General features: G+C 47.2%; 4 protein-coding genes across 11 annotated transcripts in view; 2 read left to right on the forward strand and 2 right to left on the reverse strand.

The window, feature by feature from the left end:
* Nucleotides 1-3,248: 3,248 nt before the first annotated feature.
* PKLR (pyruvate kinase L/R) lies at nucleotides 3,249-16,788 on the reverse strand. Of its 3 annotated transcripts, none has more exons than XM_058159877.1 (11): nucleotides 16,650-16,788; nucleotides 13,029-13,208; nucleotides 11,860-11,951; nucleotides 11,052-11,183; nucleotides 10,768-10,954; nucleotides 9,752-10,022; nucleotides 8,490-8,640; nucleotides 7,643-7,795; nucleotides 6,763-6,929; nucleotides 5,268-5,449; nucleotides 3,249-4,010 (listed from the first exon to the last, which is right to left on the reverse strand). In XM_058159877.1, the coding sequence occupies exons 2-11, from the start codon at nucleotides 13,180-13,182 to the stop codon at nucleotides 3,904-3,906; spliced, it is 1,596 nt and encodes a 531-aa protein (XP_058015860.1). In that variant the 5' UTR covers nucleotides 13,183-13,208; nucleotides 16,650-16,788; the 3' UTR covers nucleotides 3,249-3,903. The 3 variants fall into 3 exon arrangements, with proteins under 3 accessions (XP_058015860.1, XP_058015861.1, XP_058015859.1); XM_058159878.1 differs by having other exon boundaries at nucleotides 13,029-13,205; nucleotides 16,650-16,779; XM_058159876.1 differs by lacking the exon at nucleotides 16,650-16,788 and adding an exon at nucleotides 14,577-14,720 and having other exon boundaries at nucleotides 13,029-13,205.
* On the forward strand, nucleotides 16,357-32,843 carry FDPS (farnesyl diphosphate synthase). 4 transcript variants are annotated; one of them, XM_058159884.1, is made up of 10 exons: nucleotides 16,357-16,721; nucleotides 21,999-22,159; nucleotides 22,674-22,814; nucleotides 23,050-23,130; nucleotides 24,619-24,741; nucleotides 25,498-25,571; nucleotides 26,697-26,769; nucleotides 27,467-27,544; nucleotides 30,499-30,633; nucleotides 31,863-32,843. In XM_058159884.1, the coding sequence occupies exons 1-10, from the start codon at nucleotides 16,463-16,465 to the stop codon at nucleotides 32,061-32,063; spliced, it is 1,326 nt and encodes a 441-aa protein (XP_058015867.1). In that variant the 5' UTR covers nucleotides 16,357-16,462; the 3' UTR covers nucleotides 32,064-32,843. The 4 variants fall into 4 exon arrangements, with proteins under 4 accessions (XP_058015867.1, XP_058015869.1, XP_058015871.1 ...); XM_058159886.1 differs by lacking the exon at nucleotides 16,357-16,721 and adding an exon at nucleotides 17,154-17,402; XM_058159888.1 differs by lacking the exon at nucleotides 16,357-16,721 and adding an exon at nucleotides 19,116-19,173 and having other exon boundaries at nucleotides 31,863-32,840.
* Nucleotides 32,844-38,968: 6,125 nt separating this feature from the next.
* On the forward strand, nucleotides 38,969-55,816 carry RUSC1 (RUN and SH3 domain containing 1). The gene is made up of 10 exons (XM_058160771.1): nucleotides 38,969-40,760; nucleotides 44,792-45,283; nucleotides 46,033-46,128; nucleotides 46,965-47,041; nucleotides 47,855-48,029; nucleotides 50,689-50,794; nucleotides 51,063-51,109; nucleotides 52,478-53,231; nucleotides 54,104-54,235; nucleotides 55,285-55,816. Exons 1-10 carry the CDS (start codon nucleotides 39,146-39,148, stop codon nucleotides 55,451-55,453), a joined length of 3,663 nt encoding a protein of 1,220 aa, XP_058016754.1. The 5' UTR covers nucleotides 38,969-39,145; the 3' UTR covers nucleotides 55,454-55,816.
* Nucleotides 55,817-61,902: 6,086 nt separating this feature from the next.
* ASH1L (ASH1 like histone lysine methyltransferase) overlaps nucleotides 61,903-68,072 on the reverse strand; it is a 66,609-nt gene continuing 60,439 nt past the window's right edge. For 2 of the 3 annotated variants that reach the window (XM_058159902.1, XM_058159901.1), the window contains exons 23-28: nucleotides 68,015-68,072; nucleotides 66,841-67,013; nucleotides 66,521-66,687; nucleotides 66,063-66,103; nucleotides 65,076-65,380; nucleotides 61,903-64,081 (exon numbers count right to left, since the gene is read on the reverse strand). The exon at nucleotides 68,015-68,072 is cut by the window's right edge and continues 81 nt beyond it. In XM_058159902.1, the coding sequence (XP_058015885.1) occupies nucleotides 63,990-64,081; nucleotides 65,076-65,380; nucleotides 66,063-66,103; nucleotides 66,521-66,687; nucleotides 66,841-67,013; nucleotides 68,015-68,072 (836 nt within the window). In that variant the 3' untranslated portion in view covers nucleotides 61,903-63,989. Of the gene's footprint in view, nucleotides 64,082-65,075; nucleotides 65,381-66,062; nucleotides 66,104-66,520; nucleotides 66,688-66,836; nucleotides 67,014-68,014 lie in introns of all 3 variants that reach the window. The other variant, XM_058159900.1, reaches the window with a different exon arrangement.

A 68,072-nucleotide genomic window follows, 5' to 3' on the forward strand; every position in this document is an offset into this window, starting at 1 on the left:
ATGTTTCGCTTCTCATCCGAGAAACTTCTTCAGTTTGGGGGAAGAGTCTGTGGGTCGTTGCAGGCAAACCAGCAAGAGACATTTTCAACCTTCTGTTCGTACGGATGGACGTTATCCTTGCCAAGGTGCCATCCATCCCCGGACTTCTTTTTTTTTTCTCTCTGAAGACATTTCACTTCTCATCCGAGGAAGCTTCTTCAGTTCTGACTGGATGGTGGGGAAGGGAAGGATTGATACCCCTCGCAGACAGCCGGTCATTTGCATCCTTTTAGAGTAGTGACGGCGAACCTTTTAAATACAGAGGGCCCAAACCGCGCGCTCGTGCCCAAACTGAAAGGTGCACGCGCACGCATGCGTGTGTAAACATGTGCATGGACAGCATACATGCATGTGCCGATTGTTCTGTCCCCCCCTCGCCTCTGTCCGAGCGATGGCTTAATTAGCCGGCACTATCAGCTCTGGCAACAAACTAGCGAGCGTCTGCCAAGTGACTCTGTTATCTTCCTTGATGCCGATGAGTCACCCAGGAACGAAACAGTACTTCAGCTCTTAGTTAAGCATTTGATTTGCCTGCTACGAAGAGGCACAGCAGCTCTTGCTGGTTTTATATCCTGTGGGGTGTAGCTCCATGACTCAGCTCTTCCTAGGCCTGCCCCACCCCTGCTTCTGTTGTTCCCGCCTCTCCTGCCTACGAAACCTAGGGTCCAGCCAGGCCTGATTGCCATCAGCTGGGTCTGGAGGTGTAGCCTGGGGGGGGGAAGAGTCAGGGGATGGAGGCCTCGTTATCTCCTCCACCTGGCCTGCCTCTGGCTCCTGGAGCTGAGCCAGGGAAGCCGGTGCTCCCGAGGTGAGTCCTGACGGCCCTTCCCCCTCACTTTCCAAGTCACTTTCTGGCAGGAGGCACGGCTCGGGGGGCGCAGACACAACACCGACATACGCACATGCACAGAGGAGTGGCCAGCAGGAGGCGGGGCATCCCAACACTGGCAACATGGCAAGAAGTAAGATGTTTTTTTTCCTTCGTTAGGTTCTGTTTTGTTGTTTGCTGGGAAACAGACGCTCACGAAATTAAACGCCACAGAGATCTGAACTGGCGCGATGGTGTGCATGCCAGCAGAGAGGGCTCTGCGGGCCACCTCTAGCACGCGTGCCATAGGTTCGCCGTCACGGTTTTAGAGGGTCGTTGAGGCCACTTGGAGGTTTAGCCGTGTCCTCGTCTGTTTTCCTACGTTGTCCCAACGCACAGCACAACATAGGAGGAACAAACTTTTCAGGACGAGGTTCAGCAGCCCCGTGTACGTTTCAAAGATAAAGGCGGCTCTTTTGAAGACAGCAAAGTCCACATTTTGGACGGAGGGGACCGCTGGTTTGAAAGAGGGGGCCAAAGATCTATGTCCAGATTGAACAGCCCCTCCCTCAACAGAGGGATACAACATCATCTATCTCCACTCTCTACAACGTGGAACTTTCAGCAGTTCCAAGAAGGCTCCACACCCTATTTGCCCCACTCAGGTGACTCCGAGGACACGGACAAACCTCCAGGTGGCCTCAACGACCCTCTAAAAAGGATGCAAATGACCAGCTGTCTTGCAAGGAGCATCAATCCTTCTTTTTTTTTTTAATTTACATTTATATCCCGCCCTTCTCCGAAGACTCAGGGCGGCTTACAGTGTATAAGGCAATAGTCTCATTCTATTTGTATATTTACAAAGTCAACTTATTGCCCCCCCCCAACAATCTGGGTCCTCATTTTACCTACCTTATAAAGGATGGAAGGCTGAGTCAACCTTGGGCCGGGCTTGAACCTGCAGTAATTGCAGGCTGCTGTGTTCTAATAACAGGCTCCTTACAGCCTGAGTTACCACGGCCCCACCATCCAGTCACAGCTGAAGAAGCTTCCTCGGATGAGAATTGAAATGTCTTCAGAGAAAAAAAAAAGAAGTCCGGGGATGGATGGCACCTTGGCAAGGATAACGTCCATCCGTACGAACGAACAGAAGGTTGAAAATGTCTCTTGCCGGTTCGCCTGCAACGACCCACAGACTCTTCCCCCAATTGAAGGGCAGGCCTTTGTGGGTTGGAGCCTTCTGAGCTTGGGTCAGTGGTGGGATCCTCCGGGCTTAACAACCGGTTCGGTGATTGTGCGCTTTGCGTGCGGGCGCGCAGTTTGATCAAAACTTCACTTCCGGGTTTCTTCGGAGAAGTAACACAGCTGATTTGCGCGGCAATCGGCGAATCAGCTGAGGTGATGAAGGTAGGAAAATAGCGCAGGCAGGCAGGGAGGTCCATCTGAATGTCGGGGCGAACCGGTTCGCTCTCAGCTGATCGTCGGAGTTACCGGTTCGCCCAAACCGGTCTGAACTGGTAGAATCCCACCACTGGCTTGGATGTTTATGTGTGTGTGTGTGTGTGCCTGTCTTTGTGGTGTGAGTTTTGCGCGCCTGCGTCTGGAATGCGTGTGCAATTCTAGGCACCAAAGACCACGGCGAGTTCACCACCTTTGCCACTCCGCGTCGCTTGGTGTACGGAGCTTGTAGGTTTTCATATCACGAGAACGTTTTAAAGCTGTTTGGGGTTTTCTGGTTTTTTTTTTTCGTTTCTCTTTTTTTTTTTTTAAATGACGTTCGGTTTAGTTCGGTCAATTGTACCTCAAGAGTTTTCAATAATAAAGAGAGACTCGAAGGAACGGCTTCAGCGTGTTTGTCGCGAACGGCCACAGTAAAGGACGGGAACCACGGAGAAGTCTGTTTTGTGTTTTTTAGTAAGCAAGAAATATGCGAAACGACACGAATATATTCTGAAATGGTCTCTTTTTTGGGGGGGAGAAGTGTTAGGGAAGGAAGGAAACAAGCAAGCAAGGGGAGAAATAGAGAAGGAAGGAAGGAGAGGAGGGGAAGGGAAGGGAGTGAGATGAATGGATGGATGGATGGAAGGAAGGAAGGAAGGAAGGAAGGAAGGAAGGAAGGAAGGAAGGAAGAGGGAGTGAGGGATGGATGGATGGAAGGAAGGAAGGAAGGAGAGCAAGGAGAGGGAGTGAGGGAGGGATAGAAGGAAGGAAGGAAGGAAGGAGAGCAAGGGGAGGGAGGGAGTGAAGGATGGATGGAAGGAAGGAAGAAAGGAAGGAAGGAAGGAAAAGAGGTGGGAGGAAGGAAGAGAGATAGATTAGGAGGGGAAGGAATAAAGGAAAGGAAGAAGGAGGGAGGGAGGAAGGAAAGAGGTGGGAGGAAGGAAGGAGGAAGGAAGGGGAAGGAACTTGAAGGAAGAGAGGAAGGAAGGAAGGAAGGAAAGAGCAGAGGAGAGAGGGAAGGAAGAAAAGTGATAGATTATGGAGGAAGGAAGGAATAAAGGGAAGGAAAAAGATGGGAGAAAGGGGGAAGGAGAGGGGAGGAAGGCAAGGGTGGAAGGAAGGTGAAGGAAGAGAGGAAGGAAAGAAGAAAGGGAGGGAGGTGAAGAAAGGGAGGGAGGGAGGGAGGAAAAGAGAATTGGAGAAGGAAGGAAAATGAGAAAAGAACAGAAGGAAAGGAAAGGGGACGAAGGAAAAAGGGGACAAAAAAGAAAGGCGGAAAAATAGCAGGAAAGAAGGAGTGATTCTTCTCTCCGGTGTTATCATAGTTATCCACGATCTGATTTCTAGTTATTGCAAATAATTCTAAACTCATTTTAAAAACCCTGCAGCTGCCAGAGGTCCCTGCTATACCCCCCAGACCATCAATGCAAAAAGCCACTCTGGTACATTTTTGCCCGGGAGACGACAGATCGAGCGACAAGGCAGTTTTTCCCCCTGGACATCTTTAAGCAAAAGGCCGAATCTTTTCAAATCCCAGCCGACAAGGAGGACGCAGAGCACAGCCTTCAGCAACAGGGGAGGGGAGGGAAGTGGCGCAGGTGGTCCAACGGGGTGTGTCACGGCACCTGTTGCACCCTCATGATGTTGGTGAAACCAGCCCCGGGTCTCCATCCGGTGACAATGATCACCACGTCTTCCGAGCGGAGGAAACCTCGCACGCGGCCTGGAAGCGGGGAAAGGGAAAGGTGACTCAAAGAAGGAAGGGAAAAGGAAAGGGGAACGGGAAAGGGAAGGGATGAAGAAAGGAAAGGAAAGGAGGAAGGAAGGAAGGGAGGAAGGAAGGGAGAGGAAAAAGGAAAGAAAGATAAATAAGGAAAGGAGAAATATATATTATAAATATAGATAGAGACAGAGACAGAGAGAGAGAGAGAGAGAGAATGATAGAGAAACAGACAGGAAAATATGTTAGATAGATGATAGATTAGATGGATAATAGAGATAGATAGATGAGAGAGAGAGAGAAGATTGATAAAATTGATTAGATAATAGAGATGTAGATGATAGATAGATAGATAGATAGATAGATAGATAGATAGATAGATAGATAGATAGATAGATAGATAGAAATAGAAGAGAGAGAGAGAGAGATGAAAGATAGATAGATAGATAGATAGATAGATAGATAGATAAATAATAGATATAGATGATAGATAGATGATGGATATAGATTGAATAGATAGATAGATAGATAGATAGATAGATAGATAGATAGATAGATAGATAGATAGATAGATAGATAGATAGAAATAGAAGAGAGAGAGAGAGAGAGAGAAATAGATGATAGAGAGATAGAGATAGAGATAGATAGATAGATAGATAGATAGATAGATAGATAGATAGAAATAGAAGATAGAGAGAGAGAGAGAGAGAGAGAAATAGATGATAGAGATAGATAGATAGATAGATAGATAGATAGATAGATAGATAGATAGATAGATAGATAATAGAGATATAGATGATAGATAGATGATGGATATAGATTGAATAGAGATAGATAGATGATAGATTGATAGATATAGATAGATAATAGAGATAGATGATAGATGATTGATTGATTGATTGATTGATTGATTGATAGATATAGATAAATAGATGATAGAGATAGATAGATAAATAGATAGATAGATAGATAGATTGATAAAATAGATTAGATGGATAATAGAGATAGATAGATGATGGACAGACAGACAGAATAAAGGGAAGGAGGGAGAGAGAGAGAGGGAGAGAAGAAGAATCCATATAATGGAGAAGTAGGTCAGTTCAATGGGTGGTCTCTTCTGGCAAGGCCATTCCGCCTTGAAGGGGGCTGTACCAGTGGGATAGCAGCCAGCCAGCCTAAGAATCAACCAATGGCCCCCAGAGTTCCTGAAGAGAGAAACAGGTCTTGGGAAGAACGAACGAAACAGCTCCTCCAACTCACCCATCTCAATCCCAAACTGCACCCGGCGATCGACATCTTCCGCCCAGGAGTCCTGTTTAGCGCCGTGCCACACCACTGGGAAAATACCGCGGCTGAGGTGAGCTTGGCGGGCCACCTGTTCGTCGTGGGTCACGGCGATAATGAGAGCCCGGGGTCGGTAGCGGGAGAGGATCTGCGCAGACCTGAATCGGGAGGGAAGGAGGGGGGGAAAGATCCAGATGTAAAAATGAAACAGAATCAGCAAATGTGTGTGAAATTCGAACCTGGGAGTTTGGTTCTTATTGGGTTTTAGTGGTGGTGGTGGTTATGGGCTCAGAACAGATCTGGTAGGTCGGCATGCAACAGAAGAGAAGAAGGAAGGAAGGAGGGAAGGGCAGAGAAAAGAGCAAGAAAAGGAAGAGGAGAGAATTGGGGGAGAGGGAAGGAGGGAGAGAGGGAGGGAAGGAGGAAGGAAGAAAAAAGGAAAGAAGGAGGAAGGGGAAAAGAAGGGAAGGGAAAGAGAAAGAAGGAGGGAAGGAGAGAGGGAGGGAGGGAGAAGATAGATTTGTTCTAGTCAGTCGCAAAGTCGTGTCCGACCTACCGCGACCCCATGGACAATTAGGAAGGAAGAAATATAAATATATATATATATATAGAGAGAGAAACGGATGGATGGATGGATAGATAAATAAGATGGAGAGGATGGAGAGAGAGTGAGACAGACAGACAGGGGAGGGAGAGAGGAAGGAAGGAAGGAAGGAAGGAAGGAAGGAAGGAAGGAAGGAAGGAAGGAAGGAAGGAAGGAAGGAGGGAGGGAAAAAGTAAAGGAAGGGAGGGAGGGAGGGAGGAAGGTGGAAAAATGGAAAGAAAGAAGGAAGGAGGGAGGAGGGAGGAGGGAAGGAAGGAAGAAAAGGAGGAAGGAAGGAGGGAGGGAGGGAGGAAGGTGGAAAAATGGAAAGAAAGAAGGAAGGGAGGGAGGGAAGGAGGTGGAAGAAGAGGAGGGAAGGAGGGATCCTTGGGTAATCAATTCTGGTAAACATGAGGATGATGGGAAATTCTATGCAATAACATTTGAATGGGCCACTAAATCTTTCTCCCCTTTTATTGACTGGGCCATCCCGTTGGCAGACCGAATGGACGGATCCAGGTTGTCAGATCGTGAGCCAATCATACCAGTGGTCAGTACAGGACCACTGGCATTAAATGTGCCAGCTGACCGCCTAAACCCTCCGGCTCTGAGCTTCCCTGCCTATCACCATCTCATTTTAAGCCAATGGGTTAAATTAAAACTTCCCGAGGGCCACTTTTCCCAACGGCTGGCGATCGCGCGGCCAAACGACGGAACGCGAGACGTCGTACTGCCACAACTGGCCGCTCCATTCCAACCACGTCCATCCACGTGGGAACGCCAGCCTCCGTCCTTTTGTCAGGCTGCCAACAGCCTCACGGACCCCACGCCGCCTTTGCCCAACAAACAGGAGAGACCCCTACCTTGGGCTCACCCCCCTCTTCTCACCTGCCGGTCGCGGTGAGGACCACGATGGCCGCTGCGCAACATTTGAAGGAGGCCTCCACGGCACCGACGGCGGTCACCTCGGTGGGGTCTTGGCTCAGAGGCGTCAGGCGCCGTAACTCCTGGAAGAGTTGGTGGTGGTACATGGCGGCTTCGGCCTCTCGGGCGATCTGCGCGTTAAGGAGGGGGAAATGTAGAAAGGTCATTTCCAGGGGGTTGGCCACTTTCCGCCATGAGCATCAACGGCTTTCAAGATTCCTGACTTCCTAGATTTGTCTGTTTTCCACTTTCTCCCTTCTTCTTGTTCTGCTATGGCCATGCTCAAAGAAATATTTCCAGGAGGGCGGCCTGCTGGGGGTTCACAGGGGTTCGGGAGAACCTCTAGCTAAGATTCTGTGCAGTTCAGAGAACCCCCAAATCTCACTCCTGGCTGGCCCCGCCCTGCCCCGCCCACCCCTCCCAGGAGTCCCTCATGTGGCCCGTTTTGGATGCAGGTAAGTGCAGGGTGCGTGCGGAGGCTCGGGGAGGGCGAAAAACAGGTCTACCAGAAATTCGGGAAGGCCTCCAGGGCCTGGGGAGGCCATTTTTGTCCTCCTGGAGACTCAAGAAAAGCCTCCGGAGTCTGGAGAGGGCAAAACCCCCCCCCATGGTGCAGATCAACTAGGTCACGCCCACTATGGCCATGCCCATACAACAGGGCAGAGAACCCCTTGCTCAAATTTTTGAAGCCCACCTCTGAATATTTTGCTTCTTAGATTCCTGGATTCCTAGACTCGTCATGTTTTCCTTTTCCTTCCTCCTTCCTTCTTCCTCTTCTGCCGTGCTCAGGCCAACCTCGGGCAAGTTGGCTTCCAAAAGGGAAGCCCCACACACACCTACTTACCGCATGCTGCATCCGCACAGCCTCCACCACGTAAGCCCCCTTGGCTGTCTCCCCGGATAGCATGATGCAGTCGGCTCCGTCCAGAACGGCGTTGGCCACATCGCTGCTTTCGGCCCTCGTGGGCCGGGGTTTCTTGACCATGCTCTCCAGCATCTGGCAAAAGAAAATGGCGACTCAGTTCCCCCAGCTGCAGAGACTGGGATGTCGAAGCGGGGCGGGGCATGCTGGCTGGGGGATTCTGGGAGTGGAAGTCCAACCATCTTAAAGTATGATGGCTGGGGGGTTCTGGGAATTGAAGCCCACCCATCTTAAAGCATGCTGGCTGGGGGATTCTGGGAATTGAAGCCCACCCATCCTAAAGCATGCTGGCTGGGGGATTCTGGGAGTGGAAGTCCACCCCTCTTAAAGTATGCTGGCTGAGGGATTCTGGGAATTGAAGCCCACCCATCTTAAAGCATGCTGGCTGGGGGATTCTGGGAATGGAAGTCCAACCATCTTAAAGCATGCTGGCTGGGGGATTCTGGGAGTGGAAGTCCACCCCTCTTAAAGCATGCTGGCTGAGAGGTTCTGGGAATTGAAGCCCACCCATCCTAAAGCATGCTGGCTGGGGGATTCTGGGAGTGGAAGTCAACCTATCTTAAAGCATGCCGGCTGAGGGATTCTGGGAGCTGAAGTCCATGCCCCTTAATCAACCTTTCACCCTTGTTTGCAGGGCCAATGGGAGGCAATTCTTTCTATTCCCCTCCAATCATTTCGACTCTCCCAGGGATTGGTCCTTCTGTGAAACAGGGCCACCTATTGATTGAAGGTGGCTAACCTGCCAGGCGTGGCATTTGATACAGCTCACCTGTGTGGCACAGATAACCGGTTTGCCCGCACGGTTGCAACGACCGATCATCATCTTTTGAGCCAGGAAAACCTTCTCGGCGGGGATTTCAATCCCCAGATCCCCGCGAGCCACCATGATGCCCTCACTGGCTTCCAGGATCTCGTCAAACCTGGAGACAAAGATCAAAGATTACAGCCCAGCTCCGACGGCTGGATACCTGCAGGTAGTTCTCTGTCTATGGCCGTTGGTTTAGTGACCAACGTTACAACTGCACTGAAAAAGGGGGACCCGTGTGGTGGTCCTTGCACTTACGACCCATCGCAGCATTCCCCACAATCATGCGGTCCAAATTTGGGGGTTTGGCAACCTGTATTTACGACGGTTGCGGATGTTCAGGGCAGTGACGGGTTGCTCCCGGTTCGGTCCAGGTCTATAGAACGGGTAGTAAAACTGGCGAGAGGCCCCGCCCACCCGCCACGACGTCACCGTGGGCGATCTGAGCATGCGCTACCGTTGCGAACCGGTAGTAAACTGGAACTCGTCCCTGGTTCAGGGTTCATGTGATCGCCATTTGTGACCTTCCCAGGTGGCTTCCGACAAGCAAAATTAACAGAGGGGGGGGGATGCTGGATTCACTTAATGACATGATTCACTTAGTAACCGCAGCAATCTGCTTAACGACCAAGCCGAAACAGGTCCTATAATCAGGGATGACTCTTATAACAACCGCTTAGCTACCGAAATTCAGGTCCCAATTGCGGGCCATAGGCCAAGGACTCTAATCTTTGATCTGATCTTCCCTGCAAGGAGAAATCTAGCTCTTCTAGAAATAAATCGGACTTTTAAGGCTTTAACTAGTCCCGTCGGCCGAGCGGGCTTCCTGACTAGATGACCTCATAATGCCGACTGGATCAAAATACAGGCAGTCCTCGGCGTAGGACCACAATTGAGCCCCAAATTTCCGTCGCTAAGCAAGACGTTGGAAAGAAATGGATTTGGCCCCGATTTCCGGCCCATGGTTGTTACTAAGTGAATCGCTGCTGGCGTTCGATTAGGAACACGGTCGTTAAGGTGAACCGGGCAAAAATAAGGAATCCGTGGCCAAGCGTCTTAATTTTGATCACGGACCGCCAGGATGCGGCAACGGTCGTTAAGCGTGAAAGACGACCGTAGGTCGCTTTTTTCAGCGCCTTTGCGATTTCAAACCATCGCTAAACAAAACCGTCGTTAAGTCGAGGACGGCCGGTTCAATTCCAGCAAAAGGAGCTTTTGAGGATTACCGTTTGACCCCCTCGTGGTTTTCGACCTTGCTGATGATTTTGATGTGGCGGCCCCGTTCTCCCAGCGCCTGTCGGATGCCAATCACATCCTCAGCCTTGCGGATAAAGGAAGCGAAGATCATATCCACCCCCTGTTGCACCCCGAACTCCAGGTCGTGTCTGTCCCGCTGGGACAACGCTGGCAAATCCACTTTAGCCCCCGGCAAGTTGACTCCCTTCCGGCTACACAGCATCCCTCCGTTCTCCACCTCGACCACACAGCTGTCAGGACCTAGTGGTTAGCGCAGAAACGAGGGGTTGGTGAGGAATGGAGACACAAGATAGAGAATCGAGATTTCAATTGGTTGGAGAATTCTGGGAGTTGAAGTCCACCCATCTTAAAGCTGGCTGGCTGGCGAATTCTGGGAGTTGAAGTCCGCCTATCTTAAAGCCTGCTGGCTGGGGGATTCTGGGAGTTGAAGACCACCCATCTTAAAGCAGGCTGGCTGGGGAATTCTGGGAGTTGAAGTCCGCCTATCTTAAAGCCTGCTGGCTGGGGGATTCTGGGAGTTGAAGTCCTCCCATCTTAAAGCAGGCTGGCTGGGGGATTCTGGAAGTTGAAGTCCACCTATCCTAAAGCAGGCTGGCTGGGGGATTCTGGGAGTTGAAGTCCACCTATCTTAAAGCCTGCTGGCTGGGGGATTCTGGGAGTTGAAGTCCACCTATCTTAAAGCCTGCTGGCTGGGGGATTCTGGGAGTTGAAGTCCACCTATCTTAAAGCCTGCTGGCTGGGGGATTCTGGGAGTTGAAGTCCACCTATCTTAAAGCCTGCTGGCTGGGGGATTCTGGGAGTTGAAGTCCACCTATCTTAAAGCCTGCTGGCTGGAGAATTCTGGGAGCTGAAGTCCACCCCTCTTAAAGCAGGCTGGCTGGGGGATTCTGGGAGTTGAAGTCCACCCCTCTTAAAGTTGCCAAGATTGAGAAGTACTGATATAAATGGCGAAAGAGATCCACCCTACCAGTGGGAGAACACTTACGGAGTTCCTTGACCAGTAAGGAGATCAGCCCATCGTCAATAAAGATCCTCCCACCGACATTAACAACTTTCGGCAAGTTGGCGTAATCCACCCAAATATTCTGCGAGTCACATTGTTCCTGGAAGGCCGGATCGGTGGTCACAATCAGGCGGGATCCTTTGACCAGTTCGACTTCTTTGTTCTCGCCCTGTCAAAGGACCACGAGAATCGGAGGCGAGTTAGTGTTACTCCCTTAACGACTGGTGTCGCTGGAACGACGTTTCGGATTTATCCCTCAATCTTACCCCTTTAATCAAGCCTGTCCGAATTTCAGGGCCTTTGGTGTCCAAAGCGATAGCCACGGGCCGGTAGAAGAGAGGATTCGTGGCAAAGCTCTGCGTGGCTTCCCGGATATTCGCAATGGACTTTGCGTGGTACTGAAATGAAATGAAATTGAATTCAAGGTCTGCACTCCTTCATAGCCATCTCAGAAAACCTTCCTTCCTTCCTTCCTTCCTTCCTTCCTTCCTTCCTTCCTTCCTTCCTTCCGCTTAAAACAGTTACTCTACTAAGTAAATATACTATTAAAACAATAAGCGGAGGCTGACACCTTCCTTCCTTCCTTCCTTCTTTCTTCCCTTCTAATCTTTCCCTTTCTTTCTTTCCTTCCTTCCTTTCCCCTGATTTGTTCCTTCCTCTCTTTCTTCCTCCCCCTTTTCGACATTTCTTCCTCTCTCCTCCCCTTCTAATCTTTCCTTTTTCTTTTTTCCTTCTTCCTTCCTCCACCCGATCTGTTCCTTCCTTCTGCTCTCTGTCCTTCCCCTTTTCATTGTTCCTTCCTTCCTCCTTCCCTTCTAATCTTTCCCTTCTGTTTCTTTCTTTCCTCCCTTCCTTCCATCCTTCCTTCCCTCATTCCTATCTTCCCTTCTAATTCCTTACTTCCTTTCCTTCTAATCCATCCATCCTTCCTTCCTTCCTTCCTTCCTTCCTTCCCTTTCTCTTCCTCATTCTCTCTCTCTTTCTTTTCTTTTCTCCCTTCATTCCTCCCTCACCTTCCTTCCTTCTCCATTTGTTTATATCTATTCCTTCTTCCCTCCTTCTCTTCCCTGATACCTCGTGCGATCCATGTGAGAAATTCAACCGAGCGATATTCATGCCGGCTTTGATCATCTCACGCAGCATCTCCACCTTCTGCGATGCTGGGCCTACAATGGAAGAAGAGAGATAAAACTGGGTGGGCGTGGCCAACTTTTTTGTTTTTTTACTTTTAAAAGCATTTTTTTTTTGCCTTTAAAAGAAAAAGAAAAGCCTCCGACGATCAGGCAACTCAGCTGGGATCGTCAGAGGAGCCTTTTAAAAGCATTTTTTCTACAACCTCTTCGATGGAAGAGGTTTTAAAAGCCTCTGACGATCCCAGCTGAGCCACGCGATCATCAGAGGCTCTTTTTTTTTTACTTTTAAAAGCGTTTTTTCGGCCGGAAAAAAAATGCTTTTAAAAGTTAAAAAAAAACCAAAAACCTCTGATGATCATGCGGCTCAGCTGGGCATGTGGGGAGGGGAGGGATTTTTGCTACGAGTTCTCCGAACCACCCGCCAACATCGCTACCAGATTGGGTGAGCATTTCACTCAGATCCCTTCCTTCCCCAATTCTCCAGCCCTTTTCTAGAATAGAATAACAGAGTTGGAAGAGACCTTGGAGGTCTTCCAGTCCAACCCCCTGCCCAGGCAGGAAACCCTACACCATTTCAGACAAATGATTGTCCAACATCTTAAAAATTTCCAGTGTTGGAGCATTCACAACTTCTGCAGGCAAGTTGTTCCACTTATTGATTGTTCTAACTGTCAGGAAATTTCTCCTTAGTTCTAAGTTGCTTCTCTCCTTGATTAGTTTCCACCTGTTGCTTCTTGTCTTGCCCTCAGGTGCTTTGGAGAAGAGTTTGACCCCCTCTTCTTTGTGGCAGCCCCTTGAGATATTGGAACACTGCTATCATGTCTCCCTTAGTCCTTTTTTTCATTAAACTGGACATACCCAGTTCCTGCAACCGTTCTTCATACGTTTTAGCCTCCAGTCCCCTAATCCTCTTTGTTGCTCTTCTCTGCACTCTTTCTAGAGTCTCCACATCTTTTTTACATCGTGGCGACCAAAACTTTTGATTGCCCCCAAAAACTTTTTGACTTCCTTCTTGCAAAACTATGCAGGGACCACCGAGGGAGTCCTTCCCCATCCATCTTCCCCGTCCCTTTCCCACAATCCATCCTGTCCCACAAAGCGATGCCTCACCAATGGTGCAGACGATACTGGTGCTCCGGGCGGTGATGGGCTCGGAGTCGATATCCAGCAGGCACAGATGTTCCAAAAACGTGTCGGCCATGGAGGCGGGAAGCTGCTGCCGTTGGAAGAAAGCCGTGCCCAGCTCCTGGGCCAGGGCAGCCATGTCTTGAGGGTGGATCCGGGCACCTGCTGGTGAGAGAGTGAAAAGATGAAGCTGGGCTCGCTTACTGAGCAATGCGTAATTAGATACAGATACAGACTAACAGAGTTGGAAGGGACCTTGCAGGTCATCTAGTCCAACCCCTGCCCAAGCAGGAGACCCTACACCATTTCTGACCGATGGCAATCCAGTCTCTTCTTGAAAGCTTCCAGGGATGAAACTCCCACAACTTCCAAGGGCAACTCTGTTCCATCGGTTGATTGTTTTCATTGTCAGAAAATTCCTCTTTATTTCCAGGTTGAATCTCTCCTTGGTCAGTTTCCATCCATTGTTCCTTGTCTGGCCTTCAAAGGTGTTTTTGGAAAATAGCTTGACCCCCTTCCTCCTCTCTGTGGCGGCCCCTCAAAATATTGGAAGACGGTTCTCCTGTCTCCCCCGGTCCTTCTCTTCATTAGACTAGCCGTGCCCAGTTCTTGCAATGCAACCGTTCATTGTATGTTTTAGCCTCCAGGCCTTTGATCGCCTTAGACAGATTCAGATTAACAGAGTTGGAAGGGACCTTGCAGGTCATCTAGTCCAACCCCTGCCCAAGCAGGAGACCCTACACCATTTCTGACCGATGGCAGTCCAGTCTCTTCTTGAAAGCTTCCAGGGATGAAACTCCCACAACTTCCAAGGGCAACTCTGTTCCATCGGTTGATTGTTTTCATTGTCAGAAAATTCCTCTTTATTTCCAGGTTGAATCTCTCCTTGGTCAGTTTCCATCCATTGTTCCTTGTCTGGCCTTCAAAGGTGTTTTTGGAAAATAGCTTGACCCCCTTCCTCCTCTCTGTGGCGGCCCCTCAAAATATTGGAAGACGGTTCTCCTGTCTCCCCCGGTCCTTCTCTTCATTAGACTAGCCGTGCCCAGTTCTTGCAATGCAACCGTTCATTGTATGTTTTAGCCTCCAGGCCTTTGATCGTCTTAGACAGATTCAGATTAACAAAGTTGGAAGGGACCTTGGAGGTCATCTAGTCCAACCCCCCCGCCGCCCAAGCAGGTGACCCTACACCATTTCTGACAGTCTAGTCTCTTCTTGAAAGCCTCCCACAACTTCCAAAAGCAACTTCTGTTCCGTCGGTGGATTGTTCTCCCTTATTCCTCCTTATTTCCAGGTTGAATCTCTCCTTGGTCAGTTTCCATCCATTATTCCTTGTCTGGCCTTTGGGTACTTTTGGAGAATAGCTTGACCCCCCCTTCCTCCTCTCTGTGGCAGCCCTTCAAATATCGTGGCAGCCCTCAAATAATTAACGGCAGGGTCTCCAACTCTGCGTTTGAGGCCCGCCTTCGCCTTCCGCCCTGGCAAGCAATTGAGAAACCCACCCACCCTTTTCCCCAGCAACCGCTTGGGACCCACCGTCCATCTTCCTCCTCCTTCTAAAGCGTCTTGTCAGATTATACCTCAAAGTTCATGCTGACTTTCCTGGTTAAACAATGACTAGCTGAGTCCCAAGTCCGCAGCTTTCCTCATATGGGATGCTGCTCAGCTTCCAAGCCTGCTCGTCTCAAAGCGCCTTTATTATTCTGTTGTCCAATCGTATTTTTTACCCTGATTGTTGCTATACCTCTGGCAGAATGGGTGGATTTCTGCTTTTCTCCTGAAGATGCAGGCAGCAAACTCTACCGGGGATTCCCCCTTCCCTCCCCCTTTTATCTTCATTGGAGCCCTCTGAGGTAGGCCAACCCAGAGAGAGGGATGGAGGGAGGGAGGGAGAAAGAGAGAGTGCCTGGGAACGTGCAACGTTCCTTGTGCATGTCTTTGGTTTCCACAGGAGAGGAAGAGAAGAAAAATCTGGAGAAGGCCAGGTACAAAGGGAAGGAAACTAAAGCGATGGGGAGAAAAGGGAGGGAAGGAAGGAGAGAGGAAAGGAAAGGAAGAGAGAGAGAAGAGAGGGAAGGGAAGGGAAGGAAAAGATAAGGAAGGAAGGAAGGAAGGAAAAGATAGACAAGGAAGGAGGGGGAAAGGAAAGGAAGAGGGATGGAAGAAAGGGGAGGGGAGGGGGAAGGGGAGGAAAGGAAAGGGGAAGGGAATGGAAGGGAAAGAAGATAGAAGAAAGGAAAGGAAAGGGAGGGAGGGGAAGGGAACGGAAGGGAAAGGGGAAGGGAATGGAAGGGAAAGAAGATAGAAGAAAGGAAAGGAAAGGGAGGGAGGGGAAGGGAACGGAAGGGAAGGGAAGGGAAGGAAGGAATGGGGAAGGGAAGGACAATAGAAGTGTTGGAAGAAATATCCATCTGGGTTCAGTTCCAAGTGGGGACAAAGACACTGGAAACATGGAGACTGCTTGGAAAGATGGTTTAATGGTGGTCAGGATCACATGGCTTGAGATCCTGAACAGAAAAAGGGCTGAGATCCTGTGTGCTCCCTGGTTTTATGCTTTTTCTGAGCTTTGAACTTTCTGGGGCACAAGAAGAGTATCCTGATTGGCTGTCAGACTCCCAGGGGGTGGGGGTCTTAGCTAACATTGTAGGTTGTCCCTCAAGCTTGCCTGAGCCTTGCCATGTGGTGAGTTTCTGTTCTAGATGGGTTCTATTATGATGCAGATGGTGGTTGACAAATGTGGGGGGAAATGAGTGAGCTTAGCTGAGGCTTTAATGGCCCATTGACAAAGGTGGGGGGGAGTCAGGAAGCTGCTTTGTCTTTAAAACATGTTTCTCCATTTCTCATCCAGGGAAATATATTCTGCCTTTTTAAATATTTTCTAAAATATTTCATTCTTCTAGGAGAGGGGTGGGTGCTAAATTCCTACAGAAGAAAGGAAAGGAAAGGAAAGGAGAAGGGAGGGAGGGAACAAGGAAAGGAAAGGAAAAAAGGAAAGGAAAGAGAAGGGAAGGAAAAAGAGAGGAAAAGAGCTAGTAAGAATTTTGAAACAAATCCGGGTGAATTTCAAAAACATTTTTGTTTTCTTTCGGTACAGAGTATCAAACCCAGCAATGTTACAGATAACTCCCTACCCTTGCTTTATTTATTTATTTTCTTACACTACCCTCTGCCACTCTTGGTATTAAGGGCCCGCTGGACGTTTTACTAACAGCACTGAAAAAAATGGTGACTCGGTTTGACTTCCTGTTCCAGCTGATTTTTCCTGCAATCTTTGGGCCCCAGTTTTGCAAGATCCGACCCAGGGACATCTTAGCAGATTGTTTTTTTTTTCTCTCTCTCTCTCTGCTCTGTAATTTGAGAGCAGAAACAGCACTCAAGACAGGACCCGAGCTGCCTCCTTGGTGCAGACTTCACCCAACGCAATGCTTGCTGCAAAGGTCACAATCCTTAAAGCAGCTTTGAATGTCAGGACAGCCGCATCTTCCCTGTTTTGCAACTGGAGCCCTCAACCTTTGCTTCCTGCCCTCCCCTTTCTCCCTGCCTTTGGGAGGGGCAGCCTCATCCCAGGCCCTGGCTGGCTGAGAAAATATAAGAAGGCAGAGGTCATACAGGCCTGTAGAGGTCTTTGTATTTTCCCTTTTTTGTCCTCCCTGCTTTCTCCGGACTGCTTGCTGGGGAGTGGTAAGCAAAGCGGAAAAGGACAGCTGGTCTAAGAGCTCTGGGCCAGCCTCTTTCCCTGGGAGATTTCCACCCCTGCACAAAACCCCACAACCACACCCAGTAGCAGCAGCAACAGCAGCAGCCTGTGTCCTATTCAAAGAGTTTGCAATTCCTCTTTCAGGGCTTGCGGTTAAGAAACGGGGCAGCTGAGGCTAAGTGTCTTTTCCAAACCAGTTTTCTGAATATTATATTGGCGCGATTCAACTCCAGGCAACTTCTCCTGAAAGTGTGTCAGGTTTTTCTTGCTCTCTCTCTGTGTGTGTGAGAGAGGGAGGTGTGTGTGGGGGGGAGAGAGACAGAGAGAGAGAGAAAGAGAAAGAAAGAAGGAAAGAGAAAGAAAGAGAAGAAAGAAAGAGAAAGAAGGAAAGATGTCGGAGAGCTGCCTTGTTGAGATTGTTTGGGATGAGTTTGACCCTGTGGCTCCCGAGGACATGGACAGGTTGCTGGGTAGGTTGAATGCCACCACATGTTTACTGGACCCGTGCCCCTCCTGGTTGGTACTGGCCACGCAGGAGGTGACACGAGGCTGGCTCCAGGGGATTACGAATGCTTCTCTGTTGGAGGGGGTCTTTCCGGCTGCCTTGAAAGAGGCGGTGGTGAGACCTCTCCTCAAGAAGCCTTCCCTGGACCCAGCTGTATTAGGTAATTATCGTCCGGTCTCCAACCTTCGCTTTGCGGCGAAGGTTGTAGAGAGCGTGGTGGCATGTCAATTACCCTGGTACCTGGATGAAACTGTCTATCTAGACCCGTTCCAGTCCAGCTTTCGGCCCGGATCCAGCACTGAGACGGCTTTGGTCGCGTTGGTGGATGATCTCTGGAGGGCCAGGGATAGGGGTTATTCCTCTGCCCTGGTCCTATTAGATCTCTCAGCGGCTTTTGATACCATCGACCATGGTATCTTGCTGCGCCGGTTAGGGGGATTGGGAGTGGGAAGCACCGTTTATCGGTGGTTCTCCTCCTATCTCTCTGATCGGTCGCAGACGGTGTTGACAGGAGGGCAGAGGTCGGCCCCGAGGCGCCTCACTTGTGGGGTGCCGCAGGGGTCGATTCTCTCGCCCCTCCTGTTCAACATCTATATGAAGCCGCTGGGTGAGATCATCAGTGGCTTCGGTGTGAGATACCAACTGTACGCTGATGATACTCAGCTGTACTTCTCCACACCGGGCCACCCCAACAAAGCCGTCGAAGTGCTGTCCCGGTGCTTGGAAGCCGTACGGGTCTGGATGGGGAGAAACAGGCTCAAGCTCAATCCCTCCAAGACAGAGTGGCTGTGGATGCCGGCACCCCGGTACAGTCAGCTGCAGCCGCGGCTGACTGTTGGGGGCGAGTCATTGGCCCCAATGGAGAGGGTGTGCAACTTGGGCGTTCTCCTGGATGGACGGCTGTCCTTTGAAGACCATTTGACGGCCGTCTCCAGGAGAGCTTTTTACCAGGTGTGCCTGGTTTGCCAGTTGCGCCCCTTTCTAGACCGGGATGCCCTATGCACGGTCACTCATGCTCTCGTGACGTCTTGTCTGGATTACTGCAATGCTCTCTACATGGGGCTCCCCTTGAAGAGCACCTGGAGGCTCCAGTTGGTCCAGAATGCGGCTGCGCGGGTGATAGAGGGAGCCCCTCGTGGCTCCCATGTGACACCTCTCCTGCGCAGACTGCACTGGCTACCTGTGGCCTTCCGGGTGCGCTTCAAGATTTTGGTAACTATCTTCAAAGCGCTCCATGGCTTAGGGCCGGGTTACTTACAGGACCGTCTGCTGCCACCGATTGCCTCTCACCGACCCGTGCGCTCTCACAGGGAGGGACTCCTCAGGGTGCCGTCGGCCAGGCAGTGCCGACTGGCGACACCCAGGGGAAGGGCCTTTTCTGCGGGGGCTCCCACCCTCTGGAACGAACTTCCCCCAGGACTTCGCCAACTTCCTGACCTCCGAACCTTTCGCCGCGAGCTTAAGACACATCTGTTTATTTGCGCAGGACTGGACTAGAATTTTAAATTTTGAATTTGGTTTTAATTGGGGTTTTATTACTTTTATTGCTATTTTAAATATTCGGCCTTATTTAATAAGTTTTTTTAATTGATGTTTTATTCTGTATTTATATGTATTTATATGTATGTTTTTTATCAGGCTGTAAACCGCCCTGAGTCCCTTGGGAGATAAAAATGCAAATAAATAAATAAATAAATAAATAAAAGAAAGAAAGAAGGAAAGAGAAAGAAGGAAAGAAAGAAAGAGAAAGAAGGAAAGAGAAAGAAAGAAAGAAGGAAAGAGAAAGGAAAGAAAGAAAGAAGGAAAGAAAGAGGAAGAAAGAAGGAAGGAAGGAAAGAGAGAAAAAGAAAGAAAGCAAAAGAAGGAAGGAAGGAAACAGAAAGAATGAGAAAGAGAGAAAGAAAGAGACAGAAAGAGACTGGGGCGTGAAGGTATATTTTTGAGGCTTGTTTTTACAAGAGGTGGTCAGGTGGTTCACTAGAATCCATGGAAATTAGTTCCACAGTAATTAATTCTTTGACAATTTAGCTTGATCAAAAAACAGAGAGCAAGAGAGAGGGAGGGAGAGAAATTGGAAAGGAGGAAGAAGGAAGAAAAACAGAAAGGAAGAAGGAAGGAAGGAAGAAAAAGAAAGAAGGAAGAAAAAGAAAGAAATAAAAAGGAAAGGAAAGGAAAAAGAAAGAAAAGAAGAAGAAGAAAAAGAAAAAGAAAGGAAAAGGAAAGGAAGGAAGGAAGGAAAGAAAGAAAGGAAGGAAGGAAGGAAGGAAAGGAAAGGAAAAAGAAAGAAAAAGGAAAAAGAAAGGAAAGAAAGGGAAAAAAGAAGGAAAAAAGTAAAGAAAGAAAGAAAGAGAAAGAAAGAAAGAAAGAAAGAAAGAAAGAAAGAAAGAAAAATTGCACCCTTCCTAATTCTTTCCCCACCCCATAGGGTTAAATCTACTCAGAAATAGAACGAGGAAAGCGCCCCATCTCCCAAACTCCTCCCTTTTCCCCCTTCGAGCCAATCCCCAACTCCCTCCAGCTTCAAGCTCCTCCTCTCTCGGTCTCCGATTGGCTCTTAACTCCATGGCCCGTCTTCATCCGATGGAGAAGGCCAATCCGGAGGCTGACGCTGCTATGGTTCTAAGACTTACTTCGATCGCTTCTTCTTTTTTTTTTTCCTTCTCCCTTTGCTTTCCCGCGAGGCTTTCTGGGCGTCGTAGTCCCCGCCTGCGTCCTTCCCGCGGAGTTCCGATAGCGCGAGGACTACAAAACCCAGAGGGCGTTTCGGCGCCCATAGGCATTTAATACCATAGCGGGCAACCGGGCACAATCTGTCTTTAGTTGCTGAGATAAGCTTAGAAGGTTAGGAAAGGTAAGTGTTGCATTTAAAAATTATCTGTATTATATTCTGCATTTTGATGGCTGTGGCTGTGCTTAAGGATCCCCGTTCCCTTTTTTTTTTTTTTGCAAAAGGGGGCCATTTGTCGGAATAACCTTGGCCAAACAAAATTTTAGGCTAAGGCGCTAGTCCACATGATATTTGCAACATCAGGAGCGCGGGGTTGCAAACGTTGCTTTCCCATTTCTGCCTTGGGCTTTTGGAGAGCGTTCTACGAAGCTGCCATCCACCGCGAGGGTCGCCTTTTCCTACCTGGCAGGGTTGTTTTTCCGCATTTGGGGAAAGCTGGTAGTTTTCCACTTTTTTTCCCTGCAAAAAAAGGTGAGTTAGCTTCTCCCGGTTTCTTTATCATTTGCTATCTAGGAAGAGGAGGGGGAAAAAATGCCAGATTTATAAGGATCGTCGTTAAAAATATAAGCACAGGATAAAATTTTATTTTTTTATAAACATGCACAATAAAATTTATTTTATTTTATTGAATTAATTAAGGGGTAGACTTTTTAAAAAAAAAATGTTTAATAAAGATTAAGGCCTTTGATAGGTAGCCATCATTCACGGGAGCAAGGGAATTAAAAGCCCCGGGAATTGATCCTGCCATCAAAATGAAACCTCAAAGGTCATCTAGACCAACCCCTCCTGGGTGCAAGATCCCGCTTGAGTTAAAGGCTCAGTGGTGAGTTAAAGGATCAGTTTGAAGGCCTCCCAGGGGATGCTAAAATTGCAAATTCTGATGGTGCCCCTTCCTCCGAAATCATCCTTTTTATGCCCATTTCTGAAAGTTTAGCAATACGGAAAGAGGGCCGAAATAGCAAGCAGAAACTCTTTGAAAAAAAAAATAGTTAAAGAACCTTTTGGGTTGTTTTTTTCCTGTTTGGAATTCACTATCCCTTTATCGTAATTTATTTAAAAAAAAAAAAAAACTGGAAACGGGGATGATCGTGTATGTTAACTCAAAGCTTTTTTAAAAAAAATTAAATTTATATATCACCCAATTTGCTGTATGGGTTGACTCTAGAGGGCTTAAGATATAATAAAAAATAAAATAGTTTACCCTTTTTGCATTGATGATATTATCTAGCTGGGCACTAAGGAACCTATAGTCCTCCTCCTGTCTTCTCTCTCTCCATCTTCTCCAATTTATCTCCTCCTCCCCCTCCTCTTCTTCCTTCGCCGCCACCTTCTCCTCCCTGCAAACCCCACTCTTAGCACTGATGATGTTAGCTAGTTGGGTAATGAAACGTTTGCGAGAAAGCCACCAAGCTCAGAGAGCATCAAAGACCCCCACAGTCCTCCTTCTCCTTCCTCATTCTAGCGCGGATGATGTTATCTAGCTGGGTCACGAAAGGATCCCACAGTCCTATTCCTCCTCCTCCTCCTCCATTCTAGCCCTGATAATGCTATCTAGTTGGGTCAAGAAATGTCTGCAAGAAAACAACCAAGCTCGGAGAACACCAAGGACCCCACAGTCCTATTCCTTCTCCTCCTCCTCCTCCTCTTCTTCCTCTTCTTCTTCTTCCTCCTCCTCCTCCATCCTTCTCCTCTCCACAATCTCACTCCCTTCTAGCACTGATGATGTTACCAAGTTGGGTCTGCAAGAAAACAACCAAACTCCGAGAGCACCAAGGACCACACCATCCTCCTCCTCCCCCGTAAACCCCTCTCCCTTCTAGCACTGATGAAGTTACCTAGCTGGGTCACGAGACGTCTGCAGGAAAACAAAACAAGCTCGGACAGCACCCGAGTTTGTTTTACTGAAATAAAACCGCTAGATAAGATTTATCTACTCGGGAAAAACTGGATTACACCCACGGGGCTGCCACAGGCCGATAAAATGGGCACGAGTGGTTTTAACACAACCCTTTTTTTTTCTTCTCTCAGGTTGGTTTATTTGGAAAAACATGAGCGAAGGTGGAAAGCAACCCTCTGCAATGACGGACAAAGAAGAATTTGTCAATTTCTTCCCCCAAATTCTCCGAGACTTGTTGGAAAACAAACTTCACGTCCCTGAATTGTCCAATGCAGTCTCCAGGTTGAAAAGGGTGAGATCCGAACTCTCTTTTTTCTGTGTGCAAAAAACCCGGATTTGCAATAAAATTACAAAACAATTTGGACAATGAAGGGAAATTAAACTCTAAGCAAGACCAGGGTGAGCAAATTTCTCACTTATTGGCGTAAATATTACTCTCACCTCACAATCAGGGCAGGCTGTGAGTTCGATCCTAGGTAGAGGCAGATATTTTTCTCTCTGGGCACAATGAGAATATTATCTGCTGAACAAAACTCCACACTGGCAACAGGGAAAGGCATCCGGCCAGTAAAACACTCTGCTAGCTCCATTCATTGCCCAGACTCCACCCCACAAGGGATTATGGGGTCGGTAAATGATCATGGTTTTGTTCGTAAGTTGAGGACTAGCTGTAATGCCCAGTGGGGTGAGCGGGAGACCAAGAGGAGATCAAAAAAACAGTGGGATTCAGCAGAAATGGGATCTTTTTGTAGACAGAATTGTCACAATTCCCTTACTGTGTTTTTTTGGATATTTTTTCCCTATAGGTGATCGAATATAACACCGTCGGTGGTAAATACAACCGCGGATTGACGGTGGTGGCCGCTATTCGGGAACTAGCCAAACCAGACCAACCAGACCCAAAGACTTTCCGCATCGCCCTGGTTGTGGGTTGGTGCGTTGAACTGGTAAAAAAATCCCTTTTGTGATTTTTTTTTTTGTGGATGGATTTTAAACGACCGGCTGAGTTGTTTTTTGGGAGGGGGGAGCGGAATCGCTCTTTCCTTGGTGTACACCTCAGCCTTCTCTTGTTACTAGTCCTCAGCGCCATGATTTCCCAATAAAGGTCCCCGATTGGCCAAGAAGAAAGAACGTCATCCTTTTGCCAATGGCAGGTATCTGATTTTTTTTTTTTAATTCCAGCTCCAGGCGGTTTTCCTCATCGCCGATGATATCATGGACTCGTCGATAACGCGCCGAGGCCGACCATGCTGGTACAGACAGGTAATTTGAGCAGATCCGAAAATCCTTGCTATTGAAAGACAAGCAAATCCTGTTTGGTTGTTTTTTTTCCTGTTCTTCCAGTAGGCCAAAAAATTCTGGTTTTTTTTTTTGTTTTTTTTTAATTGACCCTTGAAAGGAGTTTGCGCAACACAATTAATTGCTTCCCTCAAAATGGGCCAGGGGTCGGCAACTTTAAACACTCAAAGAGCCATTTGGACCCGTTTCCCACAGAAAAGAAAATGCTGGGAGCCACAAAAACCTTTCCTGTGCCTGACTGTTTCTTTTTTTTTTTTTTTACTGAAAAAGTTTTACAAAACACTTTTTTCCCCCGTTTCCCCCCTCCCCTCCTTCAAAACCCTCCCCGACTTCCCAGAACAAACACAATGTATAATCAAAAATAAAACAGTAGAGAATAGGAATAGAATACAGAATAGAATAGAATAGAATAGAATAGAATAGAATAGAATAGAATAGAATAGAATAGAAACTGGAATAAATTGGAATAGAATAGAATAGAATAGAATAGAATAGAATAGAATAGAATAGAATAGAATAGAATAGAATAGAATAGAATTTTGGAGAATAGAATAGAAATATAGAATAGAAGAATAGAGTAGAATAGAATAATTTTGGAGAATAGAAATATAGAATAGAACTTTGGAGAATAGAATAGAATAGAATAGAATCTTGGAGAATAGAATAGAAATATAGACTAGACGAGAAATAGAAATAGAAATAGAATTTTTATTGGCCAAGTGTGATTGGACACACAAGGAATTTGTCTTGGTGCATATGCTCTCAGTAGAATAGAAGAATAGAATAGAATAGAAATATAGAATAGAAATATAGAATAGAACTTTGGAGAATAGAATAGAATAGAATAGAATTTTGGAGAATAGAATAGAAATATAGACTAGACTAGAAGAATAGAATAGAAATATAGAATAGAATAGAATTTTGGAGAATAGAATAGAAATATAGAATAGAAGAATAGAATAGAACTTTGGAGAATAGAATAGTAGAATAGAATAGAATAGAATTTTGGAGAATGGAATAGAAATATAGAATAGAATAGAAGAATAGAATAGAATAGAAATATAGAATAGAACAGGAATAGAATACAGAAGAAAAGAGAAAAGAAGGGAGGATAGGATAAGAGAAGAGAGGATAGACGATGAAGAGAAAAGAGAAGAAGGGAGGATAGGATAAGATAACCTTTATTGTCACTTTTTTCTGTAAACACATCGGCCCGCTTTATTTTTTTTAAAAAACCTGCAATTCCGATGCCCGCTCGCAAAAGAAAATACAATTGTCTTAAGTCGAGAATTATATGTTTAGAAACTGTATTTTCTTTTTCTCTTTTTGCAAGGAAGTCAAAACTAGGATTTGGGGCTGACTTGATTTCCCCAGTAATTCCTGGTTCCTTTATTATTATTTTTTCGGTTTTTTTGTTTTACTGGGGGTTTTTTTTGGCATCCTCTCTCGCAGGAAGGGATTGGTTTGGACGCTGTGAATGATGCGTTTCTGGTGGAATCCAGCGTTTACCAGCTGCTGAAGCGGCATTGCCGAGACCAGCCGTACTATCTGAATTTAATAGAGCTTTTTCTTCAGGTGAGCAAGAAAATCTTCCTCGTTTGAGGGTCTTTAAATCTGGCTGTTTTATTTGGGGGCCCCCAGAGAAGCTGCGGAGGGCCCGAATAAATGGAATTTTTATGACGTTTTGAATTTTTAAGGTTCCTCGTCGATTGCAGATTTTCACGTAAACTCAGGAGACAAAAAAAACAAAAACAAAAAACACAACTCTGAATACTGAATGCCTGTGAGGTGTGCAGCTAGTCCTCAAACGTACGACGGCAGCGGAGCCCAAAATTTCTGTCGCTGTGGCCCCCTCCCTCGAGTCCACCTCTTCATTATCCTAAGAGGATTCGAACTCGCTGTAAATGCAGGCCGTCCTTGACGTACGGCAATTGGGTCCCACCCAAATTTCCGTTGTTAAAGTGAAACCGTTGAATTTTTGCCCCGTTTTACGACCTTCCTTGCCACGGTCGTTAAGTGAATCACTGAATAAATGCGCTGTTGTAAGTTGAGGACTACCTTTGCTGGAGAAGGTTTTGGACTAGGGATGGGGAGAACCAGGTTCGAGTCCTTCCCTTCCCTGGGAGACTTGGAGCCATTCATTCATTCGCCAAGCCTACCTTGTAGGGTTGTTGTGCAGGAAGAAAGAAGGGAGGAAGGAAAATAGATGAATAAGAAAGCCAAACAGTGATGGAAAGAGATCGTTTCTGGACTTTTTCTTCCTTTTTTTAAAATCTTTTTTCTTTTCATCTTTTGTTTTCATCTTTTTTTCCCTGTCCGGTTCTCTCCCAGTCATCCTACCAGACCGAGCTGGGCCAAGCCTTGGATCTATTTCACACCAATCTGGATTCCTTCACGGAAGAAAGGTGAGAAGACGTTGCAGTAACACACCGGTGGTCTTTGATTTAACAACAGTTCGTTTAGTGACTGTTGGAAGTTACAACGCCACTGAAAAAAATTACTTCTGGCTTAGTTTTCCTTCCTTCCTTCCTTCCTTGGGGTTTGGACTAAGACCTCCAAGGTCCCTTCCAGATCCGATATTCTGTTATTTTGCCTTCCTTCCTTCCTTCCTTCCTTCCTTCCTTCCTTCCTTCCTTCCTTCCTTCCTTCCTTCCTTTCTTCTTTCTCCTTCCTTCCTTCCTTCTTTCCTTCTTTCTTTGTCCTTCTTTCCTTTCTTCTTTCTTTCTTTCTCCTTCCTTCCTTCCTTCTTTCTTTCTTTCTCCTTCCTTCCTCCCTCCCTCTCCCCCTCTCTCCCTTCCTGCGGGTTGGACTAGAAGACCTCCAAGGTCCCTTCCAGATCTGATATTCTGTTATTTTGCCTTCCTTCCTTCCTCTTTCTTTCTTTCTTTCTTTCTTTCTTTCTTTCTTTCTTTCTTTCTTTCTTTCTTTCTTTCTCCTTCCTTCCTTTCTTCTTTCTTTCTCCTTCCTTCCTTCTTTCCTTCCTTCCTTCTTTCTCCTTCCTTCCTTCCTTCCTTTCCTTCTTTCTTTGTCCTTCTTTCCTTTCTTCTTTCTTTCTCCTTCCTTCCTTCTTTCTTTCTCCTTCCTTCCTTCCTTCCTTCCTCCCTCCCACTCCCCCTCCCTGCGGGTTGGACTAGAAGACCTCCAAGGTCCCTTCCAGATCTGATATTCTGTTATTTTGCCTGCCTGCCTGCCTGCCTTCCTCCCTCTCTCTCTCTCTCTCTCTCTCTCTCTCTCTTTCTTTCTTTCTTTCTTTCTCCTTCCTTCCTTCCTTCCTTCCTTCCTTCCTTCCTTCCTTCCTTCCTTCCTTCTTTCTTTCTCCTTCCTTCCTTCCTTCTTTCCTTCTTTGTCCTTCCTTCCTTCATTTCTTCTTTCTTTCTTTCTCCTTCCTTCCTCCCTCCTTCCCTCTCTCCCTCCCTGCGGGTTGGACTAGAAGACCTCCAAGGTCCCTTCCAACTCTTGTTAGCCTGTTGAATGTTTGCAAGGAGCTGTTTCTTCTCCAGAACGCTGAAGCTCTGTGCTTCCTTTCGCAGGTACAAAGCCATCGTGAAGCACAAAACAGCCTATTATTCCTTTTATTTGCCGGTGGCGGCTGCGATGTATATGGTGAGTCCAAAGTTTGGCGCCAGCAGGCAGAAGATGTTAAGTTGCCGCCCTTTTTCCAAAGCTTTTTTGCTGAAAAGGGGCAATTTACTTGAACCACTGCAGTGTTTGCTTAACAACCACGTCCAAATAGGTCATAAAACGGAGCCCGTCATGGAACCAATCCACTTTAGAACCACCCTGGATTGCAAAACTTGACTTAACGACCGTTTTTGTTAAGAGTTACACCCTTCGCAGCCTTCCCCGTGGTCATGTGATCAGAATCCAGGCGATCAGTTGGCAACTGACTCACATTTATGACGGTCGACGTGTCCCAAGGTCACGCGATCCGCCTTTTGTGACCGTCTTGACGAGCAGAGTCCATGGATGGGGGAAGCCGGATTCACTTAACAACCGGGTTACTCACTTTTCCACTGCAGGGATTCACTTAGTAACGGTGGCAAGAAAGAGCGTAAACTTGTGCAAAACTCATTTAGCCAATGTCTCACTTAGCAACAGAAACGTTGGGCTCAGTTTGTGGACATAAGTCGAGGACTACCTGTATTTAAAAAAAAAAAAAAAGAAGATAAATGAACACGGCCGCAATCCCAGCTTCAGGGCAAGGGATATGCTAGAAGTTGTATCTTACTCATTGCTCGTTGCAAAGTTTATCCGTGTAGTTGTCCATTTAATTTTTTTTTTCTTTCTCTCCCTCATTCAGGCTGGCATCGAGAGCGAAGAAGAGCACGCGCACGCCAAGGCCATCCTTCTCGAAATGGGGGAATTTTTTCAAATCCAGGTAAACAATTTTTGCAAGTTTTGGGTCAAGAGATGGATGGGAAATACCATATTTTTTTGGAGTATAAGACGCATCTTTCCCCCCCCCCCAAAAAATAGGGTGAAAATCTGGGTGTGTCTTATACTCCGAATGTAGCCCCAGCCAGTTTCTCAAACGGAGGTTTCAGAGGCTGAAAGAAGCTTCAGAAAAAAAGCCCCCAAACAGAGCTTCAGAAAAGAAGCCGCCAAACAGAGCTTCAGAAAAAAGCCTCCAAACAGAGCTTCAGAAAAGAAGCCCCCAAATAGAGCTTCAGAAAAGAAGCCCCCAAACAGAGCTTCAGAAAAGAAGCCCCCAAACAGAGCTTCAGAAAAGAAGCCCCCAAACAGAGCTTCAGAAAAAAAGCCCCCAAACAGAGCTTCAGAAAAGAAGCCCCCAAATAGAGCTTCAGAAAAAAAGCCCCCAAACAGAGCTTCAGAAAAAAGCCTCCAAATAGAGCTTCAGAAAAAAGCCTCCAAACAGAGCTTCAGAAAAAAAGTCCCCAAACAGAGCTTCAGAAAAAAGCCTCCAAACAGAGCTTCAGAAAAGAAGCCCCCAAACAGAGCTTCAGAAAAAAGCCTCCAAACAGAGCTTCAGAAAAAAAGCCCCCAAACAGAGCTTCAGAAAAAAAGCCCCCAAACAGAGCTTCAGAGGCTTTTTTTCTGAAGTTCTGTTTTGGAGGCTTTCAGAGGCAGAAAAAAGTTTTTTCTGAAACGGAGTTTCAGAGGCAGAAAAAAAAAGCCAAAAAAAGCAAGGCCCAGAGCTCACAACCAAGGAACCTGTTGCTAAAATTCACCTCTGGGAAGAGCTGATGGGGGGTATTCTTATTCTTATACTCCGAAAAATACGGTACATTTGATACTATTGATAATAATTTTTTTAAAATTAAGATTGCTTGGGATTTGAACGCGGGACATCCAGACTCGGAGGAACAAAACAGGCGGTTTTCCCTTAGTTTCCCTGGTTTTTTTCCTGGCATCTCTGCAAAAGGTGGCCTCCATCAGGACTAGAAACCTGCTGGGGTTCTAAATAAACCCACTGTTCTCCGAAGCCCTCTATTGGAAACAAGCCGGCACTGCACTTACTAGCTTAAACCTGGCAGATTCAAAGTTGATCTGCCTTTTGTATTTAAAAAAATAGGTGCAAAATTCACTTTTCACTGAGCAGTCTTTCCCGTCTGCCTGGAATTCCTGGAATTAAAACAATTTTGGCCTAATTTGGGTGGGGGAGGAGGAAATCAAGAAAAGCAGGAAGTTTTGCAAGGGTGCGGATGAACCGGTTTGGGTTCATTGTCAGCAACCACGCAGGGGGTTGGACTAGATGACCTACAGCCGTGATGGGGAATCTATGGCATGTGTGCAGAGGTGGTATGTAGAGCCCTCTCTGTGGACACGCGCACTGTAACTAGCTGCTCTTCTGGTTTCTAAAAAACGGCCCCAAAAGCTGCCTAAAAACAGCCAAAAAAATGGCCAAAAAAACCACAACAGCCTGAAAATGGCCCAGAAAATGGCCTGAAAACGCCCCAAAAAACCAGCCTGAAAATAGCCCAAAATACGGCCTGAAAACAGCCCCAAAAACGGCAAAGAAACAGGCCATTTTTTGGGGAGAAAAACAGCTGAAAAATACCCTGAAAATGGCCTGAAAAACAACAAAGAAACAGCCTGTTTTTTGGCCCCAAAAACAGCCTGAAAACGGCCTGGAAAACAACCTGAAAATGCCCCTGAAAATGGCCTGAAAATGTCCCGAAAAAGGCCCCAAAAAGGCCTGAAAAATGGCAAAGAAACAAGCTATTTTTTGGGCCAAAAATGGCCTGAAAACAGCCTGAAAACTGCCCAAAAAAGGCCTGAGAACAGCCCCAAAAACGGCAAAGAAACAGGCCATTTTGGGGGACAAAAACAGCCTGAAAACAGCCCATAAAATGGCAAAGAAACAGGCCGTTTTTTGGGGAGAAAAACAGCTGAAAAATACCCTGAAAATGGCCTGAAAAACAACAAAGAAACAGCCTGTTTTTTGGCCCCAAAAACAGCCTGAAAACGGCCTGGAAAACAGCCTGAAAATGCCCCTGAAAATGGCCAGAAAAATGGCAAAGAAACAAGCTATTTTTGGGGCCAAAAATGGCCTGAAAACTGCCCAAAAAAGGCCTGAAAACAGCCCATAAGATGGCAAAGAAACAGGCTGTTTTTTGGGGAGAAAAACAGCTGAAAAACAGCCTGAAAATGACTTGAAAAACAACAAAGAAACAGCCTGTTTTTGGGCCCCAAAAACAGCCTGAAAATGGCCTGGAAAACAGCCTGAAAATGCCCCCAAAACCAGCCTGAAAACAGCCCAAAATACAACCTGAAAATGGCCTAAAAACAGCCTGAAAATGTCCTGAAAAAGGCCCCAAAATGGCCTGAAAAATGGCAAAGAAACAGGCTGTTTTTTGGGCCAAAAATGGCCCTGAAAACTGCCCAAAAAAGGCCTGAAAACAGCCCCCAAAACGGCAAAGGCCATTTTTTGGGAGAAAAACAGCCGAAAAACAGCCTGAAAATAGCCTGAAAAATGGCAAAGAAACAGGCCATTTTTCAGCCCAAAAAGCCTGAAAACTGCCTTAAAAAAGGCCTGAAAACGGCCCAAAAAACGGCAAAGAAACAGGCCTTTTTTTGGGAGAAAAACAGCCGAAAAACAGCCTGAAAAACGGCAAAGAAACAGGCCATTTTTCAGGCCAAAAATGCCCTGAAAAAGCCTGAAAACTGCCTTAAAAAAGGCCTGAAAACAGCTCAAAAAACGGCAAAGAAACAGGCTGTTTTTCGGGACAAAAACATTCTAAAAATGGCCTGAGGCAATACCGCAAAAATGCAAAAACCCCGCGACGTGAAATAAATTTTAAGTCCCCCCTTCTGGATGACGGGTAAAAGAAATTCCAGAAATTAAAAAAAGAATTCTATTCCTCTCTGCAGGATGATTTCCTTGACAATTTTGGGGACCCCCAAGTGACCGGAAAAATAGGGACGGATATTCAGGATAACAAATGCAGCTGGTTGGTGGTACAGAGCCTCAAACAAGCATCTCCCGAGCAGAGAAAGATTTTGGAGGTAACCTGGTTAGCTAAAACGACAAACCGAGTTTTCCAGCTCGGCCACTGAATTGACCCCAAATCAACCATACACAGTGGTGGGATTCAAATAATTTAACAACCGGTTCTCTGCCCTAATGACCAGCTGGGTAGGCGTGGCTTGGTGGTCATGTGACCGTGTGGGTGTGGCCAACTCAACATCACTCATGTCGATGGGCGCTTCGCCTTAGCTGTTAACAATGTAACAAGGGTTAACCAGAGAGGCTGTTTCTGTAAGCAGGGCAATAAAGATTAAGCTAGAAATACCACCAGAATATTTCAGTTCCTTACAGGATTAGCCCTGTAAAGTGGAAAAAAACAAAATGAGATTTCTTCCAACAACTGGTTCTCCGAACTGCTTAGAAAGTTAACAACCGGTTCTCCCGAATAGATGCGAACTGGCTGAATCCCACCACTGACCATACATACCGCTTACTCTCTGGAAATTCGCACATCCCGTTCTAGTTACTCCTTGACTTATGACCACAATTCGTCCCAAAATTTCCATCGCTAAGTGAGAACCTTGTTAAGTGATCTTTGTCCCGCTTTAAACCCTGTCTTGTGCGCGGTCATTAAGTGAAATCCCTGCAATTGTTAAGTTTAGGAAGAGGAGCCAAGGGAGTTTTGCCCCATTTTACGACCTTTCTTGCCATGGTCGTTAAGTGAATCGCTGCAATTGTTAAGTTAGGAACAGGGTCAAAGGAAGTTTCGCCTCATTTTATGACTTTTCTTGCCTCGGCCGTTAAGTGAATCACCACAGTTAAGTTACAGACATGGTTGTTAAGTGAATCTGGCTTCCCAATGGACTTGGCTTGTCAGAAGATCGCAAAAGGGGATCACGTGACTCCCCCCGGGACACTGGCACCGTCATAAGTGTGAATCCATTACCAAGCATCCGAATTTCGATCATGCCGCAACGGTCGTTAAGTGTGAAAAACAGTCCTAAGTCACTTTTTTTCAGTGCCGTGGTAACTTCAAACGGTCGCTAAACGAAGCGTTGTAAGTCGAGGACTATTTCCATAACACGTTGTTCAAAAAAAAAAAAAAGAACCATTTCTTAAGAGCTGAAATTCTGAAATTCAAAAAAACCAGGATAATTTCGTAAGTTGGATCCTGCAAACGCAGCCTGGGAGAGAGAGAAAAGTTGGAATAATTAATTCTTAAAACAGTTCAAATTTTATTTATTTATTTTTTGGGGGAATCTCCTAGGAGAACTACGGTCAAAAGGATCCGGAGAAAATTAATCGGGTGAAGGCTCTCTACGAAGAACAGGATTTAAAAGCCGTTTATAAAAACTACGAAGAAAACAGCTACCAACAAATCGTGGGTTTAATCGCTCAACACGCCGTCCGTCTGCCCGGCCGGATTTTTCTTGATTTAGCCAACAAAATCTACAAAAGGCAGAAATAATTTCTGCAGAGAAATCTGGATTTTGTTTTTATTTTTAGCTGGGACTTGAGATAAAAAAGCAAGCATTTTCTTTAGAACGGTTGTGGGCTCATTCAGAAACGGGAAATTGGGAGGGGGGAGGAAAAAAACAGGAATATTTTCCTTGGGTTACACCCTCAACAGGATTTTATTTTTATTTTTCTTTCGATAGGGGGCGCTACTTAGGAAGGCTGGATAAATTACATTTTTCGTCGCCAGAGGATAAAACCAGAGATTTATCTAAGGGATTTTATTTTTGAGTGGTGGGGTGGCTTAGAGGTGGAGCCTCTTGCCTCACAATCTGGAGGCTGTGAATTCGAACCTAGGGGGAGGCAGATATTTCTCTCTCTGGGCACAATGAGAATATATCTGCCGAACAAAACTCCGCACTGGCAACAGGTAGGGCATCCGGCCAGGAAAACACTCAGCTCCATTCAGTTGCCCAGACTCCACCCACAAAGGTCATTAAAAGGTGTTGCAGGCTGTTGTTTTCCATTTTGTTCATCCTTCCCGAGCCTCCGATGGGGCCGTGAATCCTTGCCACCAGGGTTGGCGGTTGAGGAGGATTGGAACTGTAGTCCATTTAGGAAACGGATGAATTGCTGCTGGGACGTTACTGGTCTTCGACGCCGGATGAGGCTCGCTAAGCTGGGATCCGTCTTTGGGTGATGGCGGTGAGGTTTTTTTAAGGGGCTGGTTGGAAGACTTTGTAACCACCAATAATAAATTATTTTGCAATTGGATTTTGTGTGCTGAAAAGGGACGACGGAGGGAAGATTGTGGCTTCGTTTTTTTCTTCTCTCCTTTCTTCCTTCTCTGTTCAAGCCAGAGGAAGGTAAATCCTCAACTTAATGACCGTAATTTGATCCGGAGTCTCCATGACTAAGCAAGGCAGTTCTTAAATGAGTGGTGCCTGATTTTATGACGTTTTTTTGGCCTCGGTTGTTAAGTGAACCATTGCAGTTGTTAAAGCAAATCAGGCAGCCGTTAAGTGAATATAATAATAAAGCAACAGCAATAATAAGAGCAATAATACAATAATGATAATCATTGCAGTTGTTAATCAGGCAGTTAATATAATAATAAAGCAACAATAACAGCAATAATATAATAATGATAACCATTGCAGTTTTTTAAGTGAATCAAGCAGTTAAGTGAATATACTAAAGCAAACAACAATAATAACAGCAACACTATAATAATGATAATCATTGCAGTTGTTAAGTGAATATAATAAAACAAAAACAGCAATAATATAATTAATTATATGATGATAATAATAGAAACTCATATCAGCCATTGGCGCCAGTCAGCGATATTGGTGATACATTTTTAAATGTTCGGTTGAGTCAGTTTCATGTTTGATGAATAAAATTATAATTTCTCTGCAATGACAAAATTCAAAACGGTTTCGCATTTAATATGTGAGTGCAGCAAAATGACGCCAACTGATTACAAAGCTAGACACGACCGAGTTCCTAATTTAAGACACTGGTCCTTATGTAAAAAAATACGACTTGCCTGTATCCGAAAACGAAGTGGAAAAAGTTGTCAAAAATGAGATGGTGAAGATCTTGTGGGACTTTCGAATACAGACGGATCGTCACTTGGAACACAACACGCCAGATATCAAAGTTGTCGAAAACTGAAGCGTACAATTTATTGATATCGCTGTACCAGGATCTATCTATCTATCATCTCTCTCTCATCTCTCTCTTATCTATTTATTTATCTCTTCTTTCCTGCCTTCTCTCTCTCTCTCTCTCATCTCTATCTATCTTATCTATTTATTTATCTCTTCTTTCCTGCCTTATCTATCTATCTATCTATCTATCTATCTATCTATCTATCTATCTATCTATCTATCTATCATCTCTCTCTCTCATCTCTCTCTTATCTATTTATTTATCTCTTCTTTCCTGCCTTCTCTCTCTCTCTCTCTCATCTCTATCTATCTTATCTATTTATTTATCTCATCTATCTATCTATCTATCATCTATCTATCATCCATCTATCTATCTATCTACCCACCCACCCACCTACCTGCCTACCTACCTATCTATCTATCATCTATCTATCTATCCATCTATCTATCTATCATCTATCATCTATCTATTCTTTCCTGCCTTCTGTATCTATCTATCTACCCACCTACCTGCCTGCCTGCCTACCCACCTACCTACCTACCTATCTATCTATCCATCCATCTATCATCTATCTATCTCTTCCTGCCTGCCTGCCTACCCACCCACCCACCTACCTGCCTGCCACCCACCTACCTACCTACCTACCTACCTACCTATCTATCTATCTATCTATCTATCTATCTATCTATCTATCTATCTATCTATCTATCTCTTCTTTCCTGCCTTCTGTATCTATCTACCTACCTACCTACCTACCTACCTACCTACCTACCTACCTACCTACCTACCTACCTACCTACCTATCTATCTATCTATCTATCTATCTATCTATCTATCTATCCTTTCCTGCCTTCTGTATCTCTCTGTCTCTCATATCTATCTATCTATCTATCTATCTATCTATCTATCTATCTATCTATCTATCTATCTATCTATCTATCTATCATCTATCCTCGCACACAATCTCTCTCTCTGTCCTTCTCTCTCTCTCTTCCTCTCTGTGAATGGGTTGCTTCTCCAAATTAACCCCCCCCCACACACACAAAAGATCCTGAACTGCTCACAATCAGAACCAGCCAAGTTTTCAACTTCAGCTTCATTCCGTCAGGGGGTTGAGCTGGATGACCTCCAGGGGTTCCCTTTGGCATCTCTTTCCTGGAGACACCGATTCAGTCCAGCATGGCAAGCGTTAAATGGGGGGGGGATAGAGAGAGAGAGAGAGAGAAATTGCAATGGGAGCTGCCTTTAGCTCCTCCTCCTCCTCCCTGCTTGGCTGGGGTGAGCTCAGCCCAGGCAGGGCTGGGCAGGGCTGGGCAGGACCAAACCCTGCAGCAAGAGATTAGGGAAGGACAGACGGGCAGTCTGGACAGGCAGAGGCAGGTGAGTGTCCTTGAGGCCGACACCCAGCAGCAGCCCCTTCCTCACCTCCCTCCCACCCACCCACCCACCTAAAAAACCCCAACAGGCTGGCTTTGTGATGGATGGATGGATGGATGGATGGATGGATGAGTGACAGGACCAGGAAATAAAACCAGGGCAGATCCTAGCTTGTCTTCCCGGCTGGCGGAAACCCCTGCACCCCCCCCTCCTTGCTAAGCATCCCTCAGGTATGTCCCACCTGCCTTCCTTATCCTTTTTTTCTTTCTTTCTTTCATGTGCATCTCCCTGGCTCCAGATGTGGCCACCTCTGCATCGCTTCCTTCCATGATGTCCTTTTCTCCCATCCGAGTCGGTTTGTTTTGCAGGGAGCAGGAAGGGAGGGAGGGAGGGGGGGGGAAGAGTTCGAGGAGGCGAAGCTGTCGCCATTCGAACTCTGGACACACCCCAAAGACCTTTTCCCCTGGTCTCTTCCCCCCCACCCACCCCGCTTTTGCCTCCCCTCTCTCTTTTCCAAGGGGCAATCCCCAAAATTAGGAAGCGGCTACAGGGCCAGGAATAAGAGTGGGAAGGGAGTGGGGGGGGGGTCACCCTTCTTCTTTACCGGTTGGAAGGCTGCCTGCACTGTCATCTCACTGCAGTGGCTGCCTGCAGAAAAGCACACTCCCCCCCCTGCCCAACCTCCCCACCCCCCAAAATCTGGTACAATTATTTGAGCTTCTGTCTGTTGTTTTCTTCTGTTGGTGGGAGGTGGGCTGTCTTGGTCTTTGAGCTGTGCTGACTAGTGGTCTCAGGCCCAGATCTGAGTTCAAATGTCCCCCTCTGCTAGTTTTCTTCCTCCCCCCCGCTGCTCCCCCATGATGGGCTCAGCTAAAAGCTGAGCTAAACCCCAATATCAAACTGAAGAACTGAGATCTGAGGTGCGTGGGGGGGAGAAAAACTACCCGTCAAAGGTATTTTAGCACCGGATGGATGCTCCTTAACATCAAACCTGAAGAACGAGAGTCCTCTGGGATCGTGCAGAGCGCCTTTCTAGGGGGTGGAATTAAAATTAAAAGGCAGCGAGGTGGGGTATCTATAGTTGGGTGGGCATCGCATTGTTGGCTGAAGCAGGATTTGACTGTGTTGAGCTGATCGTTCTGGATACAAGCAAAGCCGTATTTGGACAACTGTGTCAGTGATTTTGGATTGGATTCTAATATGACGGGTCTGTTCAGGGTTGAAATGTTATTTTATCCGCCTTCTCGGCTGGGCCGACCACAAAAATCCAATTTCCAGGCATTGCAGGTACTCCAACACCTGGATTTTTGTAAATATAGGAAATAGATATAGATAGATATTATTTTCCAAGAAGGTCCTTGAAAGGATCTTAAAAGACTGTTTTTCTAGGCAATGAAGGTGATTTCGTTGGGACCTCGGGGGGGGGGGGCAGCGTTTAGCACAACCCAACCCCCCCTCAAATAAAAAGGGAATTCACAGCTCTGTGGAATACCTACATGGCAGAAATATCGAAACGGAAGGAAAAAAACATGACAGTGGTTGGTTTCCCCCCCCTCTGTTTGTAAAGGAAGCAGATTTGCAAAGTAGCTACAATCAGATGTGGCCAAACGCCAGACCGGAGTGAGAATGGATCTCAAAATATTATTATTATTATTATTATTATTATTATTATTATTATTATTATTATTATTATTATTATTATTATTATTATTATTATTATTATTATTATTATTATTATTATTATTTTAGTGTGCAAAGAGTTTTGGGAATAATTGCAGATAATGTTTTTTCCTTCTTGATTTTTGGTTTTGAGATAGTTAGATAGATAGATAGAGATAGATAAGAATAGATAGATATGGAGAGAGAGGGATGGATGGATAGATGGATAGATGGATGGATGGATAGAAACAGAGATAGATAGATAGATAGATAGATAGATAGATAGATAGATAGATAGATAGATAGATAGATAGAGATAGATAGATAGGGATGGACAGATAGATAGAATGAGAAACAGAAACAGAAAGATAGATAGATAGATAGATAGATAGATAGATAGACAGACAGACAGACAGACAGACAGAGAGACAGATGATGGATGGACGGATAGATAGATAGAAACAGAAACAGAAACCGACATAGATAGATAGATAGATAGATAGATAGATAGATAGATAGATAGATAGATAGGTAGATAGATAGATAAATAAATAGATAAATAGGGGTGGATGGATAGATAGATAGAAACAGAAATAGATAGATAGTTAGATAGATAGATAGATAGATAGATAGATAGATAGATAGATAGATAGATAGATAGATAGATAGATAGATAGATAGATAGATAGATAGACAGACAGATGATGGATGGATGGATGGATGGATAGATAGATAGATAGAAACAGAAACTGACATAGATAGATAGATAGATAGATAGATAGATAGATAGATAGATAGATAGATAGATAGATAGATAGATAGATAGATAGATATACAGACAGACAGACAGACAGACAGACAGACAGATAGATAATGGATGGATGGATAGATAGATAGAAACAGAAACAGAGATAGATACATAGATAGATAGACAGACAGACAGATGTAGAAACAGAGAGAGAGAGAAATAGATAGGGAGAGAAGGAGGGAGGGAGGGAGGGAAGGGAAGTGATAGGTAGACAGACAGACAGATATCTGTAAACAGGGAGGGAGCTGGAGGGCCTGAAGAGGGAGGGGCCTGACACCCGACATCCTTGTTGTCATGAGAACCCCAATTTCTCTTCTTGAATTGGTGAAGGTTGAACAAGACGACACGGCAAACAACCACCGCCTGTCCGCCCCCCCCCCCTCCGATCTGCGCAGTCGGAACAGACAAAGCAAGGCTCTGGTCTCAGCGCCCTTGTAAATCACCTTTATCGTTGGATCATTAGCTTTGGGGTTGCGGGGAGACGGGGTCGTGGAGGAGCAGAGCCTCCCCAGCCAAGAGTAGTCTACCTGGGGAAGGGGGATCGGCACTCAAAGCTTTTCGGAAAGGACTCTAGATGTGCAGGCATGTGATGCATTGGGGGAGGCGGTGGGGAACGAGCTGAGTGTGGAAATAGCTTGGAAAATATATATATATATATATATATCTCAGTCTGATGAATAATAGAAGAGGAACAGTTTAGCGCGCTGGCTATGCCCAACACACAGATTACATCTGCTGGTATTTAAGTTGCAAATGGGTTTTGGGAAGGGGGGGAGGTTGGGGAGGGTTCTGCGAATGGAATGAGCTCATGGAAGGGAAGGAAGGAAGGAAGGAAGGAAGGAAGGAGAAAGAAAGAAAGAAAAAAGGAAAGGAAGGAAGGAAGAGGAAAGAAAGAAAGAAAGAGGAAGGAAGGAAGAAAGAAAAGGAAGGGAGGAGGAAGAAGAAAGAAAGAAAGAAAGAAAGAAAGAAAGAAAGAAAGAAAGAAAAAGAAAGAAGGGAGGAAGGAGAAAGAAAGAAAGAAAAAAGGAAAGGAAGGAAGGAAGGAAGAGGAAGGAGAAAGAAAGAGGAAGGAAGGAAGGAAGGAAGGAAGAAAGAAAGAAGGGAGGAAGGAGAAAGAAAAGGAAGGAAGGAAGGAAGAAAGGAGAGGGAATTGGGAAGGAAGAAAAGAAAAGGAGAGGAACTGAGAAGGAATGAAGGAAGGAACAGATACAGATGGAGATGAAAAGCAGCAAGGTAGATATATGCACATGGGGATGGAAGGAAGGATAGAGGGAAGGAATAGATAAACAGATCAAAAAGGAAGGGAGGGAGGAATAAACATGAAAAGAAGGAAGGAAGGAAGGAAGGAATATATTTGAAGTCAACTTACTTTGAAGTTGTTGAGGTTGAAGAACACACTGGATGGCGAGAGGGAAAGTAGACCAAGCAGTGATGTCCATTCTCTCCACCTGTTTTTCCTACTTTTTGTCTTTTCCGATCTTCCTTTTCAGAGAAAACCTTGCTAAATCTACCGACGGGCACTTGTGTTCAAAGACACCCACCCCACCCCGCTTCTCTGTGCGTGCCCAGGAACCATGCAGTCTCCCAAAAAAAGCTTGATTTGCAACTTAAACCACGTCCACTTGCAACACATCTCCTTGGGGCTACACCTCTCCAGGCACCCGGAACTTCAGGAGGACGCCAACAGCTTGGGGCCATCAAGGGAACAATTGGGTTGCTACGAATGCGAGGAACATGGTGATCACTTGGTCCCAAGCTGGGTGGACGCCAACTCCAACAACCCATCGTTGACTTGCCGGTGTTGTGAGGCTCACCCAATATCATCTGAAGTCAATCAGGGCCTCCAGGCGCCATCTTCCTTGACCAACCGCCCAACTGTCAATCATGAAGAAGAAGAGGTGGAGGAGGAGGAAGAAGAAGAAGAAGAGGAGGAGGAAGCATCTCCTTCAGACCCAACTTCTTCGTCCATCAGCAGCTGCTCGGATCTCAGCTTGGATGAATCTCCCGTCTCGGTGTACTGCAAGCCCTTCCCTGCTGAAGAGGCCCGAAGTCCAGAAAGCCAACCAAACATTGTCCCCTTGGAGGACACGCAGAATGTGGTCCACCACCAAGAGAGAGCTCCAAACCTTAATGTCCCCATGGTTGAACATCCTGAGGCTCATATCTGGGATAGTCCGGATAGTTTGTACAGCAGCAGCTCCCCGGAATCTCCATTTGACATTTCTCCTCCTTGTCCGGAAAGCCAAGAAGGATCATCTCAGGTTGGGTCCATCAAAGTTCCTGCTCTCATTCCGCCTCCTGTCCGCCCCTGCAGGGCACCTCCTGCGGTGCCGGTGGTCCCCCCTCGTGGGCCGCAAATAGATTCCAACTGCAACGCGCTCCCAGCCCAAGAGGTCAAACAGCCCGACAGCGTCTCCTTGGGCCAAGTGGACATCAACTCCAACCGAGCCACGCCGGCGAGGTCTCGTTTCGGAGGCGTGCCTCCACCGATTCCCCCTCGGACCAAAAGGGGTCTTCAGGGGTTGAGAAGAAATGAAGGGGGCAAGCCACCTCCAGAGGTGGTGGTCCCTCCTGAACCCGTGGAGCACCGCAGCGAACCCCAAGGAGAAACATCTAAGAAGATCATCACCTCTTTCCATGAGTTGGCTCAGAAGAGGAAGAAGATGACATCCAAGAAAGACCAAAGTGACTGGCTGATTGTCTTTTCTCCTGACACGGAGATGCCTCCGTCTCACGAACTCAGCTGGGGAACCAGACAGGAGACCACCAAGCCGTCCACGTGTCCGGTGGAGCCTTCTCCTCCCGCCCTCGGTTTCCAACGGGGGATCATCACGTTCAAGGACCTCCGTCATCGGAAGCAGAACAGCCAACTGGCCACCAAGGTGGGCAACCCAAGCCATCAACGGGGGAATCCTGCTCAAGGGGTCCCCGACGGTCACACTGGGAGAGAGACGAGCGACTCGGAACCGGTGGCCAATGGACATTTGTGGGTCGCGAAGGAAATCCCGCCCCGGATGAAGCGATCTCGTCCGGGTCTACAGCCGATTGTGGAAGGAGGTTCGGATGATGGAGATGATGTTGGAGTCAAGCCAAAACAGCTTGGGAGACCCTTGGAGACTGAGTCCCAGGAGAGGTGGGATCCGGACGTCTGCAGGAAGGCAGAGACGGGGGACAGGAAAGTCTCTAAGGGTAAGATGCTCCTCCTTTTCTTGATTGACAGACCATGTGTCATTAAATGAAAACCGGAATTATTAGGAATAGAAGCAAGGATTCTGATAGGTGTGGTGGGGTGGCCAAGAGGTGGAGCTTTTGCCTCACAATCGGGAGGCTGTGAATTCGATCCTAGGTAGAGGCACATATTTCTCTCTCTGGGCACACTGAGAATATTATCTGCTGAACAAAACTCCGCACTGGCGATAGGACGGGCATCCGGCCAGTAAAACACTCTGCTAGCTCCATTCAGGAGGGAATATGGGGGTCGTTAAACGGAGACGATGATAAGCAAGGATTCTGATAGCAACAGACGCAGCTCTATGTAGGTAGTCCTCGACTTACGACCACCATCGAGCCCAAACTTTCCGTTGCAAAGCGAGACCGTTCTGAAGGGAGTTCTGCTCCGTTTTACGACCTTCCTTGCCAGGGTTGTGAAAGGGCACCCATCCCTGCAGCTCTTACGTCAATCACACGGTGGTTAGGCGAATCTGGCGTCCCCGTGGACTTCGCTTGCAGCGGTCGTAAGTGTGAAAAATAGCCAAAAGTCGCCTTTTTTTCAGTACTGTTGTAAGTCGAGGACTAGCTGTGAACAGAAGGAGATTTGAACGCCCATCCCCCGAAGGCATCCTCACATCCAAAGGAGGCTTAGGATACAAAAAGAGGAGCAATTTTTTTTTCCTTTCTCACATCTGTACAGAGCTAGATTTAACCTCTGCAATAAGGATCATAAGGTTTCTAGTCCCTAAGCTCTTATCCTATCTAATCTCACTCTTATTTTATCTACGCCAATCAATCATTTTTTTTTTTTTGGAATCGAGTTTTATTGATTTTTTTTCTTCCAACCCCCCTCCCCACATATTTTATTAACAGACCATATCTTACCATATACAACTTGTCATATCCAAATACATTTTACATAGTTACGATTTCCGCCAAAATATTCTTTTTCTATGCTTTTTAATCATATCCTAATATTTCTAGGCTTATTATTATATTAAACAACAGCTTCTTCCACCCTCAAATTTCTAATTTCTCCATTTTTTAATCATATGTATTCTCTTTTAGCTTTCATAGCGATTCATTCTTTATCCTGATAGATTGAAATGTATTCGGGGTTGCCGTTCTTCCATTTCATCTTTTTTTGTTTTGCAGCAATCTTTCTTCTCTTTCTCCTCTCTTTCCTCTCCCTCCCTTCTTTTATCCCTTCCTACTTTCTTCTTTCCTCCTCTCCTACTCCTTCTCTACTTCCCCTTCCTTTCTCCCCCTCCTCCTTTCTTTCTCCCTCCCTAACCTTCTCTCCTACTCTTATTGCCTGTGAACCGCCCTGAGTCCTACGGGAGATGGTGCGGTATATAAGTTTGATTAATAAATAAATAAATAAATATTTCCCCTCCCTTTCTTCCTCTCCTCTTCCCTTTCTTCTATTCCCCTCTCTCTTTCCTCTCTTCTCCCTTCCTTCCATCTCCCTACTCCTTCTTCCATTCTCTCTCTCTCTCTCTCTCTATCGCTATATTCATTTTCAGTTCAGTATTTTCCACTCCGATTTTTCCTCCGTTTATTGAATATATTTCTCCGACTTCCCATCCCATTTTTTTTATTATTATTAACAACGTATTTCAACTTATTCCATCTTTACCTTCAAACCTTATAATATAAGGCAATCGTTACAATACTACGAAGGCTTAGATAGGTGGGATAAAAATCGCCCCATCCAGTCTGGCGAACAACTTTGTCATTATAATAGTAAGACAATCATTATAATTCATAATCATAATTTAAAAAAAAAAAAAACATTTGCTGGGGATTTTTGGCTGTTTTTTTTCCCTGTTTTCTGTTTTGCTTCCTTGGTGGTTTTTTTTCTCCTCCTCTTTTTTTTTACTTTCCCGAATGCTCCTCCCATCCTCCCTCGATTAAATTTTTTTATTGCTACTCTGGGAGTGACTTTCTCTTTCGTCTCGTCTCGTTCTGCGGCTTCCACCTTTCCAGCAAACAAGCAAACGGAATGTTTTGCAAGATCGCTTCCTGCCTTTATTTAAAGAGCCAGAGAGAGGGGGGTTGGCGGTTGGCGGAAGGGTTGAGAGATCCCAAATTCAGGAATCGGAATTAGCTGCCTTTTCCTGTTCAGAAAACAGAGACGGTTTCCACGCTCAAAAAAACAGGTAATCTGAATTTAGCTTCCTTCATCAGCAAGAAAGCAACTGAACCTTACAATCGGGGTTTAATCGTGGCTTGGCTCTCGTCCTCTCAGGAATCCCTAGTGTGGCATGTCGATGCGGGGCGGGGGGGCTTGCAGAGTCCAGTCAACCCCCCCCCCCGATTTTTTGCATGGGAGGGGGGCTGTTTTTAACCTCTTTATTCCTGTAGGAATCCTCTCCCCCACCTTCTCAATTTCTACCTGGGCTGCAGAGAGTATTAAGGAAGCTGACACCTAGCCGAGGATGAAGGGGACTGTAGTCCAAATTCCAGGCTTCCAAATAGGGGGAGGGTGGAGGTATTGGTTTTGTGGGTGGGTGGGTGGGTGGGTTGGGCCTCCCCTCCCACCCCATGATATGTCTGTTTTATTGTGGTGTCTAGAATTAACGTTTTTTTTTTCTCCTTCTCATATTCTCTCTTCCTCTCTTCTCCCTTCCTTCCATCTCCCTACTCCTTCTTCCATTCTCTCTCTCTCTCTCTCTCTATCGCTATATTCATTTTCAGTTCAGTATTTTCCACTCCGATTTTTCCTCCGTTTATTGAATATATTTCTCCGACTTCCCATCCCATTTTTTTTTTATTATTAACAACGTATTTCAACTTATTCCATCTTTACCTTCAAACCTTATAATATAAGGCAATCGTTACAATACTACGAAGGCTTAGATAGGTGGGATAAAAATCGCCCCATCCAGTCTGGCGAACAACTTTGTCATTATAATAGTAAGACAATCATTATAATTCATAATCATAATTTTTTTTTAAAAAAATTTGCTGGGGATTTTTGGCTATTTTTTTTCCCCGTGTTTTGTTTTGCTTCCTTGGTGGGTTTTTTTTCTCCTCCTCTTTTTTTCTTTCTTTCCCGAATGCTCCTCCCATCCTCCCTCGATTAAATTTTTTTATTGCTACTCTGGGAGTGACTTTCTCTTTCGTCTCGTCTCGTTCTGCGGCTTCCACCTTTCCAGCAAACAAGCAAACGGAATGTTTTGCAAGATCGCTTCCTGCCTTTATTTAAAGAGCCAGAGAGAGGGGGGTTGGCGGTTGGCGGAAGGGTTGAGAGATCCCAAATTCAGGAATCGGAATTAGCTGCCTTTTCCTGTTCAGAAAACAGAGACGGTTTCCACGCTCAAAAAAACAGGTAATCTGAATTTAGCTTCCTTCATCAGCAAGAAAGCAACTGAACCTTACAATCGGGGTTTAATCGTGGCTTGGCTCTCGTCCTCTCAGGAATCCCTAGTGTGGCATGTCGATGCGGGGCGGGGGGGCTTGCAGAGTCCAGTCAACCCCGATTTTTTGCATGGGAGGGGGGCTGTTTTTAACCTCTTTATTCCTGTAGGAATCCTCTCCCCCACCTTCTCAATTTCTACCTGGGCTGCAGAGAGTATTAAGGAAGCTGACACCTAGCCGAGGATGAAGGGGACTGTAGTCCAAATTCCAGGCTTCCAAATAGGGGGAGGGTGGAGGTATTGGTTTTGTGGGTGGGTGGGTGGGTGGGTGGGTTGGGCCTCCCCCCCCTCCCCACCCCATGATATGTCTGTTTTATTGTGGTGTCTAGAATTAACGTTTTTTTTTCTCCTTCTCATATTCTCTCTTCCTTCCCTCCCTCCTGTCTCTGCAACCTGCACCCGGCTTTCGGACCACCCCGCTTTCCTGCTGCTGTTCCCCCTCCCCAATATTTCTTTCTGCCACCCACCCCAAAATCCTTCATCTATCTGGTTCTTGTCTAACACCCCCACATCCCTCCCGGCTGCTATTTTTTTGGGACTCTGACCCCGGCGTCTTCTGCGTTTCTCGTCCGTTCCCGCCGCCTGCAGCTCACCAGGTCCTCCCTCGGCCTCCGGGTCTCCATGTCCCTTTCCCCCCAGCAAGGGGGCAGGCTACTGGACCCTCTTCTCTCCTTCCCCACCCTCCCAGCTTGGAAAACGCAGCTCAGCTGCCCCCTGACCCGTCAGTGGCAGCCTTTTGTCCGAGACTGAAGACACTCTCCTGCGAAGACGTTTGCTTATTGGCAACCCGGCAGGGACCGCTTTTCGACGCGGTGTCTCCGGACCTCCCCATCCGTCTCTCGCCCATCGGGGCTTATTCCCCACCGGCTCGAAGCCTGCTCCCCTTCCTCAGCAGCCCTGATCTGGCCGTCCTGTTCTCCCCCTTTTTCCCCTCCAGCAAATCCTTCCCCATCTTAGCTTTCCCCACCCACCAGGTGCCCGAGCTGTCACTTGGAGCCCGAGACCCCATGGGAAAACAGGGTGGAAAGGGTCCCTGGGGGAAAGCTATGAGCGCCAAGGAGTCGGGAGCCCCTCGCCAACGTAAGCCTCTCCCCCACTCTTCCTCAATGGCGCTTTGCGATCTGCCCTGTCTCTTTGAGGGGGGAGGGGAAAGGACCCTAAAAACACAGGAAGCTTAGCACAAAAGAAGGGAAGGTGGTTTCAGTGAGAAATAGGCTTGACGGATTGAATAAATTGACGTTGGGGAAAAACCCACCAAGGTGAGCTCACCCGCCTTTGGAATCTCTTCCCGTAGTGCAATATCTAAACCAGAATTTTCCCAAGCTTAGCACCTTGAAGACGCGTAGACTTCAACTCCCAGAATTCCCCAGCCAGCATAGGATTCTGGGAGGTGAAGTCCACGTCTCTTTAAGTTGCCAAGCTTGGGAAAACTTTAATTTAAAAAAATAATAATAAATCAGTCTGGCCTTGCATTTGCAAAGGGACATTTTTTGGGACGCGGCTAGTCACCTGGAATTAACCCAGATCAACCTAGATAAGGAGACGCACCTCCGACCTACCAGATCCGATAAGAGTCTTTTATGGATCTGGCAAAGTTTTAAACAGACACCAGGAAGAGAAGGAAAAAAACAACACCACCACACCCTAGGATGAAGAAAAAAAGCAAGGGGGAGGGAGGGAGGGAGGGAGGGGGGGGAGAAGGTTAAATAATTAAATAATTCATAAATCCTGCCCCCAGAGGAGCAAGTCAACCGATGAAAGGCAGGTTAATTCTTACATTCTCCACTTTTTTTTTCTTTCTTTTCTCTCTCTCTCTCTTTTTTTACTAGTTCGACATTCTCGGTCCTTTGCTGGGGTCTCACTCCAAGGGTGCCCAGCGAGGACAGGAGATGCGGTCTCTACACAGCTTCGACAACAGAAAAAAGGTAAGGTCGTAGGTTGGTCGGTCGGACGGTCGGTCGGTAGGTAGAAAGGAAGGAAGGAGGAGATAGATAGATAGATAGATAGATAGATAGATAGATAGATAGATAGATAGATAGATAGTTAGATAGACAGACAGACACACAGATAGATAGACAGATATGGAAGGAAGGAAGGAAGATATGAAGGAGATGAGAGAGAGAGAGAAAACGAAGGAAGGAAGGAAGGAAGGAAGATATAATATAGATAGATAGATTAGAGAGAGAGAGAGAAATAAGGAAGGAAGGAAGATATGATGGAGATGAAAGAGAGAGAGAAATAAGGAAGGAATGAAGGAAGGAAGGAAGATATGATGGAGATGAAAGAGAGAGAGAAATAAGGAAGGAAGGAAGGAAGATATGATAGAGATAGATAGATTAGAGAGAGAGAAGCAGAGAGAAATAAGGAAGGAAGGAAGGAAGGAAGGAAGGAAGGAAGGAAGGAAGATATGATAGAGATAGATAGATTAGAGAGAGAGAAGCAGAGAGAAATAAGGAAGGAAGGCAGGAAGGAAGGAAGGAAAGAAGGAAGATAGATATCATGGGCAAAGACAGAAGGAGAAAGAGATGGAGAGAGGGGTAGATGGAGAGAGAGAAAGAAAGAGAGAGAAAGAAAAAAATCTACATGTTATTAAAAGTCTTGTTCGCGTAACCTTTAAGTGGGCAAAAAGGAGCATCCATGAGCAACAATTTTTGAACCAATATACCTCAAATGGGTCCCCTTAACAGAAGGCACCCATAAATCTGGGGCTCAGGACTCTTCCCCCCTCAACACCTTCCTCCCCCCTCCTCTTTCTTTCTAGCGCTTCTGGTGGCCGTCAGTGCTTCCGTGGACAAAATCATGGCTCACTTCAGCACCACCAGGAACCTCGTTCAAAAGGTCAGTTCGGCGCGCGGGCCCTCCCGCTGCCCCTGCCAAGCTGCACAACCACCCTGCGAAGTAGGCTCAGCCAAATAAAATGCCACCTTGGGAGGGGTGTGTGTGTGTGCAATTCAACTGCACACTTGCAGGCGGTCCTCCACCTACGACCGCAACCGAGCCCAACGTTTTCTGCTGCTAAGCGAGACCTATTTTACGCCCTTTTTGGCCACCGTCGTCAAGTGGATACCTTGCGGGTGGTTAAGTTAGTAACACGGCCGTTAAGTGAATCTGGCTCCCGCGTTTACTTTTTTGCGTGCCGGGAGGTCTCAAAAAGGGGATTGCGTGACACCCCCCCCTACGGGGAGGCTACGATCGTCATTAATATGAGCCGCTTGCAAAGCTGTGATGGTGGTAAGCAGGGCTGGGCTGCTGGGGGTTCGGGAGAACCTCTAGCTAAGATTCTGTGCAGTTCGGAGAACCCCCAAATCCCACTCCTGGCTGGCCCCACCCAACCTCCCCACCTGGCCCGTTTGGGATGCAGGTAAGTGCACAACATGTGCGGAGGCTCGGGGAGGGCAAAAAACGGGCCTACCGGAAGTTTGGGCCTGGATTCCAGTGGGCCTCCAGAGCCTGGGGAGGCTGTTTTTGCCTCCCCAGGCTCTGGATTATCTCCCCAGGATTATTGCAAAATCTCCATTCTCACCCCACTCTGGGGCCAACCAGAGGAGGTATTTGCCGGTTCTCCGAACTACTCAAAATGTCCGCTACTGGTTCTCTGGAACCTTTCAGAACCTGATGGATTTCATCCTTGGTCCTTTCTCTCCTGCACAGGCTCAGCTGGGTGACAGTCAGCTGACCCCCGAAGTGGGGTATTTGATCCTTAATACGCTGTGCCCCGCCTTGCACGCCCTGGTGGGTGACGGCCTGAAGCCTTTTCAAAAGGACGTCATCACGGGACACCGGCCCAGTTCTCCGTGGAGCGTCATTGAAGCTTCGGCCAGGCCAGGTAGGCGGTGATGGGGATGAGAAACGGGGAACCAGAGGAGAAGGAAGTATTTTGTGCGGGTTGTGGTCTCTGTCTGTGTGTGTGTGTATGTGCAGGGATGTGATTCGGCTGGTTCAGACCGGTTCGGGCGAACTGGATGCTAATTTACATCTGGTTCGCCGAACCAGTAGTTGCAAGGACTGGCTGGCCCGTCGCTCCTCCCCTCCCAGGAGTCCCCACCCGGCCCGTTTGGGATGCAGGTAAGCACAGGGCATGCGCGGAGGCTCGGGGAGGGCAAAAAACGGGCCTACCAGAAGTTTGGGCCTGGACTCCAGTGGGCCTCCAGAGCCTGGGGAGGCTGTTTTTGCCTCCCCAGGCTCTGGATTATCTCCCCAGGATTATTGCAAAATCTCCATTCTCACCCCACTCTGGGGCCAACCAGAGGAGGTATTTGCCGGTTCTCCGAACTACTCAAAATGTCCGCTACTGGTTCTCTGGAACCTTTCAGAACCTGATGGATTTCATCCTTGGTCCTTTCTCTCCTGCACAGGCTCAGCTGGGTGACAGTCAGCTGACCCCCGAAGTGGGGTATTTGATCCTTAATACGCTGTGCCCCGCCTTGCACGCCCTGGTGGGTGACGGCCTGAAGCCTTTTCAAAAGGACGTCATCACGGGACACCGGCCCAGTTCTCCGTGGAGCGTCATTGAAGCTTCGGCCAGGCCAGGTAGGCGGTGATGGGGATGAGAAACGGGGAACCAGAGGAGAAGGAAGTATTTTGTGCGGGTTGTGGTCTCTGTCTGTGTGTGTGTGTATGTGCAGGGATGTGATTCGGCTGGTTCAGACCGGTTCGGGCGAACTGGATGCTAATTTACATCTGGTTCGCCGAACCAGTAGTTGCAAGGACTGGCTGGCCCCGTACGCTCCTCCCCTCCCTCCCAGGAGTCTATGTGGGCCATTTCAGATGCCAGGTACGTCCAGGGCCCACGCCGAGGCTCTGGAAGGCCCTTCCGGAAGTCCTGAAATGGGCCCGTTTCCGGCCTTCGGAGAGCCTCCAGAGCCCAGGGGAGGCTGTTTTCGTCCTCCCGGAGGCTCAAGAAAAGCCTCTGGAGCCTGGGGAGGGCAAAGACGCCCTCCCCCCGCCGCCATAGTGCAGGAGTCTGAGTTGACCACACCCACCATCCCTCTGTGTGTGAGAGAGAGACGGGGGGAGTGGGGAGGAATTCTAGATCAGAAGAACTCCACATTTGGTAACACAGAGGATTGATCCGAGCAGATGAGATAATGCAGCGACATAATATAACTTTTGCTGTGCATACCCTCGATCTACAGTGGGGCAAATTAGGCTAAACTTAAAGACCAGGAGATCCTTGGGCAGAATGGCTTGACTTCCTATCTCTTGAGGGTGGGATTCGCACAACCAACTCAGCTAAGAGGGCACTTGCGGACCCGGGTAGTGGAAACCCTTCATCAGTCAGGGGTTCAAGCCTAGAAAACAGTTTAATTCAGCACCCAGTTGAAGCACGGAGACGGATGCCTCTAAACACCCTCAAAGCACTCTCCCCCATCTTGAGGACTAGAAGCTTGATATATTTAAAAAAGAGGGCTCCCTGCAGATTTTACTCCGCTGGTCATTGCCGACTGTAGGGGGCAATGCTCAGCTCCATTTCAAAGCCACTGAGCCAGCGCTGTCCGAAGACATTTCTGGGTCATGTGGCCAGAATGATATCATGGAGAGCTGTTACCTTCCCACCGAAGTGGTACCTATTTATCTACCCGCATTTGCCTGCTTTTGAACTGCTAGGTTGGCAGGAGATGGAGCGAAGATGGGAACTCACCCCGTCGTGCAAGTCTCGGGTCTTGAACCTGGGTTGCTGGCTTTCCAGCTGACAAACCCAGAAACTTGATATGAGTCGTTTTAATTCTGGTGCTTCTTTTTTTTTTTTAAAAAAAATTAAGACTTGGAGGGAAATTTTCCCACGGGGTTGTGCCAAACCACAGTGTTGTGACCTAGGCGTTCCCAAGAGCACGAAGCAGACTCCTTCTCCTGACCAAAATCCCTTTTTATTAAGTTACTGTGAATTCCTCTCATTCACACCCAGCAAAGTCTTTCAAGGGAGAATTTACAGTCGCAGACCTTATCTGGCTTGGGGAGCTGCCAGGCCCGATATCTTCAAAACTTGGCAAGGAGTCACGAACCAATTAAGCAAATGAATTGTCTCCTGCAAACTCCAGTCCCCTTTCGCTCCTCTTTTATTCCCTCTGGGAGGAGTCATTCACCATCCACCTGTGGCTTTTCTCCTGAGTCGACCCTTGTTCTTTAGCCATTCCCTTCGTCTGGCAACTCTGCCCATGCACACACTGGGAACAGGCTCCAGCTGTTCTTCTGCCTCACTGATGTCCGACTCCGAAGGCAGCTGATAACTGTCAGACGTCCCTGGCTCCCTCTCTGCCTCCAACGCAGAGCCATCTTCCGAGCCTTCCCCAGACTCCAGGACTGTCCCATGTTACTCCCCAACCTCCTCACTGTCTGAGTCTGCCACCGCTGGCGGGCCACAACACACAGTTGTTGGGGTTGACCACAAGACCCTCGTTCGCACCTAAGGCTATCTTTCCGGCTGAGACGTACGCCGATGCTCACAGCAGCCTTGTGGAGTGATCTGGTCTGCTTTTTCTCTCCAGGCCCCCACACCAGATCCTTCACCGCGTTATACTGGCGGGTGTCACGGCTGGCGCCACTCCGGAGTAACCACCAACGTTTCCACGCTTTTATCCTGGGCCTTCTGAAGTGAGTCGGAGGTGCAAGGTGGGAGAACGGGAGCCGAGGGCAAAGATTGAAAAGGGTTTTTTTTTTTTAAGAAAGAAGAGAGTTTCGTTTCCAAAGCTGTCCCCCGGCTCCCGATTTAAGGATAAAAGCGAAGTCGAGGGGAGAAGTTGGTTTCGCTTAACAAAATTGTAAAAATCCGGCGCGATTCTCTGAAGCACCAACCGATTTAGGGATGGCAATTCTGGTACCCAATTTGCTAAACGCTTCCCCTCTTACGTCTCTTCCTCAGTTTGAAGCAAGTAGAGGAATGGTTCGCGCAGCTGCAAAGAAACTCAGGTAGGTCAGATTGCGGGTGTGGGGGGGATGCGTCTTTTCCAGAAAAGGGGTGCTTTGCTGAATTCTCAGTTCACAATCTTTTGAGTCTGGGTAGCACCCCCAAAATATGGCCGTAAAGCAGGTATTTAAGAAGAGATTGGATCGTCATTTCTGTGGAATGGTATAGGGTCTCCTGCTTGAGCAGGGGGTTTGACTAGAAGACCTCCAAGGTCCCTTCTAACTCTTTTATTCTTCCCCACTCCCCTCCCTCCCTCCTTTCTTCCCCCTTCCTTCCTTCCTTCCTTCCTTCCTTCCTTCCTTCCTTCCTTCCTTCCCTCCCTCCCTCCCTCCCTCCCTCCCTCCCTCCCTCCTTTCCTTTCCTTTCCTTCCTACTTTCTTTCTTTCTTCCTTTGCCTTCCTTCCTCCCTTCCTCCTCCCTCCTCCCTCCCTCCCTTCCTTCCTTCCTTCCTTCCTTCCTTCCTTCCCTCCCTCCCTCCTTCCTTTCCTTCCTTCCTTCCTTCCTTCCTTCCTTCCTTCCTTCCTTCCTTCCTTCCTTCCTTCTTTCCTTCCTTCCTTCCTTCCTTCCTTCCTTCCTTCCTTCCTTCCAACGTCCTCCTTTTGAAAAAAGGTTTGGTTTGTCGGGGGTGATGTCTTAGCCACATTCACCTTTTTAAATATGAAAATTGATGCATTCGCTGCCAATATGGCTTCTCATCATGATTGAGGGATTTTAATCTCAAGATTTTTTTTTGTTAAAAACGTAGGTTGGGAATTATTTTGATTTTTTTGCAGAGGCCTGAGGGGGAAAAAATAAAGAAGAAAAACATCCATACCACGAAGAAAATGTTTCTTGACCTTGGCAACTTGAAGATGAGTGGATTTCAACTCCCAGAATGCTGCAGCCAGTGGGGAATTCTGGGAGTTGAAGTCCACCCATATTGGTTGGGGAATTCTGGGAGTTGAAGTCCACCCACACTGGCTGGGGAATTCTGGGAGTTAAAGCCCACCCATATTGGTTGGGGAATTCTGGGAGTTAAAGCCCACCCATATTGGTTGGGGAATTCTGGGAGTTGAAGTCCACCCATATTGGTTGGGGAATTCTGGGAGTTGAAGTCCACCCACACTGGCTGGGGAATTCTGGGAGTTAAAGCCCACCCATATTGGTTGGGGAATTCTGGGAGCTGAAGCCCACCCAGCTTCAAACGGACAAGGTTCAGACCCAGTGGACTAGTAGCTTGACTCCAATTCAAAACCCCCGTTTGCTCTTTTTCTCTGCTTTTCGTTTTCCCTGCACCGAACCATCTCATTGTCCCATTTAATATGCTCTTCTCCGCTCGTGTTTCTGACCCGTTTTTGCCATTTCTACACCCCCCCACACACAAAAACCAGAGCTGATCTCTTCCCTCTACCTGCCTACCGCTTTCCTCCTCCTGAGCCAGCGGTTCTGTCACCGTTGGGCTGAAGAGCTACTTCTCCTCCTGCAACCCCTTTCCGTCCTCACCTTCCAACTGGACTTGCTCTTCGAACACCGCCACCTGCCCGTCAGCGTCCGGCCGGTGACCCAGCGAGGCACCCCGTCTCCTGAACTCAGCGCCGATCACTGGGAGAGCCCGCCGGATTTATCCGAACCTCCGATTTCTTTGGACGCTTTGGAAGATGGGTTCTGGGCTCCATCCAGCCCCTTCCAGGAATGGCTTCTGCCCCAGAGATTTCTGGGGTGGAAAGACCGGCTGGCCAGCACCCTCCGTGGGAATGGGAGCCCAGCTTGGGCCCAGCCGGGGCTCAAAGAGGAGACCCCGAACCAACCATCGAGCAAGTGGAAGCCCCAGTGGACCAAGCTATGGGTGGCCATCAAGGAAAGCCGGGCTGCAGCCGGAGATGCCGACGCCGAGGAATGCCCGAAACTTGGAAAAAAAGAGACGGAAAAACAGGCATCGGTTGGCAAGGAAGAAAGCTCGGCGTCAGGGAGCCATCCCAAGCCAGCAATGGATACCCCTGAGGCAGGAGAAGTCTATCTGGAAGGAACCCAAGTGGGCGAGAAATTGGAGGCGGGAAACGGGAACGAAAGGTGGCTGGGATGGCTGTTTGGAGCCAATTCTCCCGGGACGCTGAACGAGACGGATTTGAGTCTACCCCGGGCTAGGTAGGTAGGTAGGTAGGTAGGTGGCGGGACGTCGCTGAGGGTGACCCCCGAAATGTGTTAGGCCTGGGCGGGGAGGTGGGGGCGAAAGGGAGTTTAGCTTTGAAAAGTGAAATGGGGAAGGGAGGCAGCCTCCCTAAGGACTAGAAACAGGGGTGGACTGCTGGGGGTTTGGGAGAACCTCTAGCTAAGATTCTGTGCAGTTTGGAGAACCCCCAAATCCCACTCCTGGATGGCCGTGCTCACCCTGCCCCTCCCCTCAAAGGAGTCCCCACGTGGCCCGTTTTGGATGCAAGTAAACGGAGGGCGTGCACGGAGGCTGAGGGAGGGAGAAAAATGGGCCTACCGAAAGTTCATGAAAGCTGGAAATGGGCCCGTTTCTGGCCTCCGGAGGGCCTCCAGAGCCTGGGGAGGCTGTTTTCGCCCTCCTGGAGGCTCGGGGAAAGCCTCCAGAGCCTGGGAGAGACTGTTTTCGCCCCCCCAGAGACTCAGAGAAAGCCTCGGGAGCCCGGGGAGGGCAAAAATGCCCCCCCTGCCCACTGTGGTGCAGGAGGCCAACAAGGCTACGCCCACTATGGCCACGCCCACCCAGCAACCGGGCAGAGAACCCCTTGCTAAAACTTTTGAAGCCGCCCGTGACTAGAAGAAGCCTTCGCGATCCAAACGGGAGAATTCTGAAATGCGCTTCTTCAAATTCAATTTAAAATTCAAAGGGATACGTATCGGTTAGTTTGGTGCATGGTTTCCATTTTTTTCCCCATCAGTCCCACCCTTAACGCTCCGATCCCCATTGGACATTTAGATCCGTGGGGCGATTTCGGAAAGAATTAGCCATTCGTAACGACCCCTCTCACCTTCCGTCTCTCCGTCTCCAGTAGGCGGCCCTCGAGATGGCTCTGCCCCACCGTTAACGCGCTGGCCCTCGCGAGGAAGGGGGGACCGACCCAGAAGTCCTGGCAAGAGGAAGACGGGACACAGAACCCCCCAGACCCATTACAGACCTACAAGTAAGTTGGCTCCTTATTGGGACATGTCTGTGGGGCAGGGCTTTAACTGAGTCGGAATAAAAGCTCCAGAGCCCGGAAGTGCCGGCCAGTCTAGCATGCCCTTTTTTCAAAGCATACCGTTACGTTATTTCCACCAAACCTCAGATTCATTCTGAATTCTAGTACCTGCCTTAGGCATGAAAGATGGCCAGGTGATTTTCGGGCCAATCATCAGGAGACGGGGAATTCTAGTTCCATTTTAGTCATGAAGGCCAGTTGGGGGAATGGATCAATCACCAGGAGACAGTGAGTTCTAGTTCTGCCTTGGGCATAAAAGCCAGCTAGGTGATTTGGGTTCAATCACCAGGAGACGGTGAGTTCTAGTTCCACTTTAGTCATGAAAGCCAGCTGGGTGATTTGGGTTCAATCACCAGGAGACGGTGAGTTCTAGTTCCACTTTAGACATGAAAGCCAGCTGGATGATTTGGGTTCAATCACCAGGAGACGGTGAGTTCTAGTTCTGCCTTAGGCATAAAAGCCAGCTGGGTGATTTGGGTTCAATAACCAGGAGACGGTGAGTTCTAGTCCCACTTTAGTCATGAAAGCCAGCTGGGTGATTTGGGTTCAATCACCAGGAGACGGTGAGTTCTAGTTCCACTTTAGTCACGGAAGCTGCTGGGTGACTTTGGTCCCTCCCACCCTCCCTCCTTCCCAACCCAGCACATTGTCATTGTGGGGAAAATAGGAGGAAGGAACTTTTAAGTACGTTCACTGCCCTGAGTTAGTTTTAAAAACGATAAAGGTTAGGTTGGTTTGTGGCCACTTACTTTGGCTCCGCTTCCCTCCCTCCCTCCCTCTAGAACAATTACTAGAACAATTAACCAGCGGAACAACTTGCCACCAGAAGTTGCGGGTGCTCCAAGACTGGGAGTTTTTAAGAAGATGTTGGGACAACCCTTTGTCTGAAGTGGCATAGGGTTTCCTGCCTAAGCAGGGGGTTGGACTAGAAGACCTCCGAGGTCCCTCGCTTCCAACTCTAGTTATTCTCTTCTATTTATTCTGTTCCCCAGAGCTGTGCGGGCTCTCTGCGACCACACAGGCGATGCCGCTGGCCACTTGGCCTTTTGCAAAGGCGACATTCTGCAAGTGATGGAGACGGTGGACGAAGATTGGCTCAAATGCCTCTCCGGAGACCGGCAAGGCCTCGTTCCCGTGGGTTACACGTCCCTCATCATGTGACATCATGTCCAGGCCAGGTGGAAGGAAGAAGGGGGACCCCCAAGGATGGAGGATCGAACTAACCTCCCCCCCCAAACTGCTGTTTTTTTTTTTTAAAAAAAACATCACCCCTAAAAGCACTGACTAGGTGGCTCAGCGGCTAAGAAGCTGAGCTTGTCGCTCCGAAAGGTCGGCAGTTCGGCGGTTCGAATCTCTAGTACCTGCCTGAGCAGGGGGGGTTGGGCTAGATGACCTCCAAGGTCCCCTCCCAACTCTTGTTTACCGTTAAACAAATGACTGAAGCACCGCGGAGGGAGCTGCCTAGCACCGCACCAGGGATCGTTTCAAAACCTCTCGTAACATGCCGAACTCTGCTTTCTTGAATCTGTGGGGGGGGGGGGGGGATCTTGAAGTGGCCCATTCTCCACCACCCCTTCCGTCGGAAGCTGGCTGGGGATGATGGGGGGTGGGGTTGGTATCCCAGGACGCCTCGAGCGTTGCCTATGGGAGAAGCTGGACCGGTTTCTTATCTTTTCACGTCTGGAATTTCTGATTTCGATTTGTCCGCCACGCCCTAGAGTCGCCACACAAAGAGCATTTCCCGTAATGTGTATATTGCATAATCTGTGTACATACTGAGAAATTGATTATATATATATATAGATATATAAATAACAAAACACAAAGAGTATAGGGAGTCCTCGACCTGTAACTTAGGTTCACTTAGTGACCGTTGGAAGTCACGTGACTTACGATGATCCTTTTCCACCCGTCCGACCGCTGCAGCCATCCCGCAAGGTCACACGATCGAAATTCAGACGCTTGGTATTGGGACTCGTGTTTATGACGGTCGTCCCCTTTTGTGACCTTCCGACAAAGCAACGTCGACGGAGGTTGTTAGCCGGATTCGCTTAACGCCCGTGTTACTGAATGGGATCCGCTTAACCACGGTTGCCAAGAAAGGTCGTAATATAGGGGCCAAACTCATGGAACGGATGTCTCCCTCGGCAACGGGGAATTTTCGGGCTCAATTGTGGTCATAAGTCGAGGACTGTCTATATTGCTTAAGGTTAACCGGAAAAGAAATCACTTTAAGGAGCCTAATTTTTAATTTTTTTTTGCCACTGCACGCTCTTCTCAAGCGATCTGTCGATTCACTCCTTCTAAAATCTGCTGCTTTTTAGAAAGCCACCTGTACACTGGAGAAGGAAATAAAAATATTGTTCAGACAATGTAATTGTTGAGCCTAATTTAACGCTGGCTATTGTGCGTCTGGATGATTGCTTTTCTGGTTCGAAGGCCTGCCTAAAGATGATGGATGGGGAGGGACAAGCTAGCATGTTTTGCACGTCCCAGACTCTGTTGCTAGGAATCAGCCGTGGACTCGTTTTCATTGGTGAATTTTGGATTAATTTGCCTTTTTCTCCCTCTTTGGGAAGTTTTTTTTGAGAAATGAAGTCTTTAATTCAGATTGCGATCTCAGAGAGATGTATCTTCAGCTCCCTCTGGTGGTGCAAGGTGAAAACAACACCTTTTAAAAAATGATAAGGTAGAGAAGCTTTTTAAAGGCTCCCCTTTCAAATTTTGATCACTTGGGAAGGATTTTGACTCCCAGAATTCCCCAGCCAGTCTGCTTTAAGATGGGTGGACTTCAGTTCCCAGAATCCCCCAGCAAATGTGCTTTAATGTGGGTGGACTTCAGTTCCCAGAATCCCCCAGCTGGGTTGCTTTAATATAAGTTGACTTCAGTTCCCAGAATCCCCCAGCAAATGTGCTTTAATATGATATGGGTGGACCAGTTCCCAGAATCCCCCAGCTGGCTTGCTTTAATATGAGTAGACTTCAGCTCCCAGAATCCCCCAGCCAATGTGCTTTAATATGTGTGGACTCCAAATCCCAGAATCCCCCAGCCAGTCTGCTTTAAGATGGGTGGACTTCAGTTCCCAGAATCCCCCAGCAAATGTGCTTTAATATGATATGGGTGGACCAGTTCCCAGAATCCCCCAGCTGGCTTGCTTTAATATGAGTAGACTTCAGCTCCCAGAATCCCCCAGCCAATGTGCTTTAATATGTGTGGACTCCAAATCCCAGAATCCCCCAGCCAGTCTGCTTTAAGATGGGTGGACTTCAGTTCCCAGAATCCCCCAGCAAATGTGCTTTAATATGATATGGGTGGACCAGTTCCCAGAATCCCTCAGCTGGCTTGCTTTAATATGAGTAGACTTCAGCTCCCAGAATTCCCTAGCAGCCTAGTTCCACCCCGCCCTTCCCCAAATCCAAGGCCCAATCAGCTGTCACCCCTAAGATTTAGGATCACCCAATTGAATAAATGACAGCTTCATCTCTGAGGCTGAACCAAAGAGGAAGGTGTGCCACGGATTGCCGGTGCGCAGTCGCACAATCCCACAATTAGCCGGATCTGCAAGACGCATCCCTTATTCAGGGGGCCAAAATTGCAAAGGATGCAACCGTCACAACCCGGCTTCAATTCATCCAGTAAAAGGAAGAGACTTTGATTGACAGCTCTAACCACTAGCCTGGGCCATTTCTCTTCCCAAACCACAAATCTCAAGTTTTTCCGAAATGTCCCAGTTTCTCCGATCTTTTGTCACTTTCGGGCCCCGCTTCCAAAACCGCCCAGGGAGAATTTTGATTTCCAATTTACAGGTAGCCCTCAATTTACAACAGTTCCGTTTAGCGACCAAAGTTACAACAGCGTCGGGGGGGGGGGAAAAGGGTTTTTTCACACTTACGACCGTTATAGCATCACCCGCTGATCAAAATTCAGATGCTTGGCAATTGGCTTGTATTTACAACGGTCATGTGAGCCCCTTTTGCGACTTCCCGACGGGGAAGTCAGACTTGCTTAATGACCACATCTCTCACTTAACAACGGCAGTGATTCACTTAATAACGGTGGGCAAGAACTCCTACCGCGAGGCAACATGCTTTTCTCGCTTAGCCACGTCAATGTTGAGCTCAATTCAGTGGTGGGTTGCTACAGTTTTGCCCCGGTTCGGGCGAACTGGTAGCGGCTGTGGGAGGCTCCACCCACCCGCTTCTGCACATGGGCAGAAGCGTTTTGAGTGCATGTCCACAAGCGAACTAGTAACGACGGGTTTTGAAACCCACCCCTGACTCGTCGTAAGGGCGAGGACTGCCTATAAGGAGGCTGCTAACAGTAGCACTCAAAGGAAGACCCCCCCCCTTCCCAAACTGAGGTCAAAGGGCAGCTGAAATTGAAAGGGAGGAAAGGGGAAAAAAAGTTTTTAGCAGACGCTGGAAAAAAAACAAACAGAAAACACCCTGAAACCGTAAATAAGAAACATGGTTTTTTTTCCCATTTAATACTAGAATCTCTCAATATTTGAGATGCAGGCTCTTATTTTTTTTTTTTTATGCAATTACATCCAATGTTAAAATTGGTAATACATAATTTACAAAGATTAACATCAAAACAATGGTCTATTTAGATATGCTTTTGTAAAAAGGAAATATATTAGCAGCAATTCTTCTTAGTTGCCACACGGCTTTGTCCCATGCAGGCTAAAAAGAGTTTTGTTATCTCCACTTTGCCACAAATGTAGTGCTTTTCGTTTTTTTTTCTTTCTTTCATTCTTTCTTTTTCTTTCTTTCTTTTTTTTAAAATTTTCCTGGGCTTTTCTTTATCAGGGTCGTGTTTTTGTTTGAAAACAACGGGTTCTCGTCTCCTTTTTAAGTTTTCATACAAAATAACCTTCCCCTTCCCACCCAACCCGCTAGCTTTTCCCAATTTTATTTTGTTTTATTTTTTCCTCCTAAAAAGTCAGCGATTCTCTACAAACCGAGTTTTAAGAAAACAAAGCCAAAAAATTAAAAAAACATCTTTTTTTTTTAAAAAAAGGGTGGAAGAGGAAAAAAAAGAAAAAAACAAAAGCCAACACAAATTCTTCATGCTTCTCTAGAATTTGATTGTCGAAAAAATCATCGGCTTCGTCTTTATTTACTTTACTCTTTTCAACAACAAAAAAAAAGAAGAAGAAAGATTTATTCTCTTTTCTTTTAAAAATAATAATAATTAAAAAAAAAAACAACGGCAAAGTTTTAGTGTCTCGCATCTCACGTTCCCCAGGGCACGTTTGAATTTTTTATTTTTTTTAAAAAAATCAACATTATTATTATTATTATTATTCTCTGCTCCACCGTCAGCGACATCCAACATTATTATTATTTTCTCTTTAAAAAGGACTTTTTTTGTTTTTAAACCTCTCTCTCTCTTTTTTTTTTAGTGTTTGACACCATTTCGAGACAAAAAAAAAATTAAATTCCCACCCGCTCCCGTTTTTTGAACTCGGCGCAACTCAAAAAACAAAACAAAAAACCAACACAAATTATTGTCCCCCCCCCCCCCCTATTTTTAAAACATGCGATTTTGTGGTTTAGTCCCGCACGACACAAACGTTCGAGTATCACATACTCTTGGGGTTCTTGCTATACAATTGCTTCTCTACAGTAAGAAAATATTCCAAACGGTTTTTTTCTCCTCTTGTCTCTTTTGTTAGTTTTCTCCTTTTTTAATAAAATATTTTTTCTTTTGCGCCGCGAAGGGCCGTCGTTATTTGTCCCTCTTGTTTTTAACCCCCACCCCTGATCTCGAGAAAAAAAAACCCTTCTCTTTCCCCGTTTCCCGCCCCCCCGTCCGTCAAAACCCCTACATAATTATTTTTTTTAAAAAAAAAACCGTTCAAATCCTCAGGTTTATGATTGGAATGGCGCCTTGGTTTTGTTGTCGTTTGTTGTTGGTTTTTTTTCTCCGTTGTGGTTTCAAAACTAAGATCAAAACAAGAATTAATATAGTCAACGAGAAAAAATGTACAGTGGTTGGACAAAAAAATTGGTCCGTCCGGAAGGAACACGGAGAAAGAGAGATAAAGAGATAAAGAGAGAGAGAGAGAGAGGGCTACCAATATTGCTTTACAATCACACGAGAGAGAAAAATAATAAAAAGGAAAGGTTTAAGATATATACAACTTGGCACATTTAAAAACAGGGTTTTTTTTGTTTATAAGGACACCAAAAAACAGGACCAAGGATATGCATGTGAACAGCCGAAGAGACAAAGAGCGGGAAGCCACGTTAAAGAGCCAGTGTAAAAAAACAAAACAAAACCCCCCAAAAACTTTTGATTTTTCTTTCGCTGCTCGGGAAAACTTTGCAGAAAGTCTCTTTTGATTTTTTTTTTTTATTTTCCCCGCGTTGGAAAGTCTGGATTTTTTTTTTTGCAGCAAACCAGAAGGGGGGAAGGGAGAAGAAGAATTAGAAAAACAAACAAACAACACTCCCGCCTCAAGAAAATCCTTGTTTTTTTTTTCGTCGTCCAGCCGGCGTCTTCCATGATGATTTTATTTTAATTTTAACACACACCCGCCCTTTGTCCCTGGCCGAAGAGGCGGAGTGCGAAATTACACTGCTTCTTTAAGAGGCAGCTGCTTTGCAAGCTGTACAGTTTTGTCTTTTGAAATTGAAAAGAAAAAAAAGAAAAAAACAAAAGCCAACACAAATTCTTCATGCTTCTCTAGAATTTGATTGTCGAAAAAATCATCGGCTTCGTCTTTATTTACTTTACTCTTTTCAACAACAAAAAAAAAGAAGAAGAAAGATTTATTCTCTTTTCTTTTAAAAATAATAATAATTAAAAAAAAAAACAACGGCAAAGTTTTAGTGTCTCGCATCTCACGTTCCCCAGGGCACGTTTGAATTTTTTATTTTTTTTAAAAAAATCAACATTATTATTATTATTATTATTCTCTGCTCCACCGTCAGCGACATCCAACATTATTATTATTTTCTCTTTAAAAAGGACTTTTTTTGTTTTTAAACCTCTCTCTCTCTTTTTTTTTTAGTGTTTGACACCATTTCGAGACAAAAAAAAAATTAAATTCCCACCCGCTCCCGTTTTTTGAACTCGGCGCAACTCAAAAAACAAAACAAAAAACCAACACAAATTATTGTCCCCCCCCCCCCCCTATTTTTAAAACATGCGATTTTGTGGTTTAGTCCCGCACGACACAAACGTTCGAGTATCACATACTCTTGGGGTTCTTGCTATACAATTGCTTCTCTACAGTAAGAAAATATTCCAAACGGTTTTTTTCTCCTCTTGTCTCTTTTGTTAGTTTTCTCCTTTTTTAATAAAATATTTTTTCTTTTGCGCCGCGAAGGGCCGTCGTTATTTGTCCCTCTTGTTTTTAACCCCCACCCCTGATCTCGAGAAAAAAAAACCCTTCTCTTTCCCCGTTTCCCGCCCCCCCGTCCGTCAAAACCCCTACATAATTATTTTTTTTAAAAAAAAACCGTTCAAATCCTCAGGTTTATGAATGGAATGGCGCCTTGGTTTTTGTTGTCGTTTGTTGTTGGTTTTTTTTCTCCGTTGTGGTTTCAAAACTAAGATCAAAACAAGAATTAATATAGTCAACGAGAAAAAATGTACAGTGGTTGGACAAAAAAATTGGTCCGTCCGGAAGGAACACGGAGAAAGAGAGATAAAGAGATAAAGAGAGAGAGAGAGAGAGGGCTACCAATATTGCTTTACAATCACACGAGAGAGAAAAATAATAAAAAGGAAAGGTTTAAGATATATACAACTTGGCACATTTAAAAACAGGGTTTTTTTTGTTTATAAGGACACCAAAAAACAGGACCAAGGATATGCATGTGAACAGCCGAAGAGACAAAGAGCGGGAAGCCACGTTAAAGAGCCAGTGTAAAAAAACAAAACAAAACCCCCCAAAAACTTTTGATTTTTCTTTCGCTGCTCGGGAAAACTTTGCAGAAAGTCTCTTTTGATTTTTTTTTTTTATTTTCCCCGCGTTGGAAAGTCTGGATTTTTTTTTTTGCAGCAAACCAGAAGGGGGGAAGGGAGAAGAAGAATTAGAAAAACAAACAAACAACACTCCCGCCCCTCAAGAAAATCCTTGTTTTTTTTTTCGTCGTCCAGCCGGCGTCTTCCATGATGATTTTTATTTTTAATTTTTAACACACACACACCCCGCCCTTTGTCCCTGGCCGAAGAGGCGGAGTGCGAAATTACACTGCTTCTTTAAGAGGCAGCTGCTTTGCAAGCTGTACAGTTTTGTCTTTTGAAATTGAAAAGAAAAAAAAAAGAAAAACGGGGGGGGGGGGGGGCACAACAAAAAAGGAAAATTTAAAAAAAAGGGGAACCCCCCCTCCCCGCAAAGGAGTAGTGTCATCAGTGGGTCCAGTCGCCTCGACAGCTTCGCGACAAGACGCTCGCTCGCTCAGAAATACTGTTTCCACGGTTCGTGTAGTGAAAAGGGAATATATATACATATATATATATATTTTCCTCTCCTTCTCGTATCATTGGGGTGTGGGAGATTTTCTCTGGCTTTTCCCACCCTCCCTCCTTCTCGAGGTTTTTGTTCCCCCCCCCCCCCGCCGCGATATACACCGGACGCACAAGAGAACGACAGCTGAGTACGAAAGGGGGCAGGAGGGGGCGGGCGGGAAAGGCGATGTTTAAAAAAAAATAAAAAGAAGGGAAGAAAGAAGAGGAAAAATGAAAGACGGGAAAAGCCTGCAAGAAGAAGGGGGACTTTTCTGAGCCCGGAACCTGCTTTTTAGAAAAAAGGAGGAGGAAAAAAAAGAATTTAAAATTAAAATTTAAGCGCAGCATCCCCTTCGTCCCATCCTTCCCTGGGGATGCACGAAATGGAACCCAAGTGCTTCCGAAAATCCAACCGTGGTTTCCCTGGGGGGCAATTTGTAGGGAACGCAACACTTCCTCTCTGTGCAAAATGTCCGGCAGGGAAATTCTTCCCCCGTCTCGTTCCGGTGCCTGTCGGTTTTTTTTTTTTTTTTTAATATATAAGATATAGATAGATAGATAGATAGATAGATTTTTTGTAAAATGCTTTAGGGGTGGCTAGACCTCGGTGCCCGGATAATTCCCCTGATTTAGGAAAGGGCAGGACCGACGAGGGGGGGGGGCGCATCAGGGCAGGTGCCCCCCCCCGCTGCTTTTCTAGGCGATGCCTCGTTTTTTTCTCCCTCTGGACCATCGGAGTGAAATGGGGCAGGGGAATAAAAAGAATAAATTAAATTAAAACGGTGACTGTCCCGTCCCCCGTCGGAGAGCGCCTTTTTTTCCTTAGTACCTTAAGAGGAACGAGATGGCAGGGCTGGCTCCCCCCCCCACCGCCTCCCAGTGCTGAAGGCTCCTGGGGGATGTGGGTGGGTAGGGGGGGGATGTGGGTGGGAGGGGGCTTGCCTGCCCAAGTGCAGGGTCTAAGTGCTACAGAACCGTTTCGTCAGTTTCCTTCCGCTCGGCCGGACCGAGGGGGCTTCGGCCGCTCCTTGCCACCGGTTGCTTCCTCCAGGACCGCTGAGAGACGCAGGAAGGGCGGAAAGGGGTCCAAAAATCCCGGCCCGGCTGTCAGTCTTAACGCCCGGATTGAATTGCAAGACGCACCCTTTGCTGCAGGGGGTGTGAGGGGTGGGTGGGCAAGCGGGCGGTGTGCGGGGGGTGGCGGGGCGAGAAAAACACACGGACGCGGGTTCACTTCCTGCAGCTGCTCTCGGGGAGGAGGAGGGTGCGACGTCGTAACTTTCTTCCGGAGCCTTCCTCCAACAGGTAGGTGACGTCGATGGCTGCACGGAGAAGAGGGGAGGGGGGGTTGGGAAGCGGAGAAAGAGAAAGAAAAGATCAAGGGGAGGTTTTTGTTTTGTTTTGTGGGTGGAAATACACAAAGGGCCACTTTGGGGAGGAACGGTGGAGGGGGGGGAGGGAGGGAGGGAGGGAGGGTCCAGCTGGCATTTTTGAGACCGTTTTCAGAGCAGGGGCTCTTCCAGAATACAGACTAAGGGAGTTGGAAGGGACCTCGAAGGTCGTCTAGTCCAACCCCCCCCAACCCCCCGCTCAGAATACAGGATAACAGAGTTGGAAGGGACCTCGGAGGTCTTCTAGTCTAACCCCCTAGCAGGAGACCCTATACCATTCTGGACAAATGGCTACCCAGGGTCTTCTTTAAAAACCCGTGCTAGAGGGAAGGAAGAGAGGGAGGGAGGGAGGGAGGGAGGGGAGAGAGAGAGAGTTCGAAGGGAGTTTGGAGGTCTTCTAGTCCAGCCCCCTGCTCAAGCAAGAGACCCTATCTCATAACACACGAATAGTTGTCCAATATCTTCTTGAAAACTCACAGTGAGGAAGGAAGGAGAAGGAAGGAAGAAATGAAGGAAGGAATATACAGATACAAAGGGAGGAATGGAGGGAGGGAGGAAAGAAGGAGAGAGGAATGAATGAATATGAATATACAGATACGGAGGGAGGGAGGGAGGGAGGGAGGAATAAACAGATGGAGATGGAAGAAATGAAGGAAGGAATATACAGATACAGAGGGAGGAAGGAGAGAGGAATGAATGAATATGAATATACAGATACGGAGGGAGGGAGGAAGGAAAGAAGGAAGGAAGGAAGGAAGGTATAGAGGGAGGGAGGAATAAACAGATGGAGATGGAAGAAATGAAGGAAGGAATATACAGATACAGAGGGAGGAAGGAGAGAGGAGTGAATGAACATACAGATATGGAGGGAGGGAGGATGGAAGGAAGGTGGGAGGGAGGGAGGGAGGGATCCAGGGAAACTCACCATTTTTTCCTGGGATTCTCTCTAAGAGGGTGAGGAGTATTTGGTTCAGCCGCTCCCGCTGCAGGTGCCGGCGTTCTTCCGGGCTGCAAGGCTCCCTGGGCTCGGGGCTGCCCTCCTCGGCCTTTTTCTCCAGCTCGACGTTCTCCAGGGAAGGGGCCTCTTTCTCGGGCTCCTCGGGGTGGGCCGGCGGCTCTCCGGGAGGGGGCTCCGGATTGGCGATCCCCTCTTCCGGAAGGGGGAGAGGCTCCTCCTCCTGAGGCAGGTCTTTGTTTTGGGACTTGGAGCGGTCGGACTTCCAAGATGACCTGGGAAGGGAGAAAAAGGGAAGAATGAAGGAATAACAGAGCTGGAAGGGGCCTCAAGAGGGCTTCTAGTCCAACCCCATGCCCAAGCAGGAGACTCTATATCTTTGCAGACAAATGGTTGTCCAATCTCTTCTTAAAAATCTCCAGTGATGGGGAAGGAAGGAAGGAAGGAAGGAAGGAAGGAAGGAAGGAAGGAAGGAAGGAAGGAAGGAAGGAAGGAAGGAAGGAATGGAAGTATAACAGAATAACAGAGTTGGAAGGGACCTTGGAGGTCTTCTAGTCCAACCCTCTTCTCAAGCAGCAGTCTATCCCATTGCAGAAGCCTCGCCCAACCGCTGGCTGTTTCTTGGCCTCTACACACCCCATTTTCCGGCCTTTTTCACGCCTGTTTTGGGGGCTTTTTTCAGCCAATTTTTGAGGTTTTTTTGGGCCCATTTTTTCAAAAAAAAAAGGGGGGGGGCTAAAAAAAGCCTCAAAAACAGTCAGGAAAAAGCCTCAAAAATGAGCTGAAAAAAGCCTCGGGCAGAAAAAAAGCTGGAAAAGAGTTCGGGGGGAAAAACTTTTTTTCTTGTTGTTTTCCTCTTCTAAATTTAAGTGTGTCTTATAGTCAGGTGCGTCTTATAGTCTGAAAAATACGGTACCTCGCAGGGCTGTTGTGAAGACAACCATCAAGGGGACTCACCTGCCTCCGTTCCTCTTGTAGTTGTCTGGTACGTAATGAGGCTAAAATGGAAAAAAAGAAAAGAAAAAAAGCCCATCAGAAGAGAGGACGACTCGGGAGTAAGGCCAAGAGATGATTGGCCCCTCCCATAAGGCTTAAAACAGACCAGCAATGGCGTTTGGGCTTTGCTGGAAAACAACGTTGGTAGCTGTGTCTTCTGCTTCATCTACATCTTTGTTTTTGTGGCTTCTGGACGTTTGCCAGGAAGGGCCTTTGGCAGTTTGCCTAACTGGACCGAGATTTGCGAGATAACTGAGGAATTTGTGTTGGGAGGCATTTGTTTTACTTTGAGTTTGAACGACGCTGGGAATGAAGTCATTCCCAGCCGTTCGAAGAAAGTTTGTTTTCCCACGGACTACCTACTTGGGCCTGGGTCACAACCAGGCGGCTTCTTCGCCGAGGAGGGTTAAGTTGCTTACCGAGAAGTCTCTTTTCGGCGCCAGCCGTTTCGGGAAGTGGTCGAAGGCGTAGGATTTGGTGCAGACCGGATAGCGGTTACGGTGGATTTTGTAGAAGAGATGGGCCGACTTGTCCAGCCGATAATCGCAGATGTAAACGTCCGGTTCCTTTGCCCCTTTGGGTCTTCCTGAAAGTGGGGGGGGGGGGGAAGAAGTTCTCAAGGTCATTCTCGGCCCCAAAGACCACCAGCCCTTCCTTCGATTGGGGGAGAAGGGGGGGGGGCAACCATTTGTCTGAGGCAGGCGGGAGGAAAGCCGCTTCTGGGATCTGGCCGACTTGCCTTTGCAGTAGGTGTAGAGATCCAGCACGCAGCAGGTGCCCACCACCGCCTCCAGAGGGATGATCTCGTACAGCGGCACCCGGAAGAGCTCGTTGTGGTAGAACTTGCGAGAGGGCGAGTGGTGGGTTTCGTGCGGGCGGAAGTAGTGGTGGCCGAAGGCGAAGCGTTCCCCCCTGCAGGAAGGCGAGAAGCAGAGGGAGTTCCCCCACCCCTAAAGTTACTGTCCTCAAAAGAGGAGGCTCCTCTGGGCAACCAACAAGTGACTTGGAGGAGGGGGGGCGTTGAATTTGAACCCGGAACTTGTTGCTGATCATTTGCTCTAAGGTAGAGTCTCTCAGTTTTTGCAACTTTAAGAGGGGTGGACTTCAACTCCCAGAATCCCCAGCCAGCCTGCTTTAAGAGGGGTGGACTTTCAACTCCCAGAATTCCCAGATATCATAGTTTAAAACGGTGCGGACTTCAAGTCCTGGAATCCCATGCTGCTGAGGAATTCTGGGACTTGGAAGTCCACGCCACTTCAATCTTTCAAACGTGAGGAAACACTGCTCTAAGGAAGCTTCTTGGATGAGAAACGAAACAACTGGACACAAAGAACATCTAATTTAATTCCCACAGCCCTGTCTTAGGCCTAAAGATATTTACCCCATGTAGTAGGGGCTGTATTGCTCTTATCCTTCCCATCTATCAGGGGTGGGATTCAGCGAACCGGTAGCTCCGACGATCAGCTGAGAGTGAACTGGTTTAACTCCGACGATCAGCTGGGCCTGCCCGCCCGCCCTATATTTCCTCTGTTTGAACCCCAGCTAATAGGTTGCTGCGCCTCAGCTGTCTTAGCTGAGCTGGGGCTGAGCAGAGGGTAACTTTTAGAGCTGTTTTCAAACACACTGCGCACATGCCGAGTGCATGTTTGGCGTGTGTCAGAGCAAAGCACACACGCAGCGAATTGGTTGTTACACCGGTTGGGTTGAATCCCACCACTGCCATCTAACTATGCGGGGGAAGGTTTTATATCTTCAAAAACTTGTGATTCGCCGGCCAAAAGAACCAGGGGAAAATCCTTCCATTGTTCGCCGTGAATTCATGGCGTCCACCGCCAACGTTTCCAGCGCGGCTAAAAGACGAAAAGGACTGACTTTTTTGTTTTCCCGTGGAGGAAGATGTGAAAAAAACTCACTTCTCGTTTTTCCACAGCTTCTCGATCCGGAAGATATCCAGCCTTTCGCGGTTGATGT

Source organism: Ahaetulla prasina, chromosome 17, assembly GCF_028640845.1.
Source record: "Ahaetulla prasina isolate Xishuangbanna chromosome 17, ASM2864084v1, whole genome shotgun sequence".
Taxonomy (NCBI): Eukaryota; Metazoa; Chordata; class Lepidosauria; order Squamata; family Colubridae; genus Ahaetulla; species Ahaetulla prasina.

Excerpts from the sequence above, each read along its gene's own strand:
- PKLR (XM_058159876.1), bottom strand. Across the intron at positions 6,930-7,642 it reads CTGTGCGGATGCAGCATGCG|ATCGCCCGAGAGGCCGAAGC; the intron begins GTAAGTAGGTGT and ends CTTAACGCGCAG. Across the intron at positions 5,450-6,762 it reads GTCCTCACCGCGACCGGCAG|GTCTGCGCAGATCCTCTCCC; the intron begins GTGAGAAGAGGG and ends CTCCCGATTCAG.
- RUSC1 (XM_058160771.1), top strand. The coding sequence starts at position 39,146 with ATGCAGTCTCCCAAAAAAAGCTTGATTTGCAACTTAAACCACGTCCAC. Across the intron at positions 45,284-46,032 it reads GTCGGGAGCCCCTCGCCAAC|TTCGACATTCTCGGTCCTTT; the intron begins GTAAGCCTCTCC and ends TTTTTTTACTAG. Across the intron at positions 51,110-52,477 it reads GCAGCTGCAAAGAAACTCAG|AGCTGATCTCTTCCCTCTAC; the intron begins GTAGGTCAGATT and ends CACAAAAACCAG.
- FDPS (XM_058159884.1), top strand. The coding sequence starts at position 16,463 with ATGCTTGCTGCAAAGGTCACAATCCTTAAAGCAGCTTTGAATGTCAGG. Across the intron at positions 22,815-23,049 it reads TGGGTTGGTGCGTTGAACTG|CTCCAGGCGGTTTTCCTCAT; the intron begins GTAAAAAAATCC and ends TTTTAATTCCAG. Across the intron at positions 30,634-31,862 it reads AGCAGAGAAAGATTTTGGAG|GAGAACTACGGTCAAAAGGA; the intron begins GTAACCTGGTTA and ends GGAATCTCCTAG.